The 72,089-nt window shown below is 35.0% G+C and overlaps 2 protein-coding genes and 1 pseudogene across 6 annotated transcripts; all 3 read left to right on the plus strand.

Moving 5' to 3' along the window:
• The first annotated feature begins 14,288 nt into the window (after window positions 1-14,288).
• On the plus strand, window positions 14,289-20,904 carry LOC120081595 (microtubule-associated protein 70-1-like). The gene is made up of 11 exons (XM_039036619.2): window positions 14,289-14,980; window positions 15,076-15,161; window positions 16,444-16,509; window positions 16,618-16,788; window positions 16,886-17,056; window positions 17,171-17,326; window positions 17,436-17,582; window positions 17,676-17,747; window positions 17,834-18,367; window positions 18,482-18,672; window positions 20,369-20,904. The coding sequence occupies exons 1-11, from the start codon at window positions 14,713-14,715 to the stop codon at window positions 20,406-20,408; spliced, it is 1,902 nt and encodes a 633-aa protein (XP_038892547.1). The 5' UTR covers window positions 14,289-14,712; the 3' UTR covers window positions 20,409-20,904.
• On the plus strand, window positions 20,597-30,766 carry LOC150035072 (putative disease resistance protein RGA4; annotated as a pseudogene).
• LOC120081401 (uncharacterized) lies at window positions 27,330-32,236 on the plus strand. Of its 5 annotated transcripts, none has more exons than XM_090315917.1 (6): window positions 27,399-28,049; window positions 28,197-28,360; window positions 28,722-29,024; window positions 29,541-29,699; window positions 30,240-30,324; window positions 30,402-32,236. In XM_090315917.1, the coding sequence occupies exon 6, from the start codon at window positions 31,463-31,465 to the stop codon at window positions 32,039-32,041; it is 579 nt and encodes a 192-aa protein (XP_090172043.1). In that variant the 5' UTR covers window positions 27,399-28,049; window positions 28,197-28,360; window positions 28,722-29,024; window positions 29,541-29,699; window positions 30,240-30,324; window positions 30,402-31,462; the 3' UTR covers window positions 32,042-32,236. The 5 variants fall into 5 exon arrangements, with proteins under 5 accessions (XP_090172044.1, XP_090172042.1, XP_090172046.1 ...); XM_090315919.1 differs by having other exon boundaries at window positions 27,638-28,049; window positions 28,204-28,360; XM_090315918.1 differs by lacking the exon at window positions 28,722-29,024 and having other exon boundaries at window positions 27,330-28,049; window positions 28,204-28,360.
• The last annotated feature ends 39,853 nt before the right edge of the window (window positions 32,237-72,089 follow it).

Here is a 72,089-nt window from a genome sequence, read left to right on the forward strand (position 1 = left end):
AGAAAAATTAATTCATTGAATTGAACTAAGACATCCTCTATGACTTCTAATGGGTGTATGAAAGATCCATCAGCTAATTGAATGACGACTCCAGTTTCAGCTGGGTTCTTTAATTTTAATTCTTGATAAATTGAATAAGGCATGACATTTATTGATGCACCCAAATCTAGCATGGCCCATTTTCTTTTTACCTATAATACAAGGGAGGGAAAACTAACAGAATGACTCATATGGAATTTTTTTGAGTTTGGCCACAGGAGTAATGTTTTTCTAGCAAGTTTTTCTGAAGGTCGCAGACACAGATTGACTTACCCCTATTCTCTTCTTTTCCTTGACCTGTCTCTTCCTCGTGCAAAGCTCCTTTAGGAATTTGGCATATTTAGGAATTTGCTTGACTACATCGAGGAGAGGAATATTTATCTCCGCCCTTCTAAACATCTCCAAAAGCTCCTTATCCTTGTCTATAGTTGGTTTCTTTAGCCTTGCAAGCTTGGAAGGAAAAGGTGCTTTAGGCACATATGCATCTAAAGGAGGATAAAGGTGAGAAGGTACTCCCTGTTTGTTTTGTGGTGGCAAGATGGTTGGATTTGAAGAAGAAACTCCCAGACTCTCCAACTTTGGCTTCACTGATTCAACAGGCGGCTCCAACTTCTTGCCATTCCTCAATGTGATCGCACTAACATTATCTCTAAGAATTGACTTGGGTTAGGACGGGGGTTTGCCAAACTGTCTTTCCAATCTGCTCATAGAGGTGGCTAGCCGTGAGACTTGGGTCCCCAAAGCTTCAACGGCTTTCTTTGTATCCTGTTGAAAATTCTATATATCCCATTGAAATTTAAAAGAGTTGTCAACAAGACTTTTAACAATGTCTTTTAAGGACATACCTGAACCAGATGAAGATCCATGATGAGGCTGAGTTTGCTCATTCTGCCTTCCCCATTTGAAGTTTGGATGGTCTCTCCACTCAGGATTATAAGTCTGACTGAATGGGTCCCGTCTTCTATTTTGCCCATTGTAATTGTAGCCTCTAATGGCATTTACCTCAGGAATTGCTCCTTGTGAAGCACTTAGGCAAATGTCAGCTGAATGGCCAGTCCTATGACATACTTGGCAAACAGAAGCAGACTGTCCAATCTTCACTTTCACCAACTACTTAACAACAAAAACTAAGTCAGATATTTCTTTCTTAAGTTCATTTACCTCATTGGCGGATTTAACACTGACTGTAGCTCTAATTCCAAATTGTTGAGAATTTGCAGCCATGGTAGTTATTAGGTTCATGGCCTCAATCGCAGTTTTATTGACTAAGGCTCCTCCTGCAGTTGTATCTATACTGCTTTTGTCGGTTGCATCAGTCCCTCGTAAAAGTATTGGATCAAGAGTTGGTCTAAGATCTAATGATGGGGGAACTTGGCATAAGTCTTTTTTACTCGTTCCCAATACTCATGAAGTGTCTCCCCATCGAACTGCATAATGCTATAAATTTCCTTTCTGACACTAGCTCCAAGAACTACCTCTGCAATTCTTCCAAGGACGTGATGCTTCTTGGTGGAAGAATGTAGAGTCACTCCTTAGCATCTCCCTTCAATGAAAAGGGGAATGTTGTCATGTTTATCTGCTCCTAGGACACCCCATTAGGTCTCATCCCATTGCACACAACATAGAAATCCTTCAAGTGTTTGTGTGAGTCCTCGCCCTATAGACCAGAAAATGTAGAAAGTGAGTGAATTAAGCCAGATTTAAGCTCAAAGTTACCTGTCATCTCAGGATAGGCAATGCACAAGGGTTGCTGAGTGAAGTTAGGTGTTGCAAGCTCTTTGAGGGTCTTTTCTCATTTAGCCATCATTAGAAAATCTTCAAGAATGCCTTCTTCTCCCGATGTGTCTTCAACACGAATCTCTCTGTCAAGTGTAGCTTGTTGTCTTCTTTCTCTTATGATTCTCCACTTCTCCTTGGAAATCTTTGCAAAATACAATTGTCTAGTACCTTTGGGTGTGGGTCATGCACCAAAATGGAAACTTGATTAGCAAGGATAAACACTGCAAGTTTCAAAAATCAAGGATTTTGTTGGCTCTTCAATAATGATGTCAATTTGGTCGGGTACTGGATTCACGGTCGTTCGTGAACTAGCGCCGAACGCAAATGAAAATTTGTATGCACCAAATTAACCTCATATACTAATTAGTAATACAAGTAGTAAGTCTGAGGTTGAACCGCAGAGAGCTGAATATGGATTCCTCAAAGATTGAAATTTGTAGAAAGTAACCAAAGGGGGGGGGGTTGTGAGAAATTCTGAAATAAATTTGCTAGAGAACAAAAAGTGCACAACGCAAATGAATGTGAAAATTTATCAATCGAACAAATACTTAGCTTGGGTAATTATAGTTTAGTTCATTCCTCATCAATTCTATCATAGACTACTCAAAAAATGCGTGAGAATATTTGACTTAAAACTTAGCCTACTCAATTAGAATCCTAACCGGTAGTCCATAAAATCAAGTTAATTAACATAAAAGCGAGAATTCTCAACCAATAAATCAATCAACAGACATTAAGATTAAGGACAAAGCTAAGCCAACTAATTAATTTCCATAGTCTAACCAATTAATTGAGCGAAATTTATATAAGTTAGAAAATAAATGCTTACTAATTGGAATCCCAAATTAACACAACAAACTAACTTAACTCATACTTCTAGGTGACGACTACCTAACGATTACAAATTAGGGTCAATCAAAGAAATCAATTAAACATGCACAGCTAATTTGTCAGATTATCCTATACATGAAAATTGAAGAATAAGCTCAAGATAAATTCTCATAAATTCATAATAAAAACTCACAGAATTACAATACGAGTCTCAAGAATTGAATTGGAACCAAACTAAACTAACAAATCCAAGCTAAGTTCTTATCTTTTAACCTCTGATTATGCTCAAATTCAATACAATTGGCAAATGGGGAGACTTTTTACAGAATTTTGGTGTAAAAAGGGAGCTAAAACTAGGATGGACAGAGTGGTGGCATTCAAGAATCGGGGTACTCGGAGATGATGTAATCGGTTGACCCAAATTATTCTTTTATAAAACTGTCACAGAGTCACAACACTAGGAAGAGCGTTACAACACTACGACGCATCAGACAGGCATTGCAGCACTAGCTTGACGATGCATTGTGCGCGCGCTGGGGCTATACGTCTGTCAAACCATGTAGCGTTGCAACGCTCGGTAGGAGTATTGCAATGCTGCCTATTCTGTCTTAGAGCGTTGGAGGGCAACGTTGACGAGCGGTGCGACAGTGGTGTTGGGGCATCTCTGAAGCGTTGCAACGCTTGGGGCAACGTTGCAACGCTACCATGTATTCGGGCATTCTGCCTTCTAGCGTTGAGCTAGCATTAAACTTAGGCTTATTGGGAGTGTTGTAATGCTGGCAAGGCAGTAGTCTTCACTCCTTTGTCATTTGATCAATTTAGCTCATAACTTTGTCATTTTAGCCTCTTTTTGTCCTGAAGGGTTAATCCGACTACTTGGACACTCGAATCCTAAAAAATGATCAATTTAACCAAATTAAGTAGCTAAACAACCTTGAGTTAAGCGGAAGAAGATAGCACATTTCCAGTGCTATCAACTTGAACAAAGAGTCCTACATTCTCATTGGCTCGAGAGGGGTTTCTGTTTATTGGTTGGACCATAAACATTGAAGGAACTCTAACTGGAAAAAACCGTGAGCAGAAGCAAGATCGACCCAAGTTTCCATTTTTCATTGAATATAAGTTTTACAGTAAATAAGAACAAGATATGCATTTACTTAAATTATAGCATGCATTAATAAAGGAAAAAACTTAGGGTTTCAGAAACCCATACCTTTGAAGACTAATCTTCAGAAATCCCTTGAACAAATCACGAATGAATCTCCTTCCCCAAATAGGGACACCACCACTTGAGAACCCTCTGTATTCTCTTGGGACAAAGGATTCAAGCAAGAGTTGTGGGCTTTGCTTGAATCCTTGGAAGAGGGAAGGAGATGGAGAGGAGGAGAGGGAAGAGAACTTTTCTTCTCTGTAAATTTTTTCCAGTGAGAACTCTTCTCAGAGATAATTGAGGAAGAAGATGAATCTCCAACAATATCAACCTTTCACAACCCACGTAAATTAACTGAGAGAATGGGGGGAGAGAGTTGTAACTTCTTTCCTTTAATTAATTTCAATTAAATTAATAATATATATATATATATATATATAATAACTACTTTATTATATATATACACTATATGTTATATCAAATATAACATATAATCTATAGTTTTATATTGCATCAAATACAACATAACCTATAGATTTTATTTTCTCTCAACAATACATGGCATTTAATATAAATTACATTTATATTAAATTCACTTATATGAATCTCATCCATATAATTGATATTCGGATCATATCCAAATATTTAATTCCTCTCAATATAAATCATATTTATATTAAATTTAATTACATTAAATTATAATGTATCAAATACATTATATTATATCACATATATAATTAATTTAATTAATTATATCATATATAATTAATTCCCTCAATTAATTTGAACACTTCAAATTAATCTAAAATTAATTCTCAATTAAATCTCTGTTGAGCTGCAGATGGAACCTTATGGACCTGTAGATTGAAGCTCCAATGGTACTCAGATAACTAATTAAACTCTTTAATTAAATTACCCAACATCCATTAACTGTCGGTTACTCCACTAAAGACCGACAGCTGCACTCTTTGCACTATAGATAAATTCTTGTGTCCATTGGATATAACCAATCAACAATGCAATGACCCTTCACAAATTGCTCGTAAGTACAACTGGCCAAAAATATCTTTTCTCCTGTAGTTACATCTAACTTCTTAAGTACCACTGATTCTACTAATGAACAATAAGTCATAGTCCAACTATGACCAAGTCCCTCTCGGGCCAGGAGAGGGTGTGGCCACTATGTTCAAGACTCGAAATCAGCCCTTAAGAGAGCAATTTATCTACTTGCCCCTGCATCGGGGAAGAAGTGAATTTCGTCTTGTATAGCTGTGTTCCCAATTCCCCAGTCAGATGAATCCTCAAAATGGTAGGCTTGTTAAGTTGGCAATTTGGCCACTCTCACCCATATAAATCAAAGGACCGCCATCATGAGTAGGAGTTCACAACTCTCTCAGGATTCGGGTCATGTCATCTATGGTCATCCGAGTGAAATGTAAGTCTCTATTATTAACGGCGTTATATAAAGAGACTAATCATTTCGTGGTCCGGTCTTATACAAACTCTTTGTATAGGATACCCCCGTTCACATGTCTCTACATGAATGATCAAGATCAGATCATTTGTAGGTAAAATAGTAATTTGACCCAGTTGGAGTTACGAATACTCGTGATGGACTAATTTTTTGTTATTGGTCTATATCTATGGACACATAAAGGTATCTATAGTGAGAAGAGTGCAGTTGTAGATCTTTAATGGAGTGTACCCACAGTTAACGAATATTGATTAACTTGATTAATGAGTTTAGTCAATTAATCTCATATCATTGGAGCTTCTGATCTACAGGTCTACCAGGTCCCTTTGTTAGCTCACTAGAGGATATTTAGAGGATGATTTGAATTGTTCAAATTAATTTGAGGAAACCATATATTAATGTGATTAATATATAATTGATTATGGATATCATCTATAATTAAAATTAAACTGGAAAGTAATATTTGAATAAGATTCAATTAATTAATTCAAGTGAATTAGATTCATAAAGAATTAATTAATAGAGAGGTATTGCACATATACATATGATGTTTATGATAATTTAATATATATACATTAAATTAGATTTAATGTATAAATAGTCTTTTAATTAATGTGAAAATTAAATTAAATAAGTGTTATTTAATTAATTGGGCTAATTAATTAAATAAGTATTATTTAATTACTTAATTGTGGAAAAGAAAAATAGAAAAATGATAAGGAAAAGGGTTTAAACCCTTCTCTATATAAAGACCTCCCTATAGCCCCGGGAGACATTTACACAGACACTGACAATACACAACACGAGTGTTATTGTGCAAAATTTGCCCTAAACCACAAAGAGAATCTTTTCTACTCTCTAAAACCCTTTTCTTCTCTCCCTCTCCCAATAGTTGGATAGCACTTATCCCTCTATTAGAATCCTAGAAAATAACAAGGTTACGCTCGTGGTAGTGTTTCGAGATTGTTCAAGAAATTATTCATGATCAAGATCGTTAGAGGAGGAGTTGTTCGTTGGAACTTCGAGAGGATTGTTCGTGAAGCTTGGGAATCTACAAAGGTAAGAATGGTTCTAATCTTTTCCTACAGCATGCTAATTTACATGTTTATATTTTATTTTAGTACAACGAATTTGTTTATATAAACATTGAATTGCGGAATACAAGGTGTTCTCACACAAATGCTTCCACTACGGGTTTGCAAGTGGACTCTCACCGGACTGTGTGTCGCCAAAGTCCACTTTGGGTGAGATTTAGCTATTTTGTTAGTTTCTTGAGGTTTTTTTTTAACATCTAATAAATGTTGGCTCCCGTGTACTGACACTCGTGTTATTTGGATGATAAATCCAAGGAATTTTAGGATCCTCATCGTGCTGTTTGGAGAATATGAGACTGTTTTTCGACAAGAATTTTGGTAAGTTTGTAAGTTTTTGGGTTGGTTTGTGGCCATCCACCAATTATTGGGTTAAGCATGGATTTGAATTTTTATTGGAAGAATTTAAAATATGGTCAATTGGAGTTGAAAACTTGTTGGGCCAATTCTGGTTTGGGTTGGTTATTGTAGCATGGGTTGGTTTGCAACTTTGGAAGCATATCCTAAGCTTGAAATTTAATGCAACTATGATTTTGTTAGAGACTTGATCCAAGACCCGAGCTAGGCCAAGAGGAGGGTTGATTCATTAGTCATTTGAATTTAATTTAAGGTAAGTGTCTTTTTACTAATTGCCTTCGAACCAGTTGTCCCCACTACATGGTAATGATTGGACTGTTTTAACTTTACTTGATCCAAGACCCGAGCTAGGCCAAGAGGAGGGTTGATTCATTAGTTATTTGAATCTAATTTAAGGTAAGTGTCTTTCTACTGGTTTCCTTTGAACCAGTCGTCCCCACTACATGGTAACGATTGGACTGTTTTAACTTTATGATATGGATGAGTTGGACTATTTAACTTTATAATATGGACTGATTAGACTGTTTAACTTTATGATATGGACTGATTAGACTATTTAACTTAATGATATGGACTAATTGGACTGTTTTAATTGTGATGTTATGCAAAGTTGACTGAGGGCGTACTGGAACTTTCTATAAGATGAACGACTGTAATTATTGTTGGAGTTGATGCCCTAAAATCTCGTGTCCTGTAGTTTATAACCAGTTTATACGAATGCTTGTGATGTATAATATAGGATATTTTACTTTACTTCTTGATTTTGCTCAGTTGTTTGTTTTATTTACTTTACCACAAACCAATAAACCTAAAATCCCTAGTTATCTGTATGTAACTTAAGCATGTATGTAGTGACATACAAGTGGATTATGTCTTAAGTGATAACCAAAATGGTCTATAGTATATGGATATAGGAGGGAAACCTTATCCTGGTAATGCTACAGATGCGATCCGTTTTGTGGAATGGTCACAAGTATTGTGACTTGTCACAGATGGTCTAATCTTGATCATTCGTGCAGGGGACATGCGAGTGGGAGCGTCCTATACAAAGAGTTTGTAAAAGACCTGACCACGAAGTGTTAACGTCTCGTTATATAGCACCATTCATGACAGAGACTTCACTTCACTAGGATAACCATAGGTAACATGACCTAATCTTGAGTGAGTTGGGAACTCCTGCCATTAAGGGTGGTTCTTTGATTTGTATGGGTGCAAGTGGCCAGGTCGTCGACTTAAACCTACCATTTTGAGAATTCGTCTAATTTGGGAGCTGGGAACTCAGCTACACAAGATGGAATTCACTCCTTCCCCGAAGCAGAGGCAAGTAGATAGATAGCTCCCTTAAAGGTTGATTCTAGGGCTTGAACGATATGGCACCACACACCTTCTCTTGGCCCAAGAGGTGTTCACATATAGTTGGACTATATTGTATTGTTCATTAGAGGAATCAGTGGTACTTAAGAAGTGAGATGTAACTATAGGGGCAAAACAGTAAATTGGCCTAGCTGTACTTATGAGCATCTGTGAAGGGTCATTGTACTCATGATTGGTTATATCCGATGGATACAGAAATATATCTGTAGTAAGAAGAGTTTAGTTGTTGGTCTTTAGTGGAATGTCTGGCAGTTAACGGATGGTGGATCTCGTGGCTAAAGAGTTTAGTCAGCTATTCACGTACCGTTGGAGCTTCGAGCCACAGGTCCATAAGGTCCCCTTGGTAGCTTGGATAAAGTCGAAAATTAGTTTTTGGATCAGTTTGAAATGTTCAAATTGACAAGAAGGAGTTTGATTATATATGATATAATTGAACTAGTTAATTATATATTATATAATTGACTAAATGTATGAGATACATTATTTTGAAGGAAATTAGATATAAATGCGATTTATATCAAGTAGAGGAGAAATTACTATAGTATATATATGATATCAAACTATAGGTTAAGAATATAATATGGTTATATTCATTTATTATTTAATTAATCAGTTATATGATAATTGGCTGGAAATTTCTCCTAAATCATGCGAAAGTGGGAAGATTGATTTTGGTTATTGTAATTGAAGAATAAAATGAAAATTGTTTTCATTTTGCAATCGCTCACGGTGTGGAAACTTCACAATCGCTTAGTTGAGAGCCTATACAATAGCGTCTTATCGCCTAAACGATCGCACACTCGCGCACTAAACAATTGCACACATTCTCTAAATGATCGCTTAGTGCGCCGAGTCTTCTAAATGATCGCTTACTAATTGCTAGACGATCACTTAGTAAATCCTACACGATCTTGTACCTTTCTCTAAGCGACGAGCACCCGACTATATGATAGTCACGTACTATCTTCCACTTGCTTGTCATTCTATACGATCGTTCTTGCCTCCTTCCTCTACCAATTCTATCAAAGTCTACTCTTTGGATTCTCATTCGGAGAATACCAAAGGCTTCGAGTAGTGGTGTCATCCCCAGTTGCTGCTTGTTCGTGCATTGTCGTTCATGTAGAGGATCGTGGTGCTGGTAGTTGACTGATTGTTGGGCGATAAGAACAATAGAGGAGTCGCTTCCGCTTGATTGAGTTTGTGTGAAGACAGTCTTCAACTGGTACGTTTACTCAATCTATTGTATTTTATATGTTAAAGCATGCCTATAATTAGTATTAAAATGCATACCTGTTTGTTAGAATGTGTGTGTGGTAATTCGTGAAGGAAATCGAATACGAGAATTTTCATGAGCAGCAGAAAGATCATTCCAAATTACAATCATGTATGAACATTACAATTACAGTTAAAACCAGAAACATACGGTTATGCATTCATTACAGAAATTACAGCATGGTACAACAAGAAACAAGGAGAAACTCTACGCACGTTGGTAGACTCATCGCTAATGCTCCTTGATTATGACCGCTCGAACACAGCAACCTCGAACATTCATCTAACATGACCGTTACACTGCACGAACACCATACACTCGAACTCAGCGATCGCCTCGGTCACGAACTCCCCAGCACGAATGACGTCGATTTGAGTATGACATCACCAAGAAGGCTACCTTGGTATTCTCGGTGTGAGAATCCAGAAGGTGGACTCTGTGTGGACTTGGTATGAGGCAAAAGATGGAGGAGACAACAATCGTGTAAAAACATAAGAGTAACTCAAATTTTGATTTTTTTTTTATACCTATTGCACCCACAAGATTGGTACATCCTGGGCACGATGTCTTCCCTTCCCAACTTCAATTGCATCCTATCATCCGATGAAATTGCACGTGTAATGTGGATGCAACACTGACAGTTTTATGCAAATAACATAAAAACATAAGAGTAACTCAAAATTTGATTTTTTTTATACATATTTTGCTTCATTCCATAAATCAAGGCTATGAACACATGTTTGACTTATTTTTACAGAAAAATCAATCGATACGCTATCAAATTTGACACTAAACACATGCTTTCCAAACAATTAATAAACTTAGTTTTTAAGACTAAATAACTATCACAAGGGAGATTCATCACTTAACTTTTTCAATTATTAGATTTAACAGTTTAAGCTAACTCAAGTGGTCAGTTTAGATTAACAATGAGATCTGAATTCAATAAAAGCAAACAATTGTAAATGTTAAGCAAAGATTGTTTAGACACAAGTAGGACTTACATATATGAATCTAAAAGAGAAATTTAGCTCATATTGAAAAGAAAGATAGAAGAATTAGATGAACTAGAAACTAAACTCATATTAGATTTAACAGTTTAAGCTAACTCAAGTGGTCAGTTTAGATTAATAATGAGATTTGAATTCAATAAAAGCAAACAATGGTAAATGTTAAACAAAGATTGTTTAGACACAAGTAGGACGTACCTATGTGAATCCAAAAAAGAAATTTAACTCATATTGAAAAAAAAAGATAGAAGAATTAGATGAACTAGAAACTAAACTCATATTGAAATAACTTGAAAGTATTACAACAATGTTCAAAGAAATATAAAAGAAAGAAAAACATAATGTAAATAACATAAAAGAAGCTACAAGTAAGCTAAGGGAACTACACTAAACAAAAGAATAGAAATTACAAAAGATTTCTCTATGCATACTTGCTCTTTTATCTAGCTTGATTCGATCCTTTTCAAGATGAATCAAACCTTTACACTTGTTATCTCGATACAAGTGTCCACTTAAGGCCTCGATATTTATTATTTAATTCTTTGAAATGTAATTTTATAAATTGGAATTAAGTTGGAAACCTTATTTCAAAATATATATATATCTCACTTCAAATACATTTTGTTGTTTCTTTTAGGAAAAAAAATTGAATAAATGGCTCAATCAACTTGAGCGAACATAATCCAAGCATATGAATTTTGTTTTGTTTGTTTAGATTGAAAAGACTTGCACGGTTTATCTAAGAAGTGTCTCAGATGGACCTAATTCATGGATACTCATACTTTCAATTTAATAAATCTTTATAGTTTCGAAATAAAACTAACAACCACTCTGGATACCTAAACTTTTATAAAAATAATAATTTGAAGTCTGGTTGGATAATTATTTCATTTTTTTGTTTTCTAATTTTTTTTTAAAATTAAGCTCCTTATTTCTTACAATGATTTGCATCTTTATTAAGTACAATAGTTGAATTCTTAGCCAAATTCCAAAAATAAAAACAAAATTTTAAAATTACTTTTTTTAGTTTTCAAAATTTAGTTTTTTTTAAACTATTGGTAAAAAGTAAATAACAAAAGAAAAAAAATGTGGAGGTGAAAGTAGTATTTAAAGGTTTATTTTCAAAAAATAAAAATAAAAAAATCAAATCGTTACTGAAATGGGTGTTAATTTTTCAAACTTTAGTGTGTAACAATTTAGTTGTTGTACTTCCAAATTTTGTGTTAACTCTTGTTACCCAAACTTTCATGAGAGAAATAATTTAATTTTTTAACTTTTTGGTGTGCAATAATTTAATCGACATTGTACTTTTATTTTTAAAAAATATTTATCATCATTGTACTTTCAATTTTTTTTAATAAATTAGTCTTCAAATTTTAGTATGTAGTATGTACTAATTCAATCCATGTACTCTTAGACTTTTAAAAATTTATTTGTATCATAATAAATCTCATCAAAATTAAATGTTAATTTATATAATGAAACTATTTAATCTTTGCATTGCAATAACACATTTAGTTCTTTATTAATTAGAGCTAGTTGCAAAATGGACAAAATAAGTTTTTAATATTAAGTCCGTAGCCCAAAACTATTAGTTTTGCAAAAAGAAAGGAAAAAAAAAAAAAAAAACAAACCCAACTCACAATTTAAAATAGAAAATGTAAAAGATATCTACTTGATATACCTAATTCACACTTGATACACTTAATACATTTGATATACTTGATACATCTGATACACTTGATACACACTTGATATACCTAATACCCTTGATACATTTAATATAGTTGATATCCCTTGATATACTGTACATGTAACAACCCGAGTTCAGGAGGGGTACATGAATGAACCGGTATCACATCCGAATGAGAGGGATCCTGAGGACATGAAAGTATGGTTAAGAAAGGCTTAACAGAATTGAAAGTTACAACTTATACTAACAAGATGCACCTTCCTTTTCAATGGCTCAATCATAGGAACTCCAAAAGTTAAGCATACTTAACTTGGAGCAATCCTATGTTGAGTGACCTCCTGAGAATTTTCCTAGGATGCATGTGAGTGAGGGAAAACATCCTAAAAGAACCCATGTTGGTTTGTGGGGACAACTTTCACTTCTAAAAAGCATTCAAGGTAAGGGACATTACAGGACACTCAACAGGCCTCGCACGTCTGATCATAGATCGTCAGTTTTCTCTTTCTCTCTTTATCTTTCTTTCCCCCAACATCTCTCTTTCACCAACTCCATACCATTTATCGCCGATCACTAGTCCATCTCTTTGTCGCTTACCTCCGTCGACCACTACACGTTTAGTCACCGATTGCCGGTCACCACTTTTTTCTCTCTCTATCTTTTTTTCTCTCTCTATCAATTAATTATTTAGAGATTTATGTAATAAAAAATAATTAATAATTAATAATTGCTAAACCAAGAAACTATTTAGAAATTGCATATTTGCCATATTTACAAAGTTTGAAAAGTGAAAGTCATAATTGCTAAGCTTTAAACTTAATTTGTTACCCAATATAATTTTCCTATCAATTAATCAATTTGTATGCATAATAATTCTTAGGGAACTTTTCATATATAGAAAAAATGTCAAGCTATTTACAGAAATTAAAAAAAAAAAAACGAATAGACACTGAAAGACTTCTATCAATGTTTATCAATGATATACTTTTATCAGTTTCTATCACTGATAGACATTGATAGACTTCTATCAACCTCTATCAAAGAAGATCAAAATTTTGCTATTTTGTGTAAACATCAAAGAAGATCAAAATCTTGCTATTTTGTGTAAATAATTTTCTTATTTTTCTATTTTTGAAAAATCTCCCTAATTCTTATTGAACCTTAACAATATATTTGACAATGGAACTAAACTGTAATATAAAGACTAAATTATTATATATTAAAGTTTATGAACTAAATTGTTATAAAATTAAGAATACGACTAAATGATTGTGATTTCTTAAAAGAAATTGTATTACTTCCACATGTTTATATATTCAATATCCATATAGGGTGAATTGCATTTCCATTATATAAAAAGGAATCGATGAAATATATGAAAAAAAAAAATTAAAAATCACCTTCAATCATTAAACTTTCATAAAAGTTTCAATATAGTCCTTAAATTTTGGTTTGTATTGATTTAGTTCCTGTATTTTCAATTTTGTAATAATTTAGTCATTGAACTTTACTATTTACAATTTAATCTTTGTATTTTAATTTACAACCATTTACTCTCTATTATGGAAATTAGTGTTAAGGTTTAATGAAGTGTGACATAAATAGACTGATAAAACTAATTAAAAGACTCAATTTTTTTACAAAATACAAAATCTACATCATAAAATAATAAAAATTGACATCTAATTTTTTTTAAAACATTGGGACTAAATTATTACAATTTTAAATTATAAGGACTAAATTGTTACATATTAAGATTCATGATTATATTGTTATAAATTTAAAAGTACATGGACTAAATCATTATAAACCAAAGTTTAAAAACTAAATCATTACTTGCATGAAAGTTTGAGGATCAAAAACTTTTTTTTAACTAATAATAAAAATTAACATCTGATTTTTTTTTTTTTTTTTTACTTTAGAAACTAAATTATAAAAAATTTAAAAATAAAAAAATTAAATTGTTTTATACTAAAATTTAAGAATTAAATGGTTAATTTTAAATTTATAGATAAACATCTTAATATTTCTATCGAGATGGACATTTCAGAGATCAACATTATAAAGTAGAAATTGAAAAACTCGTCTTTTCTCCCAGTCTCTTCTCTTGCTGCTTAACAGCAAAGCGCCTGCAAACAAGACCTATTTTTTTTTCTTAAAATTAAATTAAATTAATTAAATGAAAAATATTGTTTAGATAAATAAAAAATAATAATAATCTCTCTCTCTTTCTCACTCACTCACTCTCTTTCTATCTGTCTCTTTCTCTCTCTAACAGACTTCCCCCACACATACTGACACACCCCTCCCAAATTCCTAGAGAGAGAAAACACTGACCCAGAGAAACCATAGCCCCCATTTCCCTCTTTCTCTCTCTAAATTTCATCTATACCCCTCCTAGAGAGAGAGTGTCTAGCTCTCTTTAACGAACCCAATTCTTCTTTTTCACTCTGTTGCTCTCTTTTTCTCTCTGTATTGCTCTGTTTTTGTGTGTATTGTAGTGATTTTTGTTTTTTTTCTATTGATTTTGTGTTGAATGTGATGTACCCTTTGTGAGATTTGAAGCCCTAGAGTTTGTGGATCGTGGGTTGGAGTTACATTTGAATGTGAAGGCAGAGGGGGAGAGATTTGGGTAGATCAGGTTATGATGGCGGAGATTTCTGGTGATGGAGGTGGTTTTTTGCCGGAGGTTAATAATGGACGTGGGGTGGATTCTCAGGCTACACCGACGCCGATTACGGCACCGAATCCGACGCCGTTGACGGTGTCGGGATCTTTCAAGGAAGGGAAAAGCTCGTCGCGTCGCCGGACGTCCGTTAGGCCGAGTATGGACGCCGACGACTTCTTGAACTTGTTGCACGGTTCGGATCCGGTGAAGGTGGAGCTCAATCGCCTTGAGAATGAAGTGCGAGGTGCGAAATGTGGTTCGATCTGGTGTTTTTTTCGAGGGATTTGAGCTGGATTTTGCTGGTTTTATTCAATGTTTGTTTTTGTTTTGTTTTTGCAGATAAGGATAGAGAACTCGGGGAAGCTCAGGCGAAGATCAAGGCTTTGAAGTTGTCTGAGCGGCTTAGAGAAAAGGCAGTTGAAGAGGTTAATGTTTTATCATTTGAATGTTCTGGGACTTCTTAATATGCTGTAAATTTGGCGGATTCTTGTCTATTAGTTTAAGGGACTGAAGAAATTACTCGAAAAAATTTTTCTTCTGTGAGATGGGATGGGATTTGAATCTTTGATAGTGAATTCTACGCCCCTTTATAATGGAGACCACCACAAAACCATCTGCGGAGTTTGCGGAGTGTAGGTTGAGTATTTTTCTACAAGTAGTTGGGCTTGCTCTTCGTATAGTTGAGATCTAGACTTCTCAATTAAAATCCCCTTATTGTTCTTATTTCTATTTTGTGCGCATTCCCTGGGTTATTATTGGTGGGTAGTTCCCTTTTTTGTATGTCAGTTTCTTTGGCAATGTGGATCGGTGAACTCCATCAATCCTAAGTGGGGAAGAAGTAAATCCTTCTCCCAAATTTCTAGAACCAAGCATTCTGGGAAGATACTTTTGATTTTCTAAGTTTTCCCTTTATTTGGACAATGCTTCTTACGAGTTCCAACTTTTGGGTCGACTTCTTGTATTTGCTAATTTGAGGGCAGCGTGAAGATTTGCCGTTTACATTCATGCTCGATCTTATTTTCCTTTTTTCTAATAATACAGGGGAGGGGAATGGGGAAATTAGCATAAATCTTATGTCATGTTCGTTTTCATTCTGTTGGAATTAGCCCCCCTTTTTGAAAAACAAAATGTTTTGCTGCATGGGTCATTGTGGAAATTATTCTCCTTTTATTCCCTTTTGATGTATGTCAAAGGTAATCACATGTCTATTTTTAATTCGGTATCTATTTTTAACTTATTTCAGGAATTATTTCTGTAATTTCAAGCAGCCTTAGTGTCTTTAATGAGTTTTTAATTCAAAGTGTCCCGAATTTTAGTTGCTAATCCTTCTTCAGAAATGACAGAATTTCAAATGTTCACAATTATAGGTATAAGAAACATAGTTTTCCTGTAAACTGTTTCTAATACACTTCTTTAGCGTTATGTATTCTCATCTCTTTTCAGCACTTTTAAGTTGGCTATAGGGTGTTTTTTTTTGGGAGGGGGTTCAACTCCTTTGATTCTAAAACTTTTGGTACTTGGGTTCATTCTTCTTCATGAGGTTTTTCTGATACTTCTGAATTTACATTTCCTAGTTGGCTTTCCTTTTCATGTATTCCCCCGGAAGCAACATTTGTGATGTCTGAGTGACTTTGTCCTGACTATGTAAAAATGTTCTGGAAATTTATTATATGGAAATGATTGATTTGGTTTTCAATTGATATATAGCTGACTGAAGAACTATCAAGGGCCGAGGAGAAATTAAAATTGACAGAATCTCTCCTCGAAAGCAAGGTATTCACTGAACCTTTTTTTTTTTCCCTTAATTTCTTTTTAAAAAATTTGACCTTCCTTACACCATTTCGTTGATATCGTGCTAATTTATCTTGTAATATCTTGCAGAATCTTGAAATAAAGAAAATCAATGATGAGAAGAAGGCTTCAATGGCAGCTCAATTTGCTGCTGAAGCCACTCTTAGGAGGGTACATGCTGCTCAAAAGGATGATGACATGCCTCCAATTGAAGCCATTCTTGCACCTTTGGAGGCTGAGCTCAAGCTTGCACGACAAGAGGTAATTTATTAAATATGCTACAATAATTACTAATACACATACCGAGCAAAAAGAAAATTATTGTGAGTTTATATGTGTTTTCGTGGTTGATTTCAAGATTGCTAAGCTACAAGATGACAATAAAGCATTGGATCGTCTTACCAAATCAAAGGAAGCAGCTTTGATTGATGCTGAGAGGACTGTTCAAAGTGCCCTGGCCAAGGCCTCTATGGTGGATGATTTACAAAATAAAAATCAGGAGTTAATGAAACAGATTGAGATTTGCCAGGTAATGTTTCTGATACAGGATGTTTAACATTTGAGCATGCAAGACATTTCATCCATCGTCATTTTTTAAGCTTTATAATGAGGAGAAATTTATAGGTTTACTGATCTGTTTCAGGAAGAAAATAAAATCTTGGATAAGATGCACAGACAGAAAGTTGCAGAGGTTGAAAAATTAACGCAAACTGTGAGGGAGCTGGAGGAGGCTGTTCTTGCTGGTGGTGCAGCAGCAAATGCTGTGAGGGATTATCAACGCAAAGTTCAAGAGATGAATGTAATGTGTCAAAATATTTAGATCAGAAGTGTCTTTTTATCGACATGTACTAATTTGAATCTTGGAGTGCATTACCAAAATTGTTGACGATTATTTATGTGTTCTTCAGGAGGAAAGGAAAACTCTTGACAGAGAGTTGGCTCGTGCAAAGGTAACAGCCAACCGAGTGGCTGTTGTAGTAGCAAATGAATGGAAAGATGCAAATGATAAGGTTATGCCAGTAAAACAGTGGCTTGAAGAAAGAAGATTCTTGCAGGTGAATCGAGTTCCATTACTCTTTTGCATCCAATATTGTGCTCTGGGCTTATCTGTTGCTTTCGTGTTGTTGTGCTATTTCTTCTTTTTTCAGGGAGAAATGCAGCAACTTCGTGATAAACTTGCTATAACCGAGCGAACTGCAAAGTCTGAAGCACAACTGAAAGTAATCAAATCTTTTCTCAATGGTTGTCATTGTGTACATGTTAACAATTGCTAGAAAATAAAGACCTCTCTTCTACTGTTTTACAGGAGAAGTATCAGCTGCGGCTCAGAGTGCTCGAAGAGAGTTTGAGAGGGTCTTCTGGTGGTAACAACCGAAGTACTCCAGAAGGGAGAAGCGTAAGCAATGGCCCCTCTCGTAGGCAATCTCTGGGTGGTGTTGACAACATCTCAAAATTAACTTCCAATGGATTTTTATCCAAAAGAACACCAGGTTCGCAGTTTAGATCTCCATCCTCAAGCAGCACGGTGTTGAAACATGCTAAAGGCACGTCAAAATCATTTGATGGAGGCACGAGGTCATTGGACCGAGGAAAGGTGTCATTAAATGGACTTCTACCCAGTTATTCATTCAATCAGTCCTGTGATGCAACCAAGGACGGTGAAGTAAGTAATGATTGGAAAAGTAATCCTGATGAAAAAGGAAATGAGTCTCCAACACTTGAGAGTGAAGACAGTGTTCCGGGGACGTTGTATGATTTACTTCAAAAGGAGGTTATAGCTTTGAGAAAAGCTGGTCATGAGAAAGATCAAAGCCTTAAAGACAAGGATGATGCCATTGAGGTTGATGTTCTGGACAAGCTTGTTTACATTTATGATCTATGTAATTTATTCTTTATAGGTGAGTCTCATAGATTGTTAACTTCTTTTCTGGTATTGGTGCTCAATGTTTTTCAGATGTTAGCAAAGAAGGTAGAGACGCTGACCAAAGCAATGGAGGTTGAGGCAAAGAAGATGAGAAGAGAAGTGGCTGCCATGGAGAAGGAGGTAGCAGCTATGCGTGTGGAGAAAGAGCAAGAGAACAGGGCAAAGCGATTTGGTGGTAGCACTAAGGGTCCCGTTAGTGCAGCACAACTGCTTCCTGGAAGGTATTAATTCAGATTTCTGTCATGTACAAAACTAGTAATGAATCAACGCTGTTATCATCAGGAAACTAGTAGTGTATGCAATGGTTGTATTATGATTGCATATCTCTGATCTGATTTTCTTTCTTTTTCTTTTTTTTTTTTTTGAAGGGGGGGGGGGGGGGTGGGGGGAGGGATTTTCTAATCTATGTAATTTAGAGAGCTGATTATGATACGCTCCCTAATTTATGTAATTTCATTATATTTCTGTCACTGAATCAGTGTTTTCAAGTTAATATGTTGTATGTACTGGGTTTAAATGTTGGGAATTTGCAGCAAATATTTGATAGGCAATGCACGAGATATTTGGCTTGAATTGATAAGGAATGGAAAATTGTATTAAATTCCACGTGTTCAGTTTCTTTGTTAAGATGTCTTTTTCTTTAACGTCCTGGAAGATATTGTGTATGTGGACACATGTATTATGCTGCTCTTATTGAGGAACTCTCTCTCTGTGTCTGTCTTTACCCCCCCTCCCTCGATGATACTCAGACTCTTGTATGTCTAAAAGTGATCACAAGAGGAACATAATCCAAACCATATGTTTATGGAGTTTGAAATCTCCATCACAACCAAAAGTATGAAAATGAATATCATTAATAGAAGAAACCAAAAAGAAACTACAGAATGAACTCATTCCCAGATCTTGGGTATCTCCTGTCCTGATTTCCTGTTGAAAATTTCCTATCTCACTTCCAGATCTCTGATAAAACAGTGATCACTGGTTTTCCAGGATACCCTGGCCGTTCTTAATGCTATGGGGGGGCCCCTTGGAAAATCTTTGCCAGGTTGGTTACCGACCAGCAGAGAAAATTTCCAGAACCTTTTCCCAAAAGAAGGGTAACAGTCCAAAATAAGTAACGATAACAATAGCTTCCTTTGGGCTTGGCATTAATCACAACTCTGCTAGTTCACTAGGAGATTTGCCTTTCTTTGAGTTCACTCAATAGTGATGAATTTCCTTTGGGCTACAAGCCTGGTAATGAAGTAGTTCTGTTTTGGAGCTTTGGCTTCCCAAAACAACTTTACTTTGGTAGTGGGAAGGGTTCCCATACCCCCCAAGAAGTGACGTACAATACAATTATTTGTTCCCTCAAGTCCCTATCAGATAGGCCTCAACAAGTGACTTCCAATTATTTCCTAGGACCATGATCAAGCATCAATAATGGTGCTAACCACAACTGAAGTAGAGAGTTTGTTCCCCATTTTCCTATCAGATTATATCTCAACCGTAGACATATGCACCCAACACAAAGGGAAGACAGAGCACATGCCATTGGGTTGAGAGGCTAACCATCTTGCCACGATGCTGAGAGTTGCAAAAAGATTGAAATAATATAGGTTTCTAGATAAGAAGTAATGCTGCCCTCTCCACCACACCACTCGAGTGAGGCATTTCAAAACATGATTAGCTTGATTGTGTTGGCAGTATAGTTTTTTAATCTGTGATGATTATTTGCGCAAAAGAAAAGAAACAAGAAATTCATTCTTTGAAGACTTATGAGAATTCTTATCATTTTTTTGTATTTGACACAGCACCCTACTGCCCTGAAGTTTATTTTGTTCTTGTCACTTCTTTAAGCTTTCTTTTGTAGGCTTCACTGTTTTCTTATGATATAGCATCTCTGAAAAGTTGACTAACATCTTTCATATTTTCCAGAAATGTTGGACGAGGTGGGTTGAATCGCAGCACGCAATAACAAGAAGCCGAATCTGCATTTGTGCAACCAAGTTTCCACATAGTTAATGATCTTTGTTCTTTTTTTACTCTATTCTATTTTCTTCCTGATGATTGATCATAGTAGTGTAACCCGCATGCCAATGACCTTGTGTCCGTTAGAATTGTTGCCAATATAGAAAGAGGAAAGATTTGGAAAGATGACGCTTCATGGGAAGGTAATTGGTAATGCATCTGACTTAGGATTGTCATCCCTCTGTTTAGAGATCAGTAAAAAAGGGGAGAAAGAAAAAGTTAAAAGGAAGAATAGTTGACTTGTTGGCTAACCATCTTCTGTCAGGTTTGTTTTTGAGTGAACCAGTGGTTGTGTGATTTGTATAGGTAGTCTCTCTACTTATTGGAATTTTTACTTTTGTTTCTTCTATTGTCACATTCAGTTGATATATGATATGATGTAATCTGCAATGAGTGTGTTGTTGGTTCAGGTATTGTTAATATATTCTTGTTATCACACCAAACTCTCTTCTTTTATGCTCCATTCAAGTCCTATACTGTTTTGTCTGCATGGTGTTTGTGAATCTTTGCCATAATGATGATAGGTTATCAATGCCAAAGCGAGTATAACTTGAAGAGGTTTGTAATTATATTCTCTTTTTTAGTTTCCACTCATTAGGTAGGTTAGCCAGTTTTGACTAGATTGTCATTTTTCATTAAGTGGGATGAGTGTTTCCTCTCATAGCAGCTTGTTCTATACCCATATTTCAACAGTCTCCAATTTATAGCTCAGCTGAGTTCAGTTGCTTGAGCTTTTCCATGCCTAATTCCAGTTTCGGGAAGTCTGTTCGAACTCTCGAAATGCAGTCTTGATATTGAGTCCACTCCTGGTGAAGGGGTCGTTGGATTACTAATATGTTGTAAGAGTTTTCAATTGGTGATTGATTTGAAGGGTTAATTTTTTTGGGATCATGTTGGAGTGTGCATTGTTTCTGCATGGGAAAATTTGCTTGTCATGGGTTTTTATTCCTCCAACAAATGTATGAATGGGAGTGAGAAATCCTATTGGTATACTTGATTTTAAAAATAGAAGAGTAGGAAACTATAATCTGATCAAGTGAGTGGTAAAAATTGTTCTCATTTGTGTTTTTCTATTTAATACAAGTTTTTTTTTCTTTATTATTAATATTTGTTATAAATAATGTGCGATGGACAACCTCCATTGTCTAACATCTGTCTAAACATAAAAAGTCTCATTTATATACATAGATCACGTCTATTGGGACTTGTAGCCAGCCAAGCATGAAGTTTTAATACGAGTGATTTTAAACAAGAGTGTAGTGGTTAAGGTGCGTAATAACATATTTAATTCAAGTTAAATTTTAAGTTCAAGGAGAATTTAACTGTAGGTTCCATTACACGCTTGGGGTATATTAACGTCACAATCCATTCCAAGTTCAATTAGGGTAATTTGAGGTGGGTAGGTAGCCCATGTCATGATGCTTGGTCTCGATCTATGTCAAGGCCGACGACCCAAGCAACCCACTAAAGAAGGGATGCCACACGAAAGATCTAACCCAAGAAAGGAGAATAAGATAAAATGATGATTAGAAAACTCTAACGGAAGAAGATTAGGTCAACAAACATTATAAATTACATGGATAGTGAGTTCATTCTAATACTTAAACTTTCTACTTGTTATAAAGATACACTTTCTAACTCATCAAAGTGTGTGCGGCAAGCACCACGATGTTTTGTAGATTTTTCCATCTTGTAAGTCATATTTTTTCCTAAGTTACAAATTTACGTTGCTATCACACGAAAGTTTGGTGCGTTTCACATCCAAATTTTTGAATTAACACTAGATATTAAAAAAAAAAAGGTCTATCATTCTTCTAATTTGCCTATTGATTTCTTTTCTTTGTCCTTTTTTTTTTTCGTTTCCGAGAATTCAATAGGTCCACCCTTCGACTTCCAAAGTTGAAAGGCAATTGGTTTGCTAGTTACTAGTTGCCAGGTGCTGAGGGGGTACGTACAAGTAGCTTTCTCATAATAATTACATTGTTTCTACGCAGCCTCGTCAGCTATCCCAAAGTCCACCCTTGACTTCCAAAGAAACCCACTGATTTATAAACCCTGTGGATTTTGAGTCTTCTTTCCCAAATCAACTACAAACTGGGTTGGCATGGGGCTTGGAGAAGGAGCTATCAGAGCTGACAGAATGGCTACTGAAGGCAGAAACCTTCTTGCATGATATCAAGACAACAAAATTGCATCAGGATTCAGTGAAACTATGGTGTTGAAAAACTTAAAATCTTGCCAATGAAGCTGATGATGTATTAGACAAGCTTGTTTATGAAGATCTTCGACAAAAAGTGGCAAAATTAAAAACGAACAATCTATCCTACCCATTGTGGGTATGTGTGGATTGGGTAAAACAACTTTGGCAAAATTGGTCTCTAATCACTCGAAGATCAAACGACATTTTGATGAAACTATATAGGTGCGTGTGTTGAACCTTTTCTTATCAATAAGATTTTGGACAATAAGGAGGCTTTACTTCGTGAGCAAAAATGAGATACTTTATGGCAAAAGTTATTTTCTTGTACTTGATGATGTTTGGAATGAAAATCCTTCTTTGTGAGATGAATTGAAGAATTGTTTGACCAACATCATTGAAAAATCTGAAAATAGTTTTATTGTGACTACTAGGAGTCCTGAAGTTGTAAAATCGTGGAAACATTCCCCTAATCATCATTTAAGCAAACTATCTGACGGTCAATGTTGGTTTTTATTTTAAGCGAGTTCAAATATATGGACTACCAATGACTTTATGTTTGACGCTTCTTCAAGAATTGGTTAAAAAGGTTGGTGGCATACCATTAGTTGCAAGAGTTTTGGGAAGGGCACTAAAATTTCAAGGAAACTATGGTGGATGGGTGACCATGTTGAAAAGTGAAATAAGAAAGCTATTTGAAAATTAAAATTTTGTATTATACATGCAAAGATTTTGAATTTGAAAAAGAACAACATATTCAAATGTGGATAACACAAGGATTTATTCATTTAAAGAAAGGAAGAAGCAACAAAACATTGACAAATGAAGGAGATATGTACTTTAATATGTCTTGTCTCGTTGTTTATTTTAAGATGTCAATAAAGACGATAGTTATAAGTTGTAAAATGCATGATTTTATACATAACATTGCATGTGATGTTTCAAATAATAAAAGTTTTCAATTAGAGTATGTCAATGCATTGGAAATGGAACATTGGACGAGTAAGACTAAAAAATATGTAGGGCAGACATGCACTATACTTTGTTACAAATTGATTCCTTCTACAATAGAGAAGATGGTTTGTGATAAAGTTTTGAACTTTGTTCATTCATGTGTTTTGGTGATAAACTAATGGGATACATATCAATTACTTTATTCGATTCATAAGTTAACCCACTTGAGATATCTTGATATTTTCCATTGTAGATTGGAGAAGCTTCTAGATTCTTTCGTCTTGCTTTATAATTTCCAAACACTAAGGATTGAAGGCAAACATGTTCAAGAGCTTCCGAAGAATTTAAGAGAATTGATTAGTCTAAGACATTTTGAACTTTCAAACGGGCATGTTGGCTACATCAAACAAATGCCTCCACATTTGAGTCAGTCGACTCACCTTCAAACGTTGTCTATTTTTGTAGCAGGATCTGAGGAGGATTGTAAGATAACCAAACTTGGACCTCTAAAAAACCTCAAAGGTAGTTTGAAACTTAATAAATTTAGAGCATGTCAAGTGTAAAGAAGAAGATGAAAGTGCAAACTTTGGAAAAAGAGAAGGACAAATTGCAAAAATCACCCTTAAAGTACGATGATAATTGTAATTATACCCCTTAAACTTCTAAATTAAAAAATTGAGCCTTCAACCTCATTCATATGTTAAAATTTGACCCTCAAATGTATATAATTGTATAAATTTGAGGGTTCAATTTTTATCATTTAATTTAATTTTTACAATTATTTTAAATCTGGGGCCCGATTTGAACAATTTTGAAAATTTAGGGATCCAATTGTTACTACTGAAAGTTTAAGAATATTATTGCAATTATCATCATACTTCAAAGATGATTTTTACAATTATTCCGAGAGAACTTACCTATCTAGAATTCATATGGAGTTGGAATTGTCATAGAAAAGTCAATAATCATAATGATTTGGGTGTTGAAAGGATTTCAACCCCACAAAAATCTACAATGTTTGAAGATTCAATCCTTTCAAGGCAAAATTTTGCCTAACGAGATTTTCACTAATAATTTGGTGGCAATAACTCTATTCCATTGCGAAAATTGCAAAAGGCTTCCAAAGCTTGAACAATTGACCAACCTAGAGGAACTTCATATCTCTCATTTATATTAGGTACAAAGTATAGGAAATTAATTTTATGGAAATAATAATTCCAACCAAATGATTCTTGGACTACCTAAAGCAATGGGGAGAAGTGAAAGTTGGATCAAATGTAAACTTTTCCTCATCTCCTAGTCCTGGTTGAGATTTGAAGTTTTTCTTCGTTAAATTTAAAAGGAAAAATTATCTTTTAGGTATTTAGGTTTTGGATCTAGTTTCTATTTAGCCTCTAAGTTTCAAAATATTATACATTTAATACTCAAAATATTATACATTTAGTATTTAAATTTTGAGTTTGGTTTCAATTTAGTCTGGATTTCAAAAACCTACAAATTTACCCTTGTCATTAGAATTTTACTTCAATTTAGTCCTTATATTTCAAAATTTACACTTCTAACATCGATTACTAAATACCAACTTTCCATCTTTAAAGTTAAACTATGTTAATAAATTAAGAATTGTTAAAAGAATTATAATCAAGTTTCACTATTTTTATCACTTTTAAAATTAAGTTTAAAATTTCACTTTATAATTACTTTTAATTAAATAATAGAAATTGGCGTGAATGATTGAAAGTAAAGTATTTAATGAAAAATTAAGGTTAAAAATATAAAACCTTGAAACTGAGGGATCAAATTGAAATAAAACTCAAATCTTAAGGGTAAATTTTTAACATTTTGAAAGTTGGGGACTAAATTGAAACAGAACACAAAATTTAAGGATTAAATATGTAACATTTTAAAATCTAAGAATCAAATAAAAACTAGAGCCGAAACCTAGGGATCAAAAAGGTATTGTTCCCAATTTAAAATTTTAAGTTTCTTAAATTTATTGTTACATTTAAATTTCAATTTGATGTCTAAGTAAATGCTAGATCTAAGATTTAAGTTGTTTGTTATTTTTAAATTTTCTTTATGCTATGTGAGTTTCTATTTTTAATGGTTGTTTTAAATTGTAAGTTAGTAGTATTAATTAGGTGCATCCTTATCCTATATAAGGGTGAACTACCATGTATTAGATTTATCACATTTATGTATCACCAATTTTTTCCAATTTTAATAAGAAGTTTGAATTTCACTATCATTTTCATTCTCTTCTCTTGTTTATCAAATATTGAGAAATTGATTTGCTTCCGCAACATTTATTTTTTCCATTAATTTCATTTTCTGAACTACTTTGATTGTTCGATAATGATAAGAGTTCATGTTAACATTCCAAATATATTTGGGTTTTGTGATGAGAATGGTGTGAAAAATCTTAGAGTTGTTGAAATTTTGTAATGTTTCAAATTGATGAAACTTCCAAATGGGCTAAAACTTTGTCATTCCATTTGATCAAGATTCGAGAATAAAGCAATGTTGTTCCTCTTTGACTTTAAACTTGGAAAATAGGAGTTTGTTCTTCTCTAAGAATCGTACTGTTTGAGAACTTACTTCAACTCATTAAGGATATGTTTTTATTAACTTTTCAAGTGTTTAATTTTCAAAACAAGTCATCTTTTTTTTTTTTAAAAAAAAATAAAGTGTTTAGGAACCATTCAAAAATAGCTTTTAAAATATATTTAAAGTGTATTTTAAATAATTTTTATCAAAAGAATTTAAATAATAATATATGATTTGAAAGACACTTCTTTCTCTGGTTAATCCAAACGGTTAGTGAAAAAAGTAAACATTTTTGGATGCCTCCAACATTATGGCCCCTTAATTTGTGCTTTTCTACCAAGTTTAGGTTGCCGTTGGGTTTGTTCATTCCTTGCAAGATTTATGGGTTCAAAACTTCGTCGGTAGCGTTGAAGCTTTTGCCAAGATGGTTCAAGAACCTCACTTCTTTGCAGAAATTGAGTCTTTCCTTGTGCATAAATGGTGGAGATCGAGTCTTTTCTTTTATACAAATTTGATACGTTTATCAACTAATTCTACTTCTTTTTTTTTTCTTTTCTTTTTTTTTTTTTTAAATTTAGCTTTTCTTGTCAAAACAAGTTATTTTAAGATTCAATTTTTTTTTTTTTCCATTTAGAATGGAGAGGAAAAACAGGGAAATGCAAGTCTTGAAGAAAAAAGAGTTCAATCCACCTTAAAAAGAATAGGGAAAAAAGAAAAAGGGAAGGCTTTTTATTTTATTTTTTTTAGTAATAGTAGTAATAATTGGTGTGGCTTTGCATAGGCCACATTTTAAAAAAATGGAGAAAGAAAGATGGAAAAAAATCAATAGGAAAAACAGCACTAAATTTGGGCGAAATACAAGTTGATAAGCACACGTGAAGCTATATAGAGAAGAAGAGAAGAGAAGATAAATACAAAATATCTAAGTGGTTCAACAACAAAGCCAACATCTACTGTATCAAAGGAAGCTCAAAGATTTTATTCTCAAAAGGGAAATACAAGGAATTCAAGTACTCTCCATTACAACACTCGTTACTAAATTGATTTAGAGTCTTCAATTTATAAACAATATACTGAGTACTTGACATTGAAATTGTTGTTATTATAATTGAAAAAAAGTAGAATTGAGGAAGTATATTTTATTCAGGCATTTCTCACTCTAATTAACAAGGATACATACTAAAAATAATTCATCGCGATTATAAATAAAGCATACCACTGAGAGGAGAAGAGAGAAACGGAACTGATCTCCTCGAAATTACGAACGTACAAATTGTAACCTTAAATTTGAACTTTGATATTGGTTGGAAAAGATAAACATGGATGTATAATGTCGGTTGCAATGAAAAAAGGCAGATCTTTAATGTCGGTTTTAAATCGACATTAAAGATCTATTAAGGCTACAATGTCGATTTGCCAAACCTCGTTTATTCTTCCCCGTTAATAAAAACCCTGCCTTTCATATCTCAAGCAAATTCTCTCTCCTTTCTAACAAATTTCCTCTCCCCCAAAACCCTATCGTCGTGTGCCTCACCATCTCCGTCAGCCTACCGCTCTCGCCACCAGCTCCTTCAGCTCCCCCAGTGCCGTCCGTCGTTCGTTTTGTTAGATTATCCGTTCGTCAGCTCCGCAGTCCGTTCGTCAGATCCGCCAGCACGTCGTGCGTTCGTTAGCTCCGCTGTCAGTTCCGTCACTCTCGGAACCGAGCTCCGTCATTTGCTCCACCTTTCACTCCGCTCTGACCTTCTCTCGCTTCACCGTTCTTCCAGCCCGATCTCAGCTCAGATCTGTTCCAATCATGGAGCTTCACTTAAATCTGTTCAAGCTCCAATTTGTTTAACATCTTCAAGGTCCGATCCGTTCTAGCAGTTTGTGGTTCACGATTTTGATGTGAGTTGTTAACTTAATTGAACTATATTTTACTTTACCTTAAGGGTTCGATTTAATTGCTGCTGGTTTTTTTTTTTTTTTTTTTTTTTTTTTTTTTTTTTTTTTTTTTTTTCCTTCTTCTTCTTCTTCTTCTTCTTCTTTGCAAAGGCATCAGCCTGCATTTGTTCACAGAAGAAAAGGTATTTGAAGATCAAAACCCTATTACAGACGGAGCATATCCGAAAAAAGTGGTTGTGTGAGTTTCAGACGTACCTGGAACCCAAAAGATCGGCTCACAAAGATGAGACCAAAGCTTACTAAATGCTCGAGAGGTATTATAATGTTCTGCACATCCAAAGGCAACGCAAGTGTACATATTAAAATGTGGCATTCTACTATTGTTGCTGGATTTCTGTGTCACTTTTAGTCTTCATTGCTGGATTTCTATGTCACTTCTTTGCAATCTTGATGTTGTTTTGATAGTGTTTTCTTTTAGGATTTTCCATTTTATTTGCCTGTTTGGTTGTTTTGACAGTGACGATGGAGAATTGTTTCTCTATGTATAGTGTACTTGATAGGATTTGGGAAATGTGGCATTCTACTATTGTTGCTTCTTCACCCCTCCCTCTGATTTTAGTTAATTTGATATGGGGATTTTGTTTTCTTTTTTTGTATGTTTCGTTTCTCAATCAGTGTTGGGAGATTGGGTTGTTATAATACTTGATATGGAATTTCTTGAATTTTTCGGATGCTATGCTCGTTGTGGATGATGGTAAAACTGTGAAGAAAACAAAAGGCAAACAAGTAAAAGTAAATGGGTTTTTCTCCCATTCCATCTCTGCATCATCACAAATTTGAAAAAATGGTTTTGCCTAAAGCTCCCCACTTCAGAAAGTCACACAAAAAGAGAGAACTGGGGCTTGAAATGAGAGGTAGAATGGAGAAGGCCACAAGCCACTGCTGCAACTACAAAAGCCTAGAAAAGCAACAAATTAGGTGTTGATCCCTCAAATTTCATTTTAAATATCTATATTTTGATTTTGAAACATTTGGGGTACTATTGTTTTTTATTTTTTATTTTTGGTTTTTGGTCGTTTGAGGGTGAGAGATGAAGGGAGAGTTAGAAACCTAAGCTAGATTTTTTTTCCTTGTCCTGCTTCTTTTCTGTTTTGCTAGTTTGGCTTTTGCAGAAAAATAGGAACAATAGGAAAAAAAAAGAAGAGTTCTTTAATTTCTTTTTTACCCAAAGAATAGAGCTACTTTCATTCTTAAAGAGAAACAATGGAAATGAACTCACTGAGTCAATGGAGGGGAGGAAGAATGGTGCAACGTCGTGTTTAAGAGAGAGAACAAATGAGGGGAAGATAGAGGAGGTTAATAATTTTAATTTGGATTGTTCTGTTCAAGCTATATGCTTCTCCTTCTTTCTTCAGTTAAAGTATGCTTTCTTATGAAAATATGTTTTTTTTTCAACTGCTACTTAGTTTTCTGTTTATGTGTTTTTCTTTCTAGGAAACTCTTCCTGTGATGTAGTTGGTAGCCCATATTATGTTGCTCACTAAGTACGAAGTGCTCTGTAACCACTATGGCATGAGGTTGAGAAGGAATTTTTTTGGCGTGGGTAGTCTTCGATTTGCAGGGTGTTTCAGCGCATAGGGCTCCGGTTCGAAGGTCTGGATTATTTGACTTTCTTCCAATAGTTTTGATTTGCAATAATTAATTTGTATTGCTCATTATCCGTGCCAACTTGTGCTCAAGTTACTACGTAGTTGGTTTGAATATTATAGTGTTCCGAAAATTCTGGTAGTTCTGTTGAGAGAAGATTATTGGTTGAATGTTGTGTTGGAAGTGCATATCTTTGAACAGGTGTCGAAGTAAAAAAATTTTTGATTTTGTTGTATAGTGATGTCATGTCGCGAAATTTTTCTAAAGCATAAGAGTTAATTAAGTTAGTTAGAGGTTAAAATATGGTAATTTTCTTTAGGTTCTTTCTGTTCTTGCTTCTAGATTTCATTGCAATTGACCCAGTGTTGACTTCTTAACTTGAGTGAATCTTCTTCACTGTGTACAACCCTTGCATGAGATATGCAGTCAAGATTTCTTCTATTAAAAAACTGGTGATTTTACTTTCAATTGCTTTCTTCGATTATTGTAAAAACTTTTGCAATTAGGCATAGGGAAAGATAAATGACTTTCTTGTTGCAATCATAGGTATTTTGCGATTTGAAGTGCTGATTCATTAGATAGCTTATGGGATCTCTCAGATGCTCTGCGTGCGGACATTTACAAAACTTGAGTAAGTTTTCGTTTGATTTATACAGTGATTTTGTTTTTTTATATCCTCAATAACCAGAGCTGAACCTGGACAAACAGAGCAGCAACCTCAAGAAGAGCAATCTAAGTTTGAAGGTGAAGAATCTTTCACTGTTGTGGTATCCAATGATCCAAGTTTTATATACCATATTGTGTCCGGATTTAAAACACAATCTTGGAATAGGATGCCCCAAGCTGCTCAGGTCTTCCAGAATTATCAGACTTATGCTAAGGCTTGGAAAGAACTAAAATTGTCTAAATGTATTCCAGTCAAGCCTATCTCTACGAAGGATCTCTCAGGGGAGGTCATAGCAACATCAGTTGGGGAACTGGATTTCTTGCCTTATGAATTAATATGGCTGAGATGTGTTACCAAGTACTATTCTTCTCTTCCGTTTATAGGATACCCTCTGAATGCTTTCTGACTCATCCACAGGCTCGTATGTCAACATATTCACTAGAAGCATCTTAGTGTGAGGAATGCACTTGGACCGTCTTTGCCTTTACATTAAGGATAAAGGGCTGGACATCATGCTCAGACGCTTTGCCGCTTTGTACATCCCTAATGATTGGTTTTCATATGATTTTCTTGATGACATACTGGACAAGGAGATATGTTTTACTATCATTAATGAGATTAGGTCTGACGATGACCTTAGGTCTGTTTTCAACCTAGTAGGACATCTAGCGCAAGGAGGATCAAGAACAATTGAACCTATCCCATACTTGTGCTATAGCTCTGTAATTGAATTTTATGTGAAGACAATTGCTGCAGGAAACACCGGGAGAAAAGCAATATCTATTGAGATCAGTCCTAGAGATTCACAACTCAGTGAGCAAATCAGTGCCTAGGATGGCAATAGTGGCTGGACAAGCTTCAGGTTAAGCTCATGCCAGTGAACCTCAGACCACACAGAGGACCACCCGAGAGAGGACTGGGGACGTGACAAAAGACAACATTGACCAACCAAAGCAAGGTAGTGATACTGGGAAGACTCAGTCACGAGGCAAAGTTAGAACTAGGACCATATTTCCCTTGTTGCTCTTTGGTTTTGAGAGTCATATGCGTGGCCCTCCTAAGACTAACACTAAGCAACAACCAATTCAACCAAAACCTGTGGATGAGATGGGAGGGGGAAGGGAAGGCCACCAATGACTGCATTGTGTCTAAAGAGGATTATGAGACCCTAATAACCCAGATGACTCTCTTGGCTGATCAAAACATCTTATTGAAAGAAACAGTTACTGAAACCTCCAGTAAGGTGTCAGTCCTTGAAGCAGAAGTCCGGGATTTAAAAACTGCCCCTGGTCTCCTAACCGCAGTCACTGCATCTAAGGATATCAAGGAGAGGAGTATCCTCAATAAGACACTACTGCTGACACAAAAGCGTTCAACTGAAGGACAAGACACTGAGATGTACGCTTTTTACAAGGCCTTAAGCTCAAATGATGATATCAAGAGGCAGGAGGCTACTGCGATGGTCAAGCAACAACTGAGGGCTTTATTTGAGAAGGCAGGAGAGAAGAACCTGGCTTCACAGATTAGAGAGGAGAATATTATGAACAAAGGATGTAGGGCAAGACTCAGGATAAGGACTTCAGCACTGATAGCGTTTCCATCGGACCAGACACAGAAGGTCAAGAACAGTGGACCAAAAGCAGATGTGGTTGAGGGTTTGGAGGCAATGGAGGAAGGCTGATCTTCTCTACTCTAGCTACAGTGGTCGCTATCTATGAAAGAATAAATAAGGCCGACCTTCAATCTATCAACTGTTGTGTTTTGTTTAAGAACTATTTACTCAATTCATGTTTTGTTAGTCGGAACACACTGAGCTTTGTAGTTTAGACCTATAACTAATCAAATTTCATGTATAGAAGGTTTTACTTTTAAGATACTTCACAAAGTGTTATCTTCATTTTTTTTGTTGCAGGTATTTTTAGGATCTTTTTGGGTTTGAAAGTGCATGAGAAATGGATCAAACTATGAAGCATAACTATGATGCATTTTTCAATTTTTTGTTACGTTCATTCCTTTCTGCAAATGCATTGTACTCAACGATGTTAGTGAATGTTATGATTGTTTGGTCAAATTGATACAATAATATGTGGATATGTTTTTTTTACTTTGTTATTTAGTTTTATTTCCTTCCAATAAATTAGTTAATTTTGTGTTTGTTTGAAATCATAATATATAAAAGCAATTAAGATTTTATTTTATATATGTATGGGTAAGAGAAATATTATTGTTTTTTTTTAAATATTATTGATTTGCACGTTGTTGAGTAAAAAATATATATGTAATTTTTTTTTTTGTTAAATGTCAGTTTTTAATTTTTTGACCGACATTAAAAATGGACTGGACATTTAAAAAAATGAGGTATAAAAAAAATATTGGACAATTATTGAAAAAAATTGGGAAGAACTTAACATAGAAGATGGTTTACAATGTCGATTTTCAACTGACATTGTTGATTATGTATAATGTTGGTTTTCAATCGACATTGAAGAATATTGGCATTGAAATTTAGATTATATAATGTCAATTTAAAACCGACAATAAAGACCTTTTATAACATGGTCTTAGATGTCGGTTTTCAACCAATATTGTACCTCTATAATGTCAGTTTTAAATCGATATTAAAGCTCTCGAATGAACACAAACAGTTATTTTTCTCCAACGAATAAGATACCACCAAAAGGGCTACCTTGCTATTTTCTAGCAAATTAATAATATATTTAAATTTTCATTTGAATCATATTCAAATGATATCCTCTCATATAAGCTATAGTTTTAATATGAATCTCATTCATACTAATTTTAACTTATAGTATTTTATATGGATCATATTTATATAATTAATATTTGAATCTTATTTAAATATATTGCTCTCTTTTTAATTATAAATCATATTTATAATTCTATAATGCAGTATAAATAATCATAAATCATATTCATAATGAACTATGTATTATAACGTATCAATATTCATTACATTATATTAATCACATCAATATAAAGTTTTCCTTAAATATATATATTTTTAACAAAGGTATTGTAATTAAAGTGTGGGGTGGGGGAGTCAAACCTCTAACCTCAAGATTGATAGTACAAACACTATGCCAGTTGAGTTACACTCATGTTGACCTTTAAATAATTTTAACAATTCAAATTATTCCAAAACCATTTATTCCTTGTCTTATCCTTAGTGAGCTAGCAAGGGGACCTAATGGACCTATAGATTAGAAGCTCTAATGATGGAAGATTAATTAATTAAACTCTTTAATTAACTAACCAACATTCATTAATTGTTGGTTACTTCATTAAAGACCGTCAACTACATTCTTTACACTATGGATATATTTCAGTGTCCATTGATATAATCAATCAATAGTAAGTCAACCCTTCACGAATTGCTCATAACCATAGCTGGGTTAAATTATCGTTTTATCCCTGTAGTTACATCTAACTTCTTAAGTACCACTAATTCTTCTAATGAACAATTAGTTATAGTCCAACTATAAACTAGACCCTTCTCTGGCCAATGAGAGAGTGAGACACCCCATTATTCAAGACCCTGAATCAGCTCTAAAGAGAGCAATTCATTTACTTATCCTCAAGACATGAATGAGTGAATTCCATCTCGTGTAGCTGTGTTCCCAATACTCCACTCAAACAAATCCCCAAAATGGTAGGCATATTAAGTCAGCAGGAGTTCACAACTCACTCAGAATTAAGGTCAAGTTACCTATGATTATTCATGCGGAGACATGTGAGTGGGGGTATCCTATACAAAGATTTTGTATAAGACTAGACCATGAAATGATTTGTTTCTCTTTATAACAAAATTACTTGAAGAGGCATACATTTCACTAGAATGACCATAGGTGGCTTGACTTTAATCCTGATTGAGTTGTGAACTTCTCCTGCCTATGAGGGCGGTCCTTTGATCTGTGTGGATGAGAGTGACCAGATTCATCGACTCAATATGTCTACAATTTTGGAGATTAGTCCGAGTGGAGAGCTGGGAACATAACTACACAAGATGAAATTTCACTCATTCACATGATTAGATAAGTAGATAAATTGCTCCCTTAAAGGCTGATTCCAAGTCTTGAACAATTAGGCGCTTCACTATTGCGTTTGCGCGTTTTCCTATTTCTATCTATTTTGAGACAATGTGTTAGGTGATAGAGTTCAATATTTCATGCAAAGATCTTAGTTGCATATAGGTTTTGTTAAGATAGATCCAAGTATAAACCTAGCTCAAGTGTCCTGGCAAGCCATGGTCGAACGCATGGATTAGTTAGTACTAACGCAAGATGGTTAAATGCTCTTCTGCAGTGATGATTCAAATATATGTATACGTGTTGGGATTATAAGCTAAACTAAAATAGTGTACATGCAAGAGAAAGAAGTTAGAGAAGGGGGATGCGTTGACAAAATGTGTAATGCGAAGGAGTGCAATGTGATGATTCCTCAGCAATAGACAACAAGCTTGTATGAATTCAGTGGAATGAGATGGGGTTGAGAAGACTATCTGGTAATCTTTAAGCATACATGTGTGATGCATCCAAGTTCTGTTCTCTAAAGTCTTTCAACATCTCTTGGTGTGTTTTCCACACTTATCTTATCTCTAAGATGCATATGTTTGATAAAATGAACAAATCAACATGTTTAGCTTTATCTTTAAAACCATTCAATGTTCTAACTTAATGAGTTCTACAGTCATTTACTCTCTCAAGCAGTTAAGTATTTCTACTCAAATTGATTAATTAGATGGATTCAAGCATAAAACGTTTAAGTAAACATCAAGCAAGCTGGACTCATACACATGTAACTTAGTAGATTAACATTTAGTTTCACCTAACTCACAGTAGATTTAGCTACTCGTGATGAAGGAAAGTAAGTAAAAGGATGTGGAAATGAATGAAATTATGATTGAATTAATATTAATGAAGTATTTCTTAATGGAAGAAAATGCTAAGTAAGGGAAAGAAAATTGTCAAGCCGTCAGGGTCAATGTCTTGCTTCCTTTGGCTTGATGTTTGGTGCTTACTGCTGTGATTAGGGTGAGAATGTGCTAAAGATTGTCTCTCTCGAGCTCTAACTCCGATAGACCCTTTGTAATTGGCGATGGAAATGGCGGTCAAGCTCCTCTTCTTCTTGCAGGCGACCAAGGAATTAAGTTTATACATAAATTCTAACTGCCTACTCCTAAGTGTATGGCGTCTAACTTTTTTTCAGGTGGGCGACTTCTCCTTTTATAGGCATCTGGGTTCAACAACTTGCAATTTGATAGCATCAATTTCCATGCCCTATTGTAGCCGTCTGCCATTATGATTTGTTCAGACGTCGCTTGTCAAGTTACCCATACTACAAGTTGAGATTTGACGGTAAATGCATGAGCAAAATGTATTGTCTTGCATCAGATGGGTCCCAACGCATACTTCCTGTGTTGGCTTCTTTGCAACACTTAGTGAAATTCCACGATTCCTGCGTTATCAAGTGTCAATAGTACATTTTTCTTTTAAAAGAATGCTTTTATTTGTATTGAATGCATATATGTGATTTTTTGTGTATTTTTTTTTTTTACTAAAATGAATGTTTTTCTCATTATTTGACCCTAATTATTCCAACTTTAAGAGAACAATAATTTGTATTTCTACAAGTTATCATACCCCCAAAATTTTGAATAATGCTTGTCCTCAAGCATTCCCAAAATAATCCCTAAACAAACTCATTCAGTCTCAACACACTAGCTCAACCTCTTATCATTTCTTCCAACTTAGAATCTGAGATTAACATATAGTAGTGTAAGTTTGCTTACTTTCCAAAGAAATATATCCTTGATCTTTTATACGAAAAATACATTCCTAAAAAATCCCTTTGCTTTTCTAAAAATTCTTATCTTTCAATTCAGAAATGCGTTAGAAGGTTTACTCTTTATAAAAACTCTTTTTCCAGTTTGTTATTGCTTAGCATTCTTTCATGCTCAATTCAGGTAACTCATCTTCATTTTGGTTTGCCACCATGGGTGTCATGCAGGCATCCAACTATAAGCAAGTACCCTTCCCGACTAAACTCTTGTTTAAGCTATATATTTTCTTTTTCCTTAGGCTTAGATTTTGGAGTTTGGGATGTTTTCTTATGTTATACTTTTCGTTCGTCCTGGTTACCTACCTTCATTTTGGCTTGCCGCCACGGATGCCATGCGTGATGGAATATAAAGAATGTATGCACAACAGAAGCGATGAAATTGACAATGTTCTAATTGCAATAAAAACAAGAATAAGCATGCAAAAGAGATAGAAAATACAACCTTTGAAGACTCCACCGCAAACTTCCTCCCCCAAGCTCGATTGACACCACCAACGGCAAATCCTCGCTATTCTCCGGTAAGGACATGGTGTGGGACCATTATGATAGTGAAAATAAGGGAATTTCACTATAGAAAAAAGGAGAGTAAAGAGAGTTGAGGTGGAAGAGTTAGGTAAAAAGTTGTGCAAACATTAGTCTTGCAAATTTAAAAAACAAAGCCATTTATAGAGAAAACACATGCAAAATCCCATTTTGCATGTCTTCCACCTCAAACTCTACTAGCATATAGTCTCTAGGTGTCAAGCTTGGGAAGTGCCACTTCAAAGTCCACTTAGTTAGTGGGAAAATCTAACAATTGGAATTTTCCACTAACTAATTTTTTATTAAAAAAATGAAATACAATTTTTCAAATTTAGAAATTATTTAATTAAAAAAATTTCAGTTAAATAAAATAAACAAATTTAATATCACATATTAAATTATTTATGACACCTAGCTTTAATTAATCACATTAATCAAATTTAAAAAACACTTTCATGCTAATGATCAAGTATACTCTAAAAAATAAATAATTAATAAATTAATTATTTAATTGTAAATTATAACTCATATAAAATACAATTTTTCCTAAAACTTGAATTTGAACATTTCAAATTCTTACTTTACCTAGTTCTTCAATTTTATCCGTATTGAACTAGCAAGGAGACTTGATGAACCTACATATCATGGGCTCCAACAAGAGACTAATCGGTCAAACTCTTTAACCTAGTTAATCAACATTCATTAACTAACAGGACTGTCCACTATAGCCTGTAGTTGCACTCCCCTCACTGTAAATATATTATGTGTCCATTTAATATAACCATCATCAATAAGTTGATCCTTCACAGGTTGTTCATAACCTCAGCTAGGTCAAATATCGAAATACCACTGAGTTGCATCTTTTCTCCTTAAGTACCATTGTCTCTTTAATGAACAATTGATTTAGGATCATAATCACTAAATCCATTCTCCCTCAAGCCAACGAGAGGATGAGGCTCTTTGTTTAAGGCCCGGGATCAACCCTTAAGGGACAACCTTTCTACTATCCCTAAAATGGGTAGGAGTTCCATCTTGCAAATTCTATGTCCTCAGCCATCTACCTAGTCTTATCCCTGAAATGGGAGGCATATTGAGCAACGATCACTACTACAAAATCTACATTACTTGACACTTGTAGTTTTTAATTACTTGACGTTTCTTTGGAAAAAAAGTCAAGTAATGTGATTTTGGACAAGAAAATGTCAAGTAAAAGGGTTAAAAAAGCGAAGATTGACAATATTTTCATGCGAACCTTTACTTGACACGATTTTCATGTCAAGTAATATAAGGTTTTACTTGACATGTTGAAATGGGAGGCATATTGAGCAACAATCACTACTACAAAATCTACATTACTTGACACTTGTAGTTTTTAATTACTTGACGTTTCTTTGAAAAAGTCAAGTAATGTGATTTTGGACAAGAAAATGTCAAGTAAAAGGGTTAAAAAAGTGGAGATTGACGATATTTTTATGCGAACCTTTACTTGACACGATTTTCGTGTCAAGTAATATAAGATCTTACTTGACACATTTCACGTGTCAAGTATAAGAAGCTCTTACTTGACTTTTTTTCGTGTCAAGTAAAATATAAAAAAAATTGCCTAATAATATTTATTTTCTTACTTTAATGAAAAGCCCTAAATTTTTCCTTTCATTTTCTCCAACCGCACCATTTCTCTATTACCCCAAACCCTAGTCGTGCAAAAGGCTCTCCGTCATCCAAGCTTGGCCGTGCGAATCAGGTGTCGTCCGTCTGTAGTGCCGCTAGGGTTCTTGTCATCCGATGGGTCGTCCGCTGTCGCCATTAGGGTTCTTCATCGTCCACTACCGCTGGTTGTGTTGTCTCCATTGGGATCATTCGCTGTCGTGAGTAATTTTTTTTTTTAAAATTAAAATCTGAGTTTAAAACTGAAGTTTGCATTTTTGTTATGTGTATGTTTTAATTGAAATGGTTTTCTTTTTTTCATTTTTTTTTAGTTTGAGGACGCAGTTTGGACTTTTGAGTTTGATTGGAGTGTTGTGATTAGATTGGATTAGTTTATTATTATTATTATTGTTGTTGATATTTTGTTAATCTGCTTGGTTTTATGGGTTTTTGTGATTCTGTTGGAATATAATCTTTTGCGCTATCAGAAGTTGTATAGAATATCCCCTGATAGCGCAAAAGATGGATGCCTTTCAGTATACAGTATAATTTTCTACCTAGGAAGAGCCCTTCTCAAAGACACGCGAGCCAGCCTAGAACGAAGCACATACTACTTCGAAATCGTGAACACCTTACCTTTCTTTTTAGTCTGATCTGTTTTAGGTTCTTGGCTTTGATCCAATTCTGAAGCTCATTTGCTCACTAGCCGATGTCATTTTCAACTGACTGGGGAGTTATTCGGTTGTGTGGCAAAATAGGATAAATGAAAATTGGTTTTTAATTATTCCAAGTGATCATATTTTTTACTATCGAGCATATACGATCGAATATCTACACGATTGTTCTTCAGAGCCTATGCGATAGATTTGTCTTTCTAAACGATCAAGAGCCTTTGCTATACGATAGCCTTGTTTCTACTTGATCGTCTTCCTCCTCCAAACTCAAAACTTCCCTCTAACCAAAATTAGCCAGAGCCCACCACTCCTAGATTCTCACACCGAGAATACCAAGGTCACTAAGTGGTAGTGTCCGTGTTGGTTTGAGGATTGAGTTTTTGCTTACTGGTGATCGAGGGAGTTTGTGACTTGTTCGACACGTTCGTGAATGAGTACGATCGATGGATTATCTTAAAGAACGGTTCTTCGAAGGTATAATCTCTAAACTTTGTTTTTTAATTCAGTAACATGCTGTAATTTAAGTTTTATGCATAATCTGTTCTTGTATGACTGTAAATGTATGCGTTCAATCGAAATAGGATTTAGATGATCCGCTTCCGCTCAAAGGTTCTCTGTAAATAGAGTTCCTTCAATTATCTAGGTCATCAAGAAGTGAAATTAATCAGTGTTAACAGTAAACGGTGTTAATACATAACAATGCTTATTTCGTGGCCTGTCTTACACAATCTCATCGTGTAGAACATCCCCGCTCATATGTCTCTATATGAACGAACTTATCACATCGTTTATGACACTTTACAACATTTTCAACAATCATAAAGCTGGTCGTATTAAATAGTATCTCTAAAAATAGTTATCCAACCTAATCCAAATACTACGACGGTTTAGGCTATTTTACTCGAACTTGATCAAGTTTATGTCTCCACATAAAGTCCAAGTATTCATGACAATAGTCAAGGATTCGTAGTTTATTGGATTTAGAGTTATTAAACAATCACAATACTTGTCTGAATAAACTTCATATATGTTACTGTTTACAAAACAACGAGTTTTAGGACATACAACCCAGCAATACGGACATCCAACTACGAGTAAGTGTCATTCACAACAAACACATATCAAGTATGTTTTCCCTTGCACTCATAGTGGAGTTTGTTATTATTATTTTATATATATATATATATAAAATTATGAAAAGGATCTTTTATAAAAGTGAATGCATCAACTCAAACCTTTCCCCCCATCCCCCCCAAATTTTGGAGGTCAACAAGGTACTCCTTACTGAAAGAGAACCATAAGAATGGCTTAGAAAAAAAAAAAAAAAAATTCAAAAAGAGGTTTAAGACGAGGCATGCACGCATGGAAAAATCAACGATATGTTTTACTTAAGAGAAGTTCCTAAACTTAATTCTAACATCTATCAAAAGATTCTTTGAGCCATCAAACATTGGTCTAGTCATCAAGGTATCAAGGAAGAATGCAAGACATAAGAGCAATTAAGGCAACATAAGAGAATTCTTAGTACAAACGTAAGTAGAAAAATATTGATAATGCATTCATGAAAGAGAGAATTAAATGAAATTCCTAATATGACCAACACATACAAAAGCAACAATTGAAATTACAAAAAGAAATAAACCCTGTTGGATTTTATGTCCTAAAACTCATGGTTTGTATAAACCCATTATGTAAATCAATAAAGTTGTTATTGAATATATGGATTTCTTATTTCGTTTTAGAAATAAATCCAATAAACTAAGAGATCCATGACTATTACATGAGTACTTGAACTTTATGTCAAGACATAAGAGTGGATCAGGTTTGAGTAAATAGTCAAAATGATCTATAATATATGAATAAGGTTGAATGCCTTATTCTGGTAACACTATCGGATGCGGCCCACTCTATAGTTGTTACAAGGAGTTGTAAAGTGCTACAAACGAAGTGATCCTGATTTGTTCATGTGGTGACATGAGGAGTGGGGGCATCTTGTGCAATGAGTTTGCACAAGATCAGACCAAGAAATTAAAGTTATCCAAGAGAACCCATGAGCGGAAGCAAGATCTTTTCAAGCCCATTGTGACATAATTAAAGGCATTCACAAACATACAAAACAGTTATGCATTTTCTAACAAACTTCCCCATGAAGAAGCAACCTCTTAAACACCACCACTCGATAACCTTGGTATTCTCGGAGTGAGAATCCAAGAGGTGTGGGCTCTATTGGATTTGGTAGAGGGATGGAGGAAACAACGATCGAACTATACGATCAAGCAAGTGGGAGAATGTCATGTCTATCGTATAGACTGGGATGCTTGATCGTTTAGTAAAACTCGAAGGTACACGATTGTTTAGTAAAACACACGCTTGATCGTTTACACGATCATTCAGTGAATCTCGCTTGGCACGTGATCGCTTAGTCAAACACGCTTGATCGTCTACATGATTGTTTAGTAATAGGTGCTAGTACACGATCGTTTAAAAAAATCACTTGAAGACTAACGTGTAGTCTCTCGTGAGCTAAACGATTAGTAATGCACACAATGAAGCAATTCTTTCAAAATGATTTTTTTTTTCATTTTATCCTTCAATTATGAAAACTGAACATAACCTCCCACTTTCACGCACGGTTAAAGGAGAAATCACCTACAATTATCATAGAATTGTTTTAATTAAAAGTAAATATAATAACTAACTTATCATATTATATCTATAACCTATAGTTTTAAATATCACACCATATGTAACATTTAGACCATAGTTCTTTTCTCCTTTATTTAATATAAATCATATTTATATAAAATTCCCCCAATTAATGTATCTCATACATCATATCAATTATATCACATATAATTGAACTATTTTAATTATATCATATATAATCAAATTATCTCTTGTTAATTTGAACACTTCAAACTAACCCAAAAACTAATTCTCAACTCGAATCCGTTGAGCTAGGACCTTATGGACCTGTAGCTTGAAGCTCCAACAGTACGTGAATAGCTGACTAAACTCTTTAATCACAAAATCCACCATCCGTTAACTGTTGGACACTCTACTAAGGACCAACAACTGCACTCTTCTCACTACAAATATATTTTTATGTCCATTGGATATAACTAGTCAACAGTACGAAAACCCTTTTGTTGGGAATGTCCTAGAACTCGCAATTCGTGTCAAACATTTTATTTTATCAATAATAATGACTTGTTGATTTTGCATCTTATTATGAAAATCCAATAAACACATCCTTGGCTATAGTTTGAATGCTGTAACTTTATATAGTGACATAAACAAGATCAAGTTGACAGTATATAGCCTAAATGGTCTAATAAGTATATGGATGAAATTGGGTATCTCATCTTGGTAACACTATTGGATGCGACCCACTTTATAGTTGTTACAAGAAGTTGTAAGGTGCTACAAATGAAGTGATCCACAAATCGTTCATGTTAAGACATGAGAGTGGGAGCATCCTATGCAATGAGTTTGCATATAGACTGGACCATGAAAATAGTCACTTTTCTTTATAACGACCGTTTACTGTTAAAACTGGCTATTTCATTTATTATATAACCTAGGATAACTCGATCTTAATCCTGAGCTAGCTATGATCTTCTGTTTGTTCGGGATTATCCTTTGATCTGCAAATGGTGAGAGTAGTTCAACCGCACTGCTCAATAAGCTTACCATTTTAGGGATAAGACTGGATGAATAGCTGGAGATATAGCCTTGCAAAATGGAATTCACTCCTACCCTATTTAGGGTTAGCAGATAGGTTGTTCTCTTAAGTACTGACTCCAGGTCTTGAACAATTGGGGCCCCATCTTCTCATGATAGAGAAAGAATTTGATTTATAGAGATAATGAATTCAAATTTTTCATTAGAGGATCAGTAGAAACTTAAGGAACAAGATGTATTCATAGGGGCAAAATGGTATTTTTGACCTAGCTGTGATTACGAACAACCTGTGAAGAATCGACTTACTAATTATAGTTATTAAGTAGACATAATATATCTACAGCGAGGGGAGTTCAACTATGGGCTATAGGGAAGTGTCCCATTAGTTAACGAATGGGGGTTAGATCGGACTAATGAGTTTAGCCGATTAATTTTGAATCGTTAGAGCCCATGATCTGTAGGTCTGCAAGGTCCCCCTACTAGCTTGTAAATGGATAAACTTTAGGGTAGCTTGAGAAATTAATTTGAAACGTTCAAATTAAACGGAACAAGAGAATGTATATTTAAATATGATTTAAATATATGAAGATGATTATTGTGCAAAAATATTTAATATTTGATATTAAATTAATTTTAAAAAAATCAAGTTTTCAATTAAAATGGTTCCAAAATCATTTTATGTTTTAAAAGTAAAATGGAAGATCATTTTGCATGGTTGCACAAAATGGAGATTGAATTTTCTCCATTACCTTCATCTTTATGCTTACACAAAAGTCATTATCCTTTCTACATTGATTCTCCAACCATAAGCTGTAAGTCATGCACTCCACTTCTTTGCATGTTCATCTACTATATATAAAGAAGATTGGAGTCATTTGAGAAAAATGAATGCAGAATTTTTGAGAGAAAAATTTCTGTGAGGAGAAGACTGTCTTCTTTGTTCGGCTACTGTGAGTTCTTCTTGGTTCTTCACTTCTTCAAGCCATTCTTGAGTCCCACAACTTTGCCTATAGCTCTAAGAGGATAGTAGGGAAGACTTTGAGGTGGTTCACGGTGATATCAATTGAAGACTACTGCTGTACACTCGTTTTCTTGGAGAGTTCTTCAAAGGTATGATCTTAAAATCCATTTTTCAAAAAGCCTGCTTTAGTTTCTGCCAAAATTAGTGAATTTGAATACTTATGGATCCTTGATACTTCTGCTGCATGTTATTTAACTCTTTCAATTGGTATCAGAGCATCTTTTAGGCTTTCAATTCGGTCTAATTTTGGCAAGGTGGGTGTTTTTCATGAGATATATGAAATTGATGCACTGCTATGGTTTTTTAAGTTTTGGCATCTTAATTCTCTTTAATTTCTCAATTAAATTTGTAATTGGCTCTTTTTGATGAGCAGTTATGTGTTAGCAAGAGTTTATAATTTATTTGGAGTCATTAGAGTTGAAATTAAGATGTAATTGAAGAAACAAACGAAGGAGGTCGAGCTGTTATTCCAGTATTTTCAGCTTCTACTCAAATCTGTTGTTGAGATCCAGTTGCTAAGCGATCGTTTAGCTTCAAACATTATACGATGAGAAGAAAAGCTAGACAATCGTTTAGTAATATGCGCTGGTCGTTGTGATGTTGAACGCTAAACGATCGTGTATCTGCGGGAGCTAAGCGATGCGTTCATTTGCTATATGATAGCATTATGCGATCATTTAGCTTTGTCGTGGGAACTAAACGATACGTTGATTTTGCTAAATGATGGCGCTATACGATCGTTTAGCAAGGATGCGTGCTAAGCGATGTGATGGAGTGCTACGCGATACTACTGAGTGATCGTTTGGTCGCGGAGCTAAGCAATCGTGTAGATAAATGCTATGCGACATGATGATGTTCTATACGATAGAGCTAAGTGATCGTTTAGTTGCGGCGAATACTAAACAATGACTTGAATGCACTGGGCGATGGTGTTAAGCGATCGTTTAGTACTATGCGATGGAGTTAAGCGATTGCACTGTGATGGAATTAAGCGATTGTCTAGTCCTATGTGATAGAGCTAAACGATCATTTAGCTTTCAGCAAACACTATGCGATCGTGTACTTCCTCTCAACCTAAGGCAATGACACTAGACGATTACCTTTAGCGCTACACATCGGCCTTAGCAGCATTTTGATGTTGGATCGAGAACAGCCGGTTCGACAGGTTTACTCAAAGTTCAATCCGGTTCAGCCTCAAATGGTTTTGGTTGGTCTGGTTCAGGCTTTGTTGATCTGTTTCAGACTCATCTAGCCCGATTCAAGATGTTTGGGTTCAGTTTGGAGCGGTTCAAGCGGTTCAAAGACGGTTATGAAGCTGTTTGTAATAGTTAGCTATCTGTTTGCTTGTTTATGCCAAAACGAAAACCATAACAGTTAGTATTTAATTGTTTATGCATGAGATGTATGTGATAGTTAAATAATTCATGTATATGCATATAATATGCTATATAGATTTAAAACCCCACCGTAGGAATCATGTTACATGCATTGAAAGTATGTTATAATTGTTATAATATATAGTATGCATGTTAGGGTTGTGTTTAATATAATAGTTATATTAGATACCTTTGTTGAATGTTGTGGATGTTAAGCATGTCTAAGTTTTGTAAGTTGTTATAAAATTGGTTATACGTATCCATAACAAAGAACAACTGCATGCTCACTTAGGTTAACAACTAATCTTAATCGTTAAAATAGATTGTTACCTTATAAAATACGGTTACAAACTCATATCGGTTCATAAACTTGTCTAAGGCCGGGGGTACTTAAGTTGACGGTTTACGAACACCTTCTACCTGAGGATTATAACCGAACTATTGAGAGTTGTTAACTAGTTTTATGAGCTTGCGTGAGCGATGTGAGGTAATAAAATGGTTTATCACCTAGACATTGTAGGTGAAATCCAATTATAAGAGTTATATTTGGATAAACTACTTAGACTTAGGTTGTATGAAATTAGCCGTCCTACCTAAGTAAATTACCCAAACATTTAGAACACTTCAATGGGAGATTAACAATATATCTGATATATAGTTATTAGCTCTCGTCCTCAAGAGTTCACACCGTGAGATCCATGCTCGGCTTCTTGTCGATTTTACCTCAACTCCTCCATATGAAAAGTGGTTGCATGGATCAATAACAAGGTGAATGAGGGAAGTGGTTCATAGTAAGTGGGTGAAGGAAATGTGTCAACATTATCCTACGGTCTCCTCTATTAGTTTGAACCGTGAGATTCTATGTTACACATGCTGTTGTTTTTATGCGGCACTAGCTAGTCGTTAACCGCGGTGATCCCTACGGAGGGTTGTAACATAGGATTCGGAACAACCCAGGCTTTAGTAAAATGAATAGGGTCTTATAGTTCCGTCTTGGATATTGTCTTCTATCTCAGAGGCATATTCATACCGTCCTATAAGATCTGAAAATGGTGGGTCACACTTGCAAGAATTACTAAGTGTTAGTAAAGATTTTAACCGACAACGATAACCAAAAGAACTATTGGAATATGAGTTATTCTAGATAATAGTATTTGCTCAAGAACTATCTTCCTTTTGTGAAGGAATTCTTGACTGCCCCACGGTAGCACTTGTTCTAAATCACTTAAGTATCGTTGCAAATAAATAAGGATTTATTGGGTACTTTATTAGTTTTTCTAAAATGGATTTAGATGCATATTTAATAGAGTTTATTTAAAATTTTTCAGCAATGTCGAACTCGATTATACAACTGCTTGCTTTTGACAAATTTAACGGAGAGGGTTACTCGAATTGGAAATCGAATAGCAATACAATATAACAGTAGATGATTTGAGATTTATGTTAATGGAGGAGCGTCCTTCAGTTCCCCATTCAATGGTGACCCGAAATGTTCGGGATGTTTATGATAGGTGAGTGAGGGCGAACGAAAAAGCCTGGGCCTATATCTTGGTGAGTATATTTGATGTACTCAACAAGAAATATGAGGTCATGCCTACAGCTCGTGAGATCATAGCATCATTACAAGAGATGTTCGCGTAACGGTAATCGTCTGTTAGACATGAAGCCATCAAATATGTGTATGTGACACATATGAAGGATGGGACCAATGTAAGAGAATACATTCTCGACATGATGGTCCATTTTAAAATTGCGGAGGCTCACGGGGCTATGATAGACGAAACAAATCAAGTGAGCATGATACTAGAATCTCTTCCTGAGAGCTATCTGCCGTTCAGGACAAATGCTGTCATGAACAAAATCACTTATAATTTAACAATGTTATTGAATGAATTGCAAACTTATCAATCGATGATGAAACTCAAGGAAAAAGAAATAAATGTTATTTCTAAACCGAAAAAGTTTTACAAAGGGTCCACGTCTGGTACGAAACCTATTGATGATAAGAAAGCTGGTCCTTCTTCTTCTTCTAAGGATAAAACTGTACAGATGAAAAAGAAAGGAAAAGGAAAAAGAAAACCGCTGTGAAGAAAAATAAAAACAAAAACAAAAACAAAACTCCCAAGAGAAAATGTTTCCATTGTTGAGAGGTTGGGCATTGGAAGTGTAATTGCCCAAAATATTTGGTTGAAAAGAAAGCAGAAAAGAGTAAACAAGGTAAATATGATTTACTAGTTGTTGAAACATGTATAGTGGAAAATTCTCACCTTACCTGGATATTAGATTCAGGTGCCGCTAATCATGTTTGTACTTTTCTATAGGAAATTAGTTCTTGGAGAAGACTTTCTGAATATGAGATGACATTCAAGGTTGGCACAGGTGAAGTCATCTCAGCTGAAGTAGTGAGAGATGTGAAGTTCTTTTTTGGAGATTCTTTTATCTCACTAAAAAATGTGTTCTTTGTACCTAAGATGAAAAGAAATCTATCTCCATTTCTTTTCTTTTAGAGCATATGTACAGTGTATCTTTTGAATGTAATGAAGTGTTTATTTATTAAAGAGGTGTTCATATTTGTTTTGCTAGACTTGCAAATAACGTATACATATTACAACCAACGGAAGCAAAAGCCATTTTAAATATAGAGATGTTTAAAACGGCTGAGACTCATAATAAAAAGCGGAAAATTTTTCCTAACGCCTATCTTTGGCACCTCAGGCTTGGTCACATTAATATTAACAGGATTGAGAGATTGGTAAAAAATGGTCATCTAAATCAGTTAGAAGACAGTTCCCTACCTCCATGTGAATCATGTCTTGTGGTCCGATGAATGTTAAAGCTCGAGGAGGATATCAGTACTTCGTCAGTTTTATTGATGATTACTCTCAATATGGCTATATTTAAATCAGTCATAAGTCTGAAACTCTCGAAAAGTTTAAAGAATTTAAGACTGAAATTGAAAATCCATTAAGTAAAAGAATTAAAACACTTTGATCTGATCAAGGTGGTGAGTATATGGACTTGCAATTCCATAACTATCTAGTAGATCATGAAATTCAATCCCAACTCACATCACCTGGAACACTCAACAAAACGGTGTTGCAGAAAGGAGAAATCGAACCTTGTTGAATATTGTTCGGTTTATGATGAGTTATGCTCAATTACCTCAATCCTTTTGGGGATATGCATTACAGACTGTAGTTTATATTCTGAACGTTGTTCCATCCAATAGTGTTTTAGAAATACCATGTAAATTGTGGAAAATATGCAAAACAAGTTTACGTCATTTCCGTATTTGGGGTTGTCCAACACACGTGTTGGTACAAAATCCTAAAAAATTGGAAACACGTTTGAAATTATGCCTATTTGTAGGATATCCCATGGAAATGAAAGAAGGATATTTTTATGATCCTCAAGAAGATAAAGTGTTTGTATCGACAAATGCAACATTCTTAGAAGAGAATCATATTAAAAATCATCTACCTCACAGTAAACTAATATTGCAAGAACTGTCTAAAGATACTACAGAAAGATCAACAAGAGTTGTTGATCAAGCTGGTCCATCAACAACGGTTGTTGTCCCGTCACATCCATCCCAAGAGTAGGGAATGTCTCGTCGTAGTGGGAGGGTTATTCAAAAACCTGAACGCTACAAGGGTTTAATAGAAACTCAAAACATCATACAAGATGATGGTTTAGAGGATTTATTAACCTTTAAGAAGGCAATGGAAGACGTTGATAGGGAACAATGGATAAAAGTCATGGACGATGAGATGAAGTCTGTGTACTTCAACTCAGTTTGGGAACTTGTAAATGAACCACAAGGTGTTACACCTATAGGTTACAAGTGGATCTACAAGAGAAAACGAGACCAAACTGGCAAGGTACAGACCTATAAAGCCAGGCTCGTGGCAAAGGGTTTTACCCAAAGAGATGGAGTCGATTATGAAGAAACGTTTTCTCCTATTGCCATGATTAAATAAATAAGAATACTCCTTGCCATTACCACATATTATGACTATGAAAGATGGAAAATGAATGCCAAGATAGCTTTTCTGAATGGCTATCTTGATGAAAGTATTTTTATGTCTCAACCAGAGGGGTTCGTCGGAAAAGGACAGGAACAGAAAGTCTGTAAGCTTAATCGATCCATTTATGGATTGAAACAAGTGTCTAGATCATGGTATATAAGATTTAACACTGCGATCAAATCTTATGGCTTTGAACAGAACGTTGACGAACCTTATGTATATAAGAAGATAATCAACAAAACTATAGCATTCTTAGTTCTATACGTTGATGATATCTTGCTCATTGGGAATGAGACAAGTTTTCTTGCTAACGTAAAGAGATGGTTAGCATCACAGTTCCAAATGAAAGTTTTGGGTGATGCTTAGTATGTTCTAGGAATACAGATCTTTCGAGACCGAAAGAATAGAACATTGGCACTGTCTCAGGCATCTTATATTGACAAGATGTTGTCAAGATATAATAGCCAAAATTCCAAGAAAGGTTTATTACCTTTCAGGCATGGAATTCATTTGTCAAAGGAATAATGTCCTAAGACACCTCAAGAAGTTGAGGAGATGAACAGAATTCCATATGCTTCTACAGTTGGAAGTTTGATGTATGCTATCTTGAGTACATGCCCCGAGATATGTTTTGTAGTTGGAATCATCAGTAGGTTCCAATTTAATCCTGGACACGATCATTGGACCTCTGTAAAAAATATCCTCAAGTATCTAAAGAGAACGAGGAACTATATGCTTATGTATGGACCTATCCTTACGAGATACTATGATTCTGATTTTCAGACTAACATAGATTCCAGAAAATCTACCTCAGGATCAGTTGTCACTCTTAACGGAGGAGCTATAGTTTGGAGAAGCATCTAGCAAAGTTGTATCACTGACTCCACCATGGAAGCAGAATACGTGGCTGCATGCGAAGCTGCTAAGGAAGTAGTATGGCTACACAAATTCTTAGTTGATTTGGAAGTCGTTCCAAATATGCACCTGCCTATCACACTGTATTGTGACAATAGTGGTGCAGTTGCTAACTCAAAGGAACCTAGGAGTCACAAGCGTGAAAAACATATTGAAAGAACGTACCATCTCATCCGGGAGATCATACACAGAGGAGATGTGCTCTACACAAAGATAACCTCTGAAGACAACCTTGTTGATCCATTCACCAAGTCCCTCTCGGCTAAAGTTTTTGAGGGCCACCTAGTTGGACTAGGACTCCGAGTAGTGTAATCTAGGGCAAGTGGGAGAATGTTTATGGTATTGTAGATGTCCTAGTTTAATTGTATTTTTCCTATTATGTATCTCAACATTATATTGTATATATTTGTTTTCACTAGAGTTTTAGTCTAAGTGGGAGATTGTTGGGAATGTCCTAGAACTCGCAGTTCGTGTTAAACATTCTATTTTAGTAATAATAATGACTTGTTGATTTTGCATCTTATTATGAAAATCCAATAAACACATCCTTGGCTGTAGTCTGAATGTTGTAACTTTATGTAGTGACATAAACAGGATCAAGTTGACAGTATATAGCCTAAATGGTCTAATAAGTATATAGATGAGAATAGGTATCTCATCCTGGTAACACTAATGGATACGACCCACTCTGTAGTTGTTACAAGAAGTTGTAAGGTGCTACAAATGAAGTGATCCACGAATCGTTCATGTAGAGACATGAGAGTGGGGGCATCCGCAATGAGTTTGCATATAGACTAGACCACGAAAATAGTCACTTTTCTTTATAACGACCGTTTACTATTAAAACTGACTATTTCATTTATTATATAACCTAGGTTAACTCGATCTTAATCCTGAGCTAGCTATGAACTCCTGTTTGTTCAGGATTATCCTATGATCTGCAAACGGTGAGAGTAGCCCAATTGCACTGCTCAATAAGCTTACCATTTTGGGGATAAGACCGGATGAATAGCTGGGGACATAGCCTTGCAAAACGGAATTCACTCCTACCTTATTTAGGGTTAGCAAATAGGTTATTCTCTTAAGTACTGATTCCAGGTCTTGAACAATCGGGGCCCTGTCTTCTCCTGATAGAGAAAGGATTTGATTCATAGAGATTATAAATCAGAATTGTTCATTAGAGGATCAATAGAAACTTAAGGAACAAGATGTATTCACAGGGATAAAATGGTATTTTTGACCTAGCTTTGATTACGAACAACCTGTGAAGGATCGACTTACTAATTATGGTTATTAAGTAGACATAATATATCTATAGTGAGGGGAGTTCAACTATGGGCTATAGTGGAGTGTCCCATTAGTTAACGAATGGGGGTTAGATCGAACTAATGAGTTTATCCGATTAATCTTGAATCGTTGGAGCCCATGATCTGTAGGTTGATGACATGCAGAAATGCATGTCATCTTAGGCCTTTTACTTAGAATTATGAAGGTTGTTAGGCAGAATATGCGTCGATCATGATAGGAATTCACAAGAATAAGAGCTTGCATCGATCAGCATGTCGAATCTCAGCTAACCCATTATTTTGCATTAATTATGCGTTCAATGTTCTATTTTTGTAGCCAATGCAGGAAATGAACACAAATGCAGAAACTGAACCATCGCATAGATGACCACATGTGGAGAAACAGTCCATCACAAGGCAAACGCATCGATCAACACATGGATTTTGCGATAATCAGCCGTATGCGTCTATCGCATGGGAGTTGCGCTCGTCAAGCGATTGTGGTCATCATGTAAAGTTGCGGTGTTAAGAGAATATAGCCACTGAATGATTGCGGCTACGCGACAACGCATTCTATGGGATCAATGCAAGGTAATTGGAATGAACGCATCAACACATCTACCTCGAGAAAATCCCAAAGCTGATGTTGACATTTCACCTACCGCGCCGTTGGTGGCAGAGGTTCAGAAAGGACTAATGCACCGAACGTTAGACTCAGAGCAGTCCAATTAATGCTGTCGGTGATCCAAACTCTATAAATAGAAGCCTATGAGCAGAAATTCAAATCATCCAGGGAGGATCCTTGGATCCGGAGATTATCCCTTAACCGGGGATTTTCCCCGTGATCCAGACAAAATGCGTGAGAAGATGCCTGAGAGTTCTTCATCTTCTTCATCCATTCCGAGTGACGACTGGAGCCTTCGACCGGAGTTAGATCTCTAGAGAGTCAATTCCTTCGCCCATCCATGGCACTACCGACAGCCTTGACGCATATCCGCTGGAAGTAAATCTTTGCTTCCAACTGGTCATCTCTTTTCCTTTCTTTTCTCATATTGTATTGCATAATATTTTGGAATTAAGAAATCAATACAATATGTTTTCACTGCATTTCTCTATTCCTTCGACTCCATCTCCATCTTCTTGCTTAGCATCTTTACTTTCATTACAACACTTAGTGGGAGTGCTTGGGTATTGCATACTTAGTCATGTGGATTAGGGATATGAAGCATGTAGCAACCCACCGAGAGGTGTGCATTGTGCGAGTATGTGAGTAATCTTATTTGCTTAGTGTGAAGCTGCTGCAACGTCTGTCTATGGGCTAACGTATCACTTGTCTATGAGTGAAGTTAGCAACAATCAACTGTCTGAGAGGGTATGTGGTTGGATGCATTAAGCAAGGTATGCGTTGTTCACTAGGGATAGTAACAATCTTACGTCAACCAAGTTCATGTATTTGTCTTGTCTTATGTTGTGCCCAACACCCTTTTAGAGCTACTCGAGAGAGAGTCTAAAGAAAGAACCTAATGACTCGAGAGAGCTAGGTTAGAATCTAGACTCGAGAGAGAGAAAGAGATTAGATCGGCATAAGCAAGAGATAGAGACTTAGAGATAAGCTCTGTTTGTCAACACTGCATCACATGCACCTTAGGAATAGGAATGATGATATGTGGTCGGCTTGTTTGTGTATCATCGCATAGATAAGAATTGGAGGCTGATGTGTAGGCCCTATAGACACCTCTGCACATACATTGCATGCGTTCTAGCATTAGAAGCCGTAGCATTCGCACCGGGAGGTGGTTTACTATTGTATGAGTGTTGCATGATCGCATTAGTTTGTGTTGACTAGGGTTGCCCTTGCGATCACTCTTAAGTTTTGCAATGAATACATCTCCGCATTTTATCTATTTTCCCACACATTTATTTCATGTCAAGGTTTGTTGCATCTCTACCTTTCATGCATATTCTTATTGCGTTGTCTGGTAGATAGGAGTAGGAGTAGAATTAACTTAACAACATCCCCTCCATTGTTTTATTCAATCGTCGCATGCACAATCACCGCAAACATATAGCTACAAGTCCCTGTGTTCGACCTCGGATTACCCGAGAAACTTGCGTTCATGTTATACTTGGCATGAACACAAGAAAACTTCTGACAGGATGCATGGTCATCGCATACATTCGTTAACGCAATTTTTCATTCCAATGCATGACCATCGACACATGACTATCAACACATATCTTAAAAACATGCATCGCATACCGCGTCCAAGGGAAGTTAGTTGTCGAGTAAAATTGACTTCCAAAAATCCCGCCATCATAGGTCCGCGAGGTCCCCCTTCTAGCTCGTAAATGGATAAGCTTTAGGATAACTTGAGAAATTAATTTGAAATGTTCAAATTAAACGAAATAAGAGAATATATATTTAAATATATGAAGATGATTATTGTACAAAAATTAATTTAATATTTGATATTAAATTAACTAATATTTTAAATTAATTTATGAAATTAATTTAAGAAAATAAATTTTCAATTAAAATGGTTTTAAAATCATTTTATGTTTTGAAAGTAAAATGGAAATTCGTTTTGCATGGTTGCACAAAATGAAGGTTGAATTTTCTCCATTACCTTCATCTTCATGCTCATACAAAGGTCATTATCCTCTCTACATTGATTCTCCAAGCATGAGCTACAAGCCATGCACTCCACTTCTTTGCATGTTCATCTACTATATATAAAGAAGATTGGAGTCATTTGAGAAAAATGAATGCAGAATTTTTGAGAGAAAAATTTATGTGAGGAGAAGACTGTCTTCTTTGTTCGGCTATTGCGAGTTCTTGGTTCTTCACTTCTTCAAGCCATTCTTGAGTCCCACAACTCTGCCTATAGCTCCAAAAGGATAGTAAGGAAGGCTTTAAGGTGGTTCACGGTGATATCAATTGAAGATTACTGCTGTATACTCGTTTTTTTGGAGAGTTCTTCAAAGGTATGATCTTAAAACCCATTTTACGAAAAGCGTGCTTTAGTTTCTGCCAAAATATGAACAACTTGTGAAGGGTTAACTTACTAATTATGGTTATATCGAGTGGACACAATATATCTACAATGAGGGGAGTGCAACTACTGGGTTTTAGTGGAGTGACTCGGTAATTAACAAATGGGGGTTAATTCAGTGTAAAGAGTTTCACCAATTAATCTTAGATCGTTGGAGCCCATGATCTGTAGGTCCATTAGGTCCCTCTACTAGCTCACAAACGGATTAGCCTTAGAATAGCGTGATAAGTTGATTTGAAATGTTCAAATTCAAATTAGGGGAATCGGTAATTATATGTGATATAATTACACGTTTAATTTTGGAATTAAACGTAATTAGAGAATCGGTTAATATATAAATATGATTTAAATATTAATTTCATGAATAGGGATTCATGGTGATGGATTTGTGACAAATTAAATTAATAGAATTAATTAAATTATTTAATTAATTATTAATTATTAATTTTTACTAGAAAAATTGATTATTGAATTAATTTTTGTGATTAATAAAATTTCAATTTCAATTAAAGGATTAAAATTGCAAAAAGTTTTGATTTTGAAAATCAATTTTCTAAATAAAAAAAGGGAAATTGAAAATGAGTAAAATTCCAATGTGGGATTTTCCCACTTTCAAGCAAGAAGGTTAGTCATCTTGTTACACACAATTCCACCACCAAATTCAAGGAGTAGCTGGAATCACTTCAATTGATCAGTTAGCATGAAAGTCATGTAATAAAACTACTCTTGATTGAGTGGAAAAGTAGAGGCAATTGCTGAATTGATGAGTTTTTGAAGGTTGAAGAAGTTGTTCTTCAACAAGCTGAAGGACTAGAAAACTACTCCTCCAATTCCCTAAGTTCAAGCTTGTTTTGAGACCCACAACTCAATCTACGTCTCCTAGAAAATAATAGGGAAGCTCTAGTGGTGGTCCACAATAAGGATTGGAGAAGATTGTAGCTCAAATTCGTGTTTGAAGAGGATCTTCAAAGGTATGTTGAAACCTTCTTAATTCTCTGTGAACATGCTTATTTTGATGTCAAAATTAAGGAATTAGAATGTTTAATGATCATGTTTTCTTCCGATGCATGTTTCTATATTCCAAAAAACTCAACACCCCTTAATTTAGTACGAGGCGCCGCATCGTCCATACATTCAAAAGCAGGGTCTTCATCCATAAATCGAAGGGAATCTTGCAAATGTTGTGACAGTGGAGGAGGGGAAAACATCCTCATAGGACTGATTGATGTATTACACATTGAAGAGAAAATGGTCCTGATTTCTCTATGTCTATTGGCACAGATAATCCCTTAGTGCAACATTCTGGCACTGAAGCGTTGCTTACTGTAGATGAAGCGCTTCGAGCAGTGTGGTTATTGGTCTAATTGGGCTTGGATGAACTGTTTAAGGTCATTCATGTTAGAGCTGGTAGCAGAGGGTATTGGAAAATGGGAATGAAGCTCAGGCTTCTACTGCAAGCGTTCACACATCTCACCGACTGCACTTTGAGAATTTTGGGCACTGGTTCCAAGCCCAGTTGGTTCATAGATGACTGGAATGGTGATTTGAATGAATGGGCTTACTGTCTCACTGATAACTTGTAGAAATACAAGTTACTTTATCTATCATCTAAAAGAATAGAAAAAGCTCTAAAACTATGACATTTTTTCTAAAGAATTCATATAAGTAATCAAAGTATGCGATCATACATCTTTAACACCTGATCTATCTAATTTTGAGCTAATGTCATTGTTTTAATGTAGATTGAGTTGGTGACTAAGAGTGTTGGGTTTTATGTCTTAAAACTCATGGTTTGTACACAATAAACTTATTCTGAAATTCAATAAAGCAAATATTGATGATTGATTCATTAAAGTTGTTATCGAATATATGAATTGCTTATTTTGTTTTAGAAATAAATCCAATAAAATAAAAGATCCATGACCATTATATGAGTATTTGAACTTTATGTGAAGACATAAGAGTGAATCAGGTTCGAGTAAATAGTCAAAATGATCTATAGTATATGAATAAGATTGGGTGCCTTATTCTGGTAACACTATCGGATGCGGCCCACTCTGTAGTTGTTACAAGAAGTTGTAAAGAGCTAAAAATGAAGTGATCCTGATTCGTTCATGTGATGACATGAGTGAAGGATCTCTTATCGAAGAGTTCCATGAGCACATTCGGATTGCTCCAATCTCATAGTGACCGAAATACAACATTATACATTAATATGAACAGTTATGCAAACAAACACTAATTATTGGCATGCTATGAACAACAAAATAAAAAGAGAACAAGTGCCATACCAATTGAAGACAATCTTCACACTTTGGAACTCAACGCAGTGGAACCTTCTAAACAATCAACCAACGCCTAATGGCAACGTCAACAACAGCAGCACGAACAACCGCACGAACACGAACGCCGCGGGGACGACACACTAGTAAAGAGTCTCGGGTATTCTCAGAGTGAGAACCCAAAGCGTGGTCTTTGGTGAATTTAGTAGAGGAAGGAGGAAACACGAATCGTGTAGGCGATAATCAAGTGGGAGGGAAAAAGATGGTATCGCATAGCAGAATGCTTATCATTTAGAAGAAGCTACATGATCGTGTAGGTTTTACTGAACGATAGTTTTGGCAAAGGTATATGATTGTTTAGCTAAAACGACACACTATATGATCATTTAGAGAAGCTATGCGATCGTGTAGGAAATAGTATGCGAACATTTAGGCGGAGAGTGCTATCGTATAGGCTCTCAAAAAAATTACGCGATCGTTTTCTTTTTCAACAACGTGCTCTCCCGAAATTTTTTTGAACGACTGATCAAAATGAAAACTATTTTCATTTTAATTCATGGTTACAATAACCGACGCTGCCCCACTAACTCGCGTCTGAACGTGAATTTTGGATTAACTATCATATAATTAACCAACTAATTAATTAATAAATATAATCATATTATATTTTTATCCGATAGTTTGATATCACATATCTACTATAGTACGATGACCCACCATCCATTAACTGTCAGACATTCCACTAAAGACCAACAGCTGAACTCTTCTTACCACAGATATATTTCTGTGTGCATCGGATATAACCAATCATGAGTACGATGACCCTTCACAGATACTCGTAAGTACAGTAGGGCCAAATTACCATTTTGCCCTTGTAGTTACATCTTACTCCTTAAGTATCACTGATTCCTCTAATGAACAATACAACATAGTTCAACTATGTGTGAATACCTCTTGGGCCAAGAGAAGGATTGTGGCACCACATCGTTTAAGCCTCGGAATCAGCCTTTAAGGGAGCTATCTATCTACTTACCCCTGCCTCGGGGAAGAAGTGAATTTCATCTTGTGTAGCTGAGTTCCCAGCTCCCAAATTAGACGAATCCCCAAAATAGTAGGTTTGAATCGACGACCTGGCCACTCGCACCCATACAAATCAAAGGACCGACCTCAATGTCAGGAGTTCCCAACTCACTCAGAATTGAGGTTATGTTACCTATGGTTATCCTAGTGAAGTGAAGTCTCTATCGTGAACGGTGTTATATAACGAGACATTAATACTTTGTGGTCAGGTCTTATACAAACTCTTTGTATAGGACACTCCCGCTCGCATGTCCCCAACACGAATGATCAAGATCAGATCATCTGTGACAAGTCACAACACTTGTGACCATTCCACAAAGCGGGCCGCATCCGTAGCGTTAATAGGATAAGGTTTCCCTACTATATCCATATACTACAGACCATTTTAGTTATCACTCAAGACATGATCCACTTGTATGTCACCACATACATGCTTGAGTTACATACATATAACCAGGGATTTTATGTTTATTGGTTTGTTGTAAAGCAAATAAAATAAGCAACTGAGCAAAGAACAAGATGTGAAGTAAATATCATATATTAACAACACAAGCATTCGTACAAACTGTTTACAAACTACAGGACACAAGACTTTAGGACATCAACCCTAAAAATGAGGAGTGAAAGCATCCTGTGCAATTAGTTTGCATAAGATCGGAACAAGAAATAAGTCACTCTTACTTTATAACATTGTTTACTGTTTAAGACTGACTATTTCATAGCGATGACCTAGGTAATTTAACCTTAATCCTGAGCTAACTATAAACTTCTATTTATTCGGGATTATACTTAGATTTGCATAGGTGAGGGTTGGCTCAGTAGTGTCGACTCAATAAGCCTCCCATTTCAGGGGTAAGATTGGGTAGATAGCTAGGGACATAGGGTGCAAGATGGAATTCACTCCTTCCCACTTTCAGGGATAATAGAGAGGTTGTTCTCTTAAGTGCTGATTCTGGGTCTTGAACAAGGGGCCCTACCCTCTCATTGGCCTGAAAGGGCTTTTGTTTGTTGATTAGATCACAAACAAATTGTTCATTAGGGGATCAGTGGAACCTAAAGAACAAGAGGTAATCTCAGGGATAAAACAGTCATTTGACCCTATCGTTATTACGAACAACCTGTGAAGAAAATTCGGTGTAAAGTATTAAGAAAATTTGAGTGGACACAATATATCTACAGTAAGGGGAGTGCAACTACTAGGCTTTAGTAGAGTGACCAGGGAGTTAACAAATGAGGGTTAATTCGGTGTAAAGTATTTAGTCAATTAATATCGGATTGTTGAAGCCCATGATCTGTAGGTGCATTAGGTCGCCCTACTAGCTCACAAACAGAATTAGCCTTAGAATAGCGTGATAAGTTGATTTGAAACGTTCAAATTTGAATTAAGGGAATTAGTAATTATATGTGACATAATTACACGTTTAATTTTGGAATTAAACGTAATTGGAGAATAGATTAATATATAAATATGATTTAAATATTAATTTCATGAATAGGGATTCATAAAAGTAGAATTGGTGTTAAATTAAGTTAATATTTGAATTAAATTAATTAGATTAATTAAATTATTTAATTATTTATTAATTTTATTAGAACATTAATTATTGAATTAATTTTGTAAAATTAATAAAATTTTGCTTTTAAATTAAGGAATTATAAATTTATTTTTTTTATTTTGGAAATAAAAAATTCAAAAGAAAATTCAAAAGAAATTTGAAAATGAAAAAAATTCAAAAGTGGGATTTTTCCGCTTTCAAATTTTAGCAGCTCACACATAATTCCATTTTTCTTCAACTCATATATTCAAGCATAAGCTGTGATTCATGCAAGGCTATTAGTTGCATGAAAGTCATGCAATATAAAGCTGGAATTTTGAGTGGAATGAGAGAGCAATCGTTGTTGAATGCTGAGAATTTGTGTTTAAAGAAGTGTTCTTTATATTGTGTAAAACCAGTAACCTCATCTCCATTCCTTCGATTCAAACTTATTTTGAGTCCCACAACTTAATCTAAGGCATTAAGAGAATAATAGGGAAGACCTTGTGGTGGTTCATAACCAAAGAAGAAGGAGATTGCAGCTGAAGATCGTGAATTAACGGTACTCCAAAGGTTAGTGTTGAAACTCTATTTTTAGTTTATAAGCATGCTTAGTTTGAAGCCAAAATTAATGAATTAGAATGCTTAATGATCCTATTTTGCTTCCGCTGCTTGTTTCCTAAATCCAACATAAGGTATGCATTTAGATGGTTTAGTTAGAGAATTTCTTAACTATCAGTTTTCTATGCAACAGGATTTTCTTCATATCCGCAGTGAGCCTGTGGCGTTGCAACGCGCGATGAACAGCGTCGTGACGTTGCCTGGATAGAAACCTCAGCTCCGTTTTGCTGCTCAACCTTGCTTGCTTCAATCTCCAAATTACAGCCTAATTTTAATTCTAATGACTCCAAATAAATTACGAGCTCTCGAGCACACATATAAGCTCATCAATCAAGAGCCAATCACAAATTTAACAAAGGAATCAAAGAGAATTCTAATGCCAAATTTGAATTTATACCATATCAGTCACAAACTCAAACATGCTTAGAAATTCTTCCACCAAACTCAAATTAACAATAGTTGAGTGCTTAAATCATGCTTTGATACGAATTGAAGGAGTTAAATAACATGCAACGAAAGAATTCAGAATCAATAAGCACTCTAACTACACTTAATTTGAGTTTAAACATGCTACTCATATGAAGTTCACAAGAGGGTTTGAGCTACACTATACCTTTGAAGAAAACTCCATGAATTCAACAAGTAATTCAGAAATTTGAGCGTGAATCTTCAGGTAGACCACTACCAAGATCTTCTCTACTAATCTCAAGGAGGATTGTGTGGTGAAAACACTCAAATTAAGCTGAATTTAGACGAACTTAAGAAAGGGGAAAGGGTTTTTACTTCAGCAAAGGTCTGGTTCAAAACACAGTATGCATGCCTCAATTCTCAACCTTAAACTTCAATTTATAGGCTCAAATGATGCGTGGACATGGTGTTTGCATGGAGGCTAGCTCATGCTCCACCAATTTAATGAGATCAAAATGGATTTTGGTGATTAACCACTTAAATGAGATAGTGGATTTTTCCAAAAAATGGAAAAAGTCCACTAAATCTCATTTAATCATTTTTTAGCTAAAATGTTTAAAAAATGATTTTCTATTTAAACATAAAATTAATTTAAATTAATTAATTTAAACAAAACTAATTTTAATTTTAATTAAACCTTTTAATTAAATTATTAGTTTACTATCTTAATATTAAATTAATAAAACACCAATTTCACTAATGTGATTCAGTTTCATACAAGTAATAATTAAATTATAATTTAAATATTAATAGATTCTCCAATTTCGTTTAATTTCGATTAAATTAAACATTTCAATTATATCGTATACAATTAATTGAAACCTTAAAATGAATTTGAACGTTTCAAATTCATAACCTAATTTCAAATTTCATCCAATAATACTCAATTTATTGATCCAATTTATGAGCTAGTAGAGGGACCTAATGGACCTACAGATCATAAGATCCAATGATCTATAATTAATTGGTTAAACTCTTTAAACCAAATTGATTACTATTCGTTAACTATCAAGACATACCACTATAGCTCGATAGTTGTACTCTTCTCAATGTAGGCATATTTCTATCCATTTTAACTATAATCAATAAGTCGATCCTTCAAGGTCGTTCGTATTTACAGTTGGGTCAAAATTATCGTTTTAACCTTGTGAATACATCTTGCTCCTTAAGCTTCTGCTGACCCTCTATTGAACAACTGATTCATAATACCACTTATAAATCATGTCCCTCTCTGCCAAGAGAGGGCGGGGTCCTGTTGTTCAAGGCTAGGAATCAACACTTAAAAGAATAACCTATTTGCTAATCCTAAGATGGGTAGGAGTGAATTTCTTCTTGCAAGACATGACCCCAACTATCTATTCGGTCTTATCTCCAAAATGGGAGGTTTATTGTGTAAACCCCGAACTCTAGGTTCCCTAGATAAGCATGTTTAGCCAAAGGAATGTTATATTACATATTTATTAAGTAGAAATTCATGTTTATTTATATGGATTATGAAGGAAGGGAAGGAAAATATATTAAATGAAGAAACTCATTCATTAGTTTGGCTGGAGGCACTAAGGGTGGGGTGATGTGGCACTCTACTCTTTGAACTCGGAAGTGGCAGAAAGATTAAAAGGGAAGTGAAACTTCAAAAGTATGGTTTCGGCAATTGACAAGAGCAAATTTATTGAAATCAGTGCCATTTGAAAGTTGGGAGAATCTAGTTTTCAAGGTTGTCCTACCAGAGAAAGATTGCAAGAGGAGAAGAAAAAAGTGGAGAATTTGCAGAAGAGGTAGAACCTTGGATTAATCAGGGACCAAGGTAAAGATTGGAAGCTCCAAGCCAAAGTATAAGAGCTTTTTAGCTGAAATTTTAAGGTAATAAAGCTAACTCAATTATAAACAAGTTGATAGAAGAAAGTTTTTTGAAAAGAGCTCTGGATTTTGAGTTCTGAATTTTTGAATTTTTAATAGGGAATCGGTGCATAAGCAAACAGCTGCTTGGGAAGAACAAACAAATAGTTCAACGTGGGAGTTATAGCTTGATATGGGGATGAGGATCTCGCTTATAAAGAAAATCTCGCTGGTCTCGCTCTAGAGGATCTCACTGATCTCGCTCTAGAAGGAAATCTCGCTAGGAATTGGGCCGAGTGTCGCTGGTAAGGTGAGTATCGCTAGGATGAAAATTTGCCAGGAAAAGCTTGATCTCGCTAGCAAAAATCTCGCTGATCTCGCTAGCAATGATCTCGCTGATCTCGCGAATCTCGCTAGCAAGGATCTCGCCGATCTCGCCAGCAATGATCTCGCTTATGGGGATCTCGCTAGTAGAGTTGTCTTTATTGATGAAAGTTCCTTTAGTAAATGAATTGTTTAAGGTATTTTACTAAGAATTTTAAGTAGTTTTACCGGGAATTATGTCCTTTTAGGCCAAGAAGAGCTAGGAGATGCGTATAAACCGTTAAGAGCCCTAAAGAGCGGTGAGTGACTAACTGAATTAATGTCTCCAGTACTTGTGCATATAAGATCAAGTAAGTTACAGTGACACGAATGATGAATTTATACTTCTTCAAGCAACAAATGGTTGGAGAATAACTTAACGCATGTGTTCCGCCTTGTATATGTGTAGCACAGGCCAAGATATGTCATGTAGTCATTACAAAAGTTAAGTTCTTATGTTGAAATATGCTTCCTAGAGGACGGCTATAAGAAAATGAGTTCTTGTGTAGATAGTAGGCAATGGAACTTAAATTGATGCTATAAAATACCCTGGTACCGAAGGACATTTGAGAAGGTACCTGACCAATTTGATACCGAAGAACATTTGAGAAGGTATCTTAGTAGCTCGATACTGAAGGATAGGTTTGAGAAGGTATCTGAGCGGAAGTACCTAAGGTATGATGGTACTTAGTATGGCCACGTGCACGTAGGCAGTTCTGAATGAGAGGTCGAAGTATGGGTCTCTGGGTCGGTAATAAACGTTGAGAGCTAGAGCATTTATGCTCGTTCTCAACTAGGAAATAATGATGTTTGATGATATCTAAGAATGGTTTAAAGCTACATTTAGAGACAATTGCTTGAGTTACTCATTAGTATATTTACATGTTTATAGTGATGGAATGCTTGATGCTATACGATTTCATAGTCGCTCACTGGGCTTTTAGCTCACCGAATTTATGTGTTTTCCCTTTTCAGGTAGCGGTCAGTTTCCTTAGAGTTGATCCTGTTGCTGCTTGCCACTGAAAGACTCGACTTATTAAGAGGACTTAGGTTGTTGATCTGTTTATGTACACATGTTTAAGAGGGACTAGGGCTCTGTTAGAGATGTTTGGGCCCATCCGTGAATGTTTCTCCCCTTAGACGTTATATCATAGTTGTATGCATGTGTTTATATAATATTTTGTTGAACTTTTAGGGAGGCGTACCATATTCATACATTATTAATGTTTAGCAGGTTGGAATTTAAATTAGAGGGCTAAGGTGGTGGGTGCTGGCAGTAGGGCTAGTAACTACCACGGTCATATCCTCTTTTAGATTAAGAGGGTAATCTGGAAGGGGGTTTGATATATTGAGCAATTCTGTTGGACTACTCTCACCTATACAGATCAAAGGATAATCCCAAATAAACAGGAGTTCATAGTTAGCTTAGGATTAAGATCGAGTTATCCTGGGTTATTTTAGTTTGAAATAGTTAGTTTTAATATTAAACGGTCGTTATAAAGAATAGTGACTATTTCAAGGTCCAGTCTTATGCAAACTCATTGTATAAGATACCTCCACTCACATGTCTCTACATGAATGATTTGTGGATCACATCATTTGTATCAGTATACAAAATGAGCTGCATCCAATAGTGTTACCAGGATGAGATACCCAACTTCATCCATATAATTTATAGACCATTTAGACTATATACTATAACTTGAACCTGTTTATGTCACCACATAAAGTTAAAGTACTCATACTATAGCCATGGATTTGTTTATTGGATTTTCATTATAGAATGCAATATCAACAGCTTTGTTGAATCAAATACTCAATAATATTTTATTGATAAATAGAATGTTTAACACGAAATTTACGAATTGCGAGTTTTAACCCAACAAACACCATCTCAGGCATCTTATATTGACAAAATGTTGTCGAGATATAATATGAAAAATTCCAAAAAGGGTATGTTACCTTTTAGACATAGAATTCATTTGTCAAAAGAATAGTCTCCTAAGACACCTCAAGGAGTTGAGGAAATGAAAAGAATTCCATATGCATTAGCAGTTGGGAGTCTGATGTATGCTATGTTGTGTACACGTCCTAACATATGCTTTGCAATTGGAATCGTTAGCAGGTTCCAATCTAAACTAGGCCACAGTCATTGGACAACTGTCAATAACATTCTCAAGTATCTCAGAAATGTATGGGCCTAAGGATTTGATCCTTATAGGATACACTGATCCTGATTTTCAGATTGACGTAGATTCTAGGAAATCTACCTCAGGATCAGTTTTCAATCTTAACGAAGGAGCTACAATGTGGAGAAGCATTAAACAAAGTTGTATAGCTGACTCCACGATGGAAGCAGAATATATAGCTACATGCGAAGCAGCTAAAGAAGCAGTGTGGCTCCCAAGTTCCTGATAGATTTGGAAGTCGTTCTAAATATGCACCTGCCTGTTACTCTGTATTGTGACAACAATGGTGCAGTTACTAATTCCATGGAACCTAGAAGTCATAAACGTGGAAAAACATATAGAAAGAAAGTACCATCTCATCAGAGAGATTGTATACCGAGGAGACGTGATAGTCACGTCGATAGCCTCAGAAAACAACCTTGCTGATCAAATAAAACTAATTAATTAAACCTTTTAATTAACCTAAAGTTTACGAAGGCCCTCTCAGCTTAAGTGTTCGAGGGTCACCTGGTTGGACTAGGACTACGAGCATAACCTAGGGCAAATGAGAGAATATCAAAGGGTATTTTGGATGCCCTAGTTTATTGTATTTTTCTCTCTTTATTTCTCAACATTGTAAACATTATATATTTATATGTTTATCTCACTGGAGTGTTAGTCCAAGTGGGAGATTGTTGGGAATGGCCTAAACTCACAGTTCATAAATGTTGTTAATATATTCTATTTATCAATAAAATGTTGTTGAGTTTTTTTTTTTTTTTTTTTTTTTTTTTTTTTTTTTTTTTTTTTTTATTGATATTGCATCCTTTTATGAAAATCCAATAAACAAATCCATGGATATAACATGAATAATTTAACTTTATGTGGTGACATAAAAGTGGATCAAGTTTTAGTATAGCCAAAAATGGTCTATAAGTATACGGATGAGATTGGGTACTTTAACTTTCCAGGTAGGGGTGTTCCGTTTCCGTCAGCTTAAGTACCCTAGCCTAGACAGGACCCGCCTTAGACAAAAGGCCCCTTATAGATAGATTTGATACATTTTTAATCTTTTATTAGTCAATTTAATCCTATTAAACTGATTAAAAGATTAACTTAAGTTTCTAATCTCATTAGAACCGTGATCTTAGGTCTATCTCCATCAAATTTTAAAACTCTTTTAAAACATGATTCAAGCCTAAGTTTGGATGCATATCTTTCTTATTGATTTTAGTTCTAATTTTCATTATAACTCTAATAAAAGAAACAACCAAAATCATCCACACTGCTAAGCTAGACTAGGTATTTATAACTCTTATAAATTTAACTTATGTGTCATGTTTCATGCAATGTCCATTCATTACTATATATAACTCTTATATAAAGAAGTAATGAAAGCATACATGCTTCCATACACCCTTTTACTATAACACTTATAATATAAAGATGATGCATGCATAAATATAACTCTTATATTATATGATGCATGAGCATGCTCTTAAGTAATTTAATCATGCAAACTACTATATCATAGCTCTTATAATATATAGATGATGCATGACCAATGCATAACCTATGGTGGGATTGAAAACTATATGGCATACTATATGACATATAATTAAACATACATCTCATGTACATTCACCAAAAATTAATGGACCGGGATGATTAGCCTAAAAAACCAGAAATAAATCTATCTATTACATTAAACCATCGAGAAAACCGGTTCAACAAGCGATCTGGGTCTTGAACTGCCCGGGGGAAGCCTTCTTCCTAATCGTTTAGTAAAAGTGGTTGAGTAACCATGATCGTGTAGCAACGATCGAGTACCTTTGACTATGCAATGAAGCATGAAGGCCACTCAATCGTGTAGTGCACCAAGTTTAAATGCAAGTCTAAACGATCATATAAATGACTACTATGCTATGAAGCATGATCGTCTAGACGATCGAAGAAAAAGCGCTAAGTAACATTTACCGAGCGATCGTGTAACTAGTGACTATGCGATGAAGCATACTGGCCTACATGATCGTTTAGTGCACGCGCATCTATCTTCCAAAGAGTATCCCATACTAAACGATCGTTTACCCCCGTTGTTTACACGATCTGACCAACTCTTGGTCTTCTTCTTCCTCAAAGTAATTTGCATCTCCATGCCTTGAAACTTCACCACGAGCGACTCGAAAAACCTTAAACACTTTGAATTATAGCCTCGATAGCAAGTTAATATGCTAAAAAACACAAGGGCCCTTATAATTAACTTTGAATATGTAAAAGAAAGTAACATTCAGAGGCAATCATCCCATAAACTCCATTAATCCATATCCACAAACACATTAACACTTAAACAGAATGTAGACATGCTTAAAACCTACCAAGAGTGTAAATGCAATTCAATACAACAATGGATTTGGAATACCAGAACTTGGCTCTGATACTAATTAAAGGAACTCTTATTGAAGAGAACTAGTGAGCGGAAAAAAGATATTTCAAAGCCCATTGTGAAAGAATTAAATGCATTCACAAACATACAAAATAGTTATGAATCTTAAAAAAAATTACAGCATACTTTCTTAATCAAATACAAAAAAGAATGAAAGACATACCTTTGAAGAACACTTCTTCTGTAAATCTCTTGCTCTCGTGAACAATTGGACAATAACCTCTCGTTATCATTCATATCGCCTAGCCAATCGTCTAGTAATCATGAACAGTTTTCTCCTTGCACAAGCACCTTTTGACACTACTACTCGAAAACCTTGGTATTCCCGTAGTAAGAATCCAGGAGGTGTGGGCTCTGTATGAATTTGGTAGAGGGATGGAGGAAGGAAACGATCGAACTAGACGATCAAGAAAGTGGGAAAAGGTTCTGTCTATCGCATAGACTGAGAATGCTTGATCGTTTAGTAAATCTTGCTAAGCACACGGTTGTTTAGTAAATCATGCTAGATCGTTTACACAATCATTTAGAAAAGGTTTCTCTATCCTTAGTCTCTCTTGAGGCCTATCGTGTAGTCTTTTGTAGTCTCTCGTGAGTAAACGATTAGTACTTTCACTAATGAAGAAATCTCTTAACAAAATGAAAACACCTTTCATTTTATCCTTCAGTTATTCAAAACTAAAAATAACCTCCCACCTTCACGGTTAATTGAGAAAATAACCAACTACAATTATCATATAATTGTTTAATTATAAATAAATATAATAACCAACTTATGTAATATTTACAATTATCATATATTATATTTATAAATAAATAAACACAATTACAATTATCATATATTTTATTTATAACCTATAGTTTTAATATCACATCATATGTAATATTTAAATCATAGTTCTTTTCTCCTTTATTTAATATAAATCATATTTATATCAATTCTTCCACATAATGTATCTCATACATCATATCAATTATATCACATATAATTGAACCAATTTAATAATATCATATATAATTAAATTCCCTCTTGTTAATTTGAACACTTTAAACTAACCCAAAAATTGATTCTCAACTTGAATCCATTGAGCTATCAAGGGGACTTTATGGACCTATAGCTTGAAGCTCCAATGGTATATGAATAGCTGACTAAACTCTTTAATCACAAAATCCACCATTTGTTAACTATCGGGCACTCCACTAAAGACCGACAACTACACTCTTCTCACTACAGATATATTTTTGTGTCCATTGGATATAACCAGTCAATAGTACGATAATCCCTTACAAATCGCTCGTAAGTACAACTGGGCCAATTTACCATTTTGCCCCTGTAGTTACATCTAACTTCTTAAGTTCCACTGATTCCTTTAATGAACAATACATCATAGTCCTACTATGAATGAACACCTCTTGGGCCATGAGAAAGTGTGTGGCGCCACATCGTTCAAGCCTCAAAATCAGCCCTTAAGGGACCAATCTTTCTACTTACCCCTACTTCGGGGAAGGAGTGAATTCCATCTTGTGTAATTGAGTTCCCAGCTCTCCAATCAGAAGAATCCCAAAAGTGGTACGTTTGAGTCAGCAATCTGGCCACTCGCACCCATGCAAATCAAAGGACCTCCTTCATAGGCAGAAGTTCCCAACTCACTCAGGATTAAGGTCATGTTACCTATGGTCATCCTAGTGAAATGAAAGTCTCTGTCATGAACGATGTTATATAACGAGACTAAATATTTTGTGGTCCGAACTTATATAAGCTCTTTTGTATAGGACACCCCCTCGCATGTCTCCACATGAATGATCAAAATCAGACCATCTGTAGCACTTTACAACGCTTGTAACATCTACAAAGCGGACCGTATCCATAATGTCACCAGGATAAGGTTTCCCTCCTTTATCCATATACTACAGACCATTTAGGTTATCACTTAAGGCATGATCCACTTGTATGTCTCCACATACCTGCTTAAGTTACAACGATAACCAGGGATCTTAGTTTATTGGTTTGTGGTTAATGCAACTAAAATATATCATATTTCATAGACAACAGTGAAGAAAATATCTCATATTATTACATCATAAGCGTTTGTTCACAGAGGTATTTACAGACTACAGGACCCTACGAGATTTAGGGCATCAACCCTACCAATAGTACTGCTCAATAAGCCTCCCATTTTGGGGATAAGACAGGATAGATAGCTAGGGGCATAGCTTTGCAATATGGAATTCACTCCTACTCGATTTAGGGTTAGCAGATGGGTTGTTCTTTTAAGCGTTAATGCCTTGACTTGAACAACGGGGCACCACCTTCTTACAGAAGAGAGGGTTATGATTTATAAATTGGACTATAAATCAATTGTTCAATGGAGGATCAATGGGAGCTTAAGGAGCAAGATGTGTTTACAAGGGTAAAACGGTAATCTTTGACCTAGTTGTAAATTCAAACAATTTGTGAAGGATTGACTTATCGATTATGGTTAAAATGGATAGAAATATATCTACAATGAGGAGAGTTCAACTATCGAGCTATAGTGGATTGTCTTGGTAGTTAATGGATAGTATTTAATTCAGTTTAAAGAGTTTAACCAATTAGTTACAAATCGTTGGAGCTCATGATCTGTAGGTCCATAAGGTCCCTCTACTAGCTCGTAATTTAGATTAGTAAATTAAGTAATCTTGATAAGATTTGAAATTAGGGTATAGAAGTTGAAATGTTCAAATTCAATAGGGTTTCTATCTATTGTATTCAATACAATTAAAATGTTTAATTTTATCGAAATTGAACGAAATTGGAGAAACGATTAATGTTTAAAATATGATTTAAATATTAATTATATAATATTAATTTCATTATTAATTTAATATTAGATATTAAATTAATAAAATCAATTAAAAGGTTTAATGAATTAGTTTTATTTAAAAATTAGTTAATATAATTAATTTTATAAAACTAATAAATAAAATCAAATAAGTTTAATTTACAAAAAATGATTTTGGAAATCATTTTTGGAAAACATTTTGAAAATAAAAAATTCAAAGTGGTGGTTTTCAGAAGTTGGAAATCTCCACTATGTTTTTAATCACCTTATCCATTCAACTCCATTTTCTCCATGAAGTAGGAGCTGCTCTTCATATCTTATATACTTCCAGCTCAATTTAGTGCTTCCACTACACAATCCTTGCAAGAGAATAGTAGAAAAGATATTGGTGGTTGTCTACTTGAAGGTTGAAGCTCTTTCACGTGGAACTCAACTGGATTTGAAGAGGATACTTCAAAGGTATTGTGTTCAGCAAACCCTCTTCTGTAAAAGTTACTTTGAAGCATGTTTTAAACTCAAAAGTATGAATAGAGTGCTTATTGATTCTATTTTTTCCTTCGCTGCATATTAATATACTCTAATAGGTTCCACCTCAATAATTAAAGGTGTGAGTATGGTTCTACCTCATTTCCTGGGAGTATGGAGTTGGTCTACCCTAAGGAAGCTTGGGTATAGGTTAAATGTATGATTTATTATGTGTTCAATATGTTTATTGAAATGCTTTGTTATAAGATTTGCATAGTTTTAAGTAAAAAGTTTGTTCATAGAATGTCACTCACTGGGCTTTCCAGCTCATGTTTTCCAAAAAATTTCCCCACCATATAGCGAAAGAGAGGAGTTCCAGGGTACTGCTAAGGTCAAGGTCTGCTACACTAAAGCCACACTTTTGGACTTAAGCTTTTTATTATGAGTTGTTGTAATTAAGAGTCTGGAGTTGCATGAACATCATATTGGTCGTAATAAAGTTAAGCCTTGATGTTATATTTCTTTAGCTGTGAGTTTAATGAGCTAAATAGGTAAGTGTGGGTAGTATATATCACAAAAGGGTGGTATCTGCCGTCTTCACACCTCCTTTCGGGTTCGAAAGGTGAGCTCGGGAGGGGGTGTGACAAAAAATATGTTTATTTATGCTGCATATGGTGCTTTTATCACCATAAGAGAAATTCAATTTCTCCATACTTTATTACTAAACATTAATATGAATAGTTTTAGTGAAAAAGCATGTTTTTAAAAGTTTTGTAAATATGATCAGCTTTGAATAATTACATTTCTCTGTGTTAAAGGTCAACACATCTGCATACTAAAATGAGAGAATGTAAGAATTAATGAATCCAAAAAGAAAGAAAGATTATATTCTCCTAAAGGGATACATGTCTTTGGCTTTTAAATGACACTTGTAACCCTCTAAGAGTTCGAGGTAAATTATTATTACCTATCAAAAGCCTTGCTTCTCATGCAAGTGTGTCATTAAAACTTTATTAGATAAGGTTACTTGGCCAATGTTGGACTTTCTTTGACCCAGTGGTCTTATGATTGAAAGCATAAGTATGACTTTATAAATAAGTCATTAATATGATTGATGAGTATTTATGAATAAACGTATCTTATTCTAATGCAACTTACGTCTTATTTTCTTTGCAATGTTCAAAAGAAATTAAACTAAAGTTTAAGTCATTTAGGCTATTGTGACATTATGATAAGATCATAATGATTAGTACAAGATAGTATACTAAGTCTAATTGATAGAGATAAGATGAGATCTCAACTTCGAGCATTAGGTACAATTTTGATGAAATTGTGCTGCAGTAGAAGAGTTGCCTTGTTAAACTTAGTACGTTTTAAGTACTTGATAGGATAAACATTTATAAAGCAGAAGCTAACAGAATCATTAAGCACTCTAATTACACTTAATTTGAGTACAAAGCATGCTTAAAAACAAGATTTTAACGAATGAGGGTTTCACAGTTTATTATACCTTTGAAGATTCCCTCTCGATCCTTGCTGAACTCCACGAAGCCCTAGGATGCATGTCTCACTGGCTTACATCCA

This window comes from Benincasa hispida, chromosome 7, assembly GCF_027475165.1.
Source record: "Benincasa hispida cultivar pf3 chromosome 7, pf3_genome.v1.1, whole genome shotgun sequence".
Taxonomy (NCBI): Eukaryota; Viridiplantae; Streptophyta; class Magnoliopsida; order Cucurbitales; family Cucurbitaceae; genus Benincasa; species Benincasa hispida.

Excerpts from the sequence above, each read along its gene's own strand:
- LOC120081401 (XM_090315918.1), top strand. The coding sequence starts at position 31,463 with ATGAGATGGGAGGGGGAAGGGAAGGCCACCAATGACTGCATTGTGTCT.
- LOC120081595 (XM_039036619.2), top strand. The coding sequence starts at position 14,713 with ATGATGGCGGAGATTTCTGGTGATGGAGGTGGTTTTTTGCCGGAGGTT. Across the intron at positions 14,981-15,075 it reads CCTTGAGAATGAAGTGCGAG|ATAAGGATAGAGAACTCGGG; the intron begins GTGCGAAATGTG and ends TTGTTTTTGCAG. Across the intron at positions 18,673-20,368 it reads GCACAACTGCTTCCTGGAAG|AAATGTTGGACGAGGTGGGT; the intron begins GTATTAATTCAG and ends CATATTTTCCAG.